Below are 52,428 nucleotides of genomic sequence, written 5' to 3'. Positions count from 1 at the left end.
CAAAAGTATTAGTCATTATTTTATCACCTTCTATGATTTTTGCTGTATCTGATTACTAGCTACACAATCATTTACTAAATAATTTACTTTAAATTTATTCAAATGGAAAACGTACCCATATCCTAAACTTTGTCCTAGACGGGGTAAGCAAACTATGGCCCATAGGCCATATCCAACTTGTTACTCACCTGTCCTGATTAGGACAAACATTTTAAGCCTTTGCAGTATCACTGCAAAATGTTTTTCTCCCTCTTTTCAGTGACTCGATTTGGGAAGCACTGACTTTTCTTGTGCTCAGGCTTCCAGTTGTTTGAGCCAATGGGAGGCTCTGGACAGAGAACAGAGGACAGAAGGAGAGGGAAGTCAGGGTATTTAGACCAATTCTGTCCAGTTGTGGATGACTGACTGTGTTCTATCAAAGCCTGCAGTTCTTCTCAGGTAGCTCTTCCTACATAGTCACCCTCCCCAAGTTCCAATAAACATTCCCTCTCCTAAGCTCTGGGATTCTGTTTTGGAGTATTTCTTGTTACATTTCCTAAATCCTGATTGAAGTCTGTAAATGATCTCTTTTACTCTCTCTTTCTTGCACTAGCTTGCCCTTGTTTTTTCTTGCAGTAGGGAGGGGTGTTGAACTACTTTCCTATACACCATAATGCCATGTTCTTAATAAAAATAAACTACATGGTAAAAGTAGAAAAAGAAAATCCAAGTGCTTTGGAGAATGTAATTTACCACACAATAGCTCACACCGTGGCTATGAAGACAATCCAAATATAAAACTGTATTCTCAATTATGTAAAGTGTCTACAAAGAATTCTAAAATGGAGGCATTTTAGTAACAATGTTTAAAAAAGGAACACATGTAGATACCGAAACACAGTCAATTCAAAACGTGCAGTTTTATGTAAATATTTTATTAATATAAAAAAGTTTTAAGCACTTAGCAAGAGCATAGACTCATTTGTAAGTGGCATTATTTAATTACTGCTTTTGGCAATATCTGTAATACACATTATGAATTTCTTTGCTATATAAATCTCATTTTTAATCTTTCCTTCTGAACTTTTTCCCCTTGGAAAATAAAACCAATGAGATTCTCAGTATAATTCATTTTATTATTCTAGTGCAAGAAAACATTTCCAGGTTCATTTCCAATTTCAGTTTCAAAACAAAGTGACCTGAAATTTTTAGCCTTTAATATCTGTGTTAATGACCAATAAAATGTGTAAGAATATAAAAAATAAATTAATTCATTGTTGATAGTATTCCAACTTCAATGCATAAGAATTTCTACCTAAAACATTTTTCAAAAACTGCAAACTGAAAATCTGTTCATTTAAAACACTTATGTGGTAAAAGAATTTCAGTTTATTAAAGATATCATAAATAGAATGTAAAAGGTATTACATTTCTTCAAATACTATTTGTTTCACTCTATTCAATTTTGTGTTTCCTAACATCCATTCCACAGGCCAATTGAAATACAAATGCATGCAAATAAAACAAGCTATTGAAATGAAATAAAATTCAAGAACAAAAGAATTAACTTATGAGGTAAGTTCTGCTTTAATGTCTTCAAACATCACAGTTGTAAGAAATGCCTCTCTTTTACAAAGTGTCACTAAAATGTGTATTTTCACAAAGCCATTGTTTCAAGAGCCCAAAATCAAGTTAAATTCCATGCTTCCTAGAATATTAAATACCATGCAGTATATATTATTTAAGAAAAAGATAGGGTTAAGTAACTTCAAAAGCAGAACTCACTTATATTTTGCTTTCTATCCAATTAAAAGTAAGTTCATTAAAACCACTTGAAATTATGCATTTAACTTGAAACAAGTTACTGAAATGCCAACATAAACATAAATATCTGTAACTATAATAGCTTAAAACCATCTAACTCCAAAACAATGCAGGGGGGCAAAATGAGTATATGTAAATGAGCATGGAGAAGCTAGGGTTCCCAGAGCTAATGCAGAGCAGTCAAGTGACTGAACTTGGCACGCTGCTTTTCTAGGGATGAAAAGATGCTTGGTAGACTTTTCTACACAACTGATTGCTCCTAAACCGAGTCAAAGTGGACCATCATACTGAAATATTCCGTATTTCCCAGTGGTCAGCCAGCTGGGCTCAGAGGCTGTGAGCTGTTCTCCTTGCCCAGGCTGCAGACCGACCTGAATCTCAGCTTTTAATGTTCTTATGCTGCAGAGAGGTGCAGGATGGAAGCCATTCAGCGCCTCATGAAATGGAACAGAAAACTCCCATTTTCTGTCACCTGTCAACTTCCTATAATTCAAATCGCCTTTGAATAAAATTAAATGTGCCTTCTGTAGTTCGGCATATAAGTCAGGGGCAACCTGAGACATTGCACAGTATTCATGAGGCAGAGTCCAAAATATATGATCATGGTAAACCCATCTACCCATTTTAATATAGTTCTCCCAGTCAGCCCCACACTTGGATGTCCACTCATGACTACTATGTTTTACCTGTTCAATTAACCAATTAAAATCATGTATAGTAGTATCAGAAACAAACCACGGAATAGTTTTTCCATAAAAATGGATCTCAGTAGCCAGTTTAGAGGACAACAAGAAGTCGGCTAACATTAAGTCTGTAACAAGTTCAAACCCAGAGTTATCCAGAACAACATCCACTCTAGTAGATGTTTTTTCTCTTTTCTTGCAATTGCTAAGCAATGACCAAAGATGCTCCATGTCATTCACTAAAATGAAAGGTTTCAGGTCTTCCAAAGAATTTATTACATTGGTCTTCTGAGAACGAGATCCCCCGCCTGATAGAGACAGATCACACTTATTTCCCCACAGTGAAATCTGAAAAAGAAAAAGTATAGAACATTCACCCTTCTTCTGAATAACCAACAAAAACTCTACTACAATATGTGTGTGTGTAGGTGGGGTGGTACTAAAAAGTCATAAATTTCTATAAACTCTTAATATAAAATCTACAATAATGCAAAAACTGTTTATATGATGCTATAATTAATAAGGTAAAACAGTGGAATTTTTAATATCGGTACATAATAAACTTAAAAGAACTGGTTTCAGTGATTTTAGTATCCTTATTGCTTTTTCAGAGCAAAAGTTTTTGCATCTTACAGATATTAGGACATCATGAGATGCTGCAAAGAGAGGCTCAGAGTTTACTTTATTGTCCAGATTCAAGAGAAAAATGAAACAGTTCCTTTTTTCCTCCGAAGCCCCTGAAATTGCCCAGTTTCTTTCACCAATTATATAGCTTTAGGACATGACAACCTCCTTGGGATTAGTTCTCTCATTTGTAAATTTAAAAAGCTAGACAAGGTCATGTCTAAAGACCCAACTCTAGGCTAGGCGTAGTGGCTCACGCCTGTAATCTCAACACTTTGGGAGGCTGAGGCAGGAGGACTGTTTGAGGTCAGAGTTTGAAATCAGCCAGGGAAACATAGACACCCATCTCTACAAAAATTTTTTTAAAAACTAGCCAAGTGTAGTGATCTGTGCCTGCAGTTCTAGCTACTACTCAGGAATATCTCCAAAAACAAACAAAAAGACCCAACTCTTTAGACAAGGCAATGTTAACTAAAGACCCACCACAATCAATTATCTATTATTTGGCTTTAAATTGAAATAACAATTTTATTTTGTAGAAAATGGTATGTAGTGCTATTATTTTTTAAGCTATAAAAATTACATGTTTCGGACTACAAGCTCTGAAATCAGACAGTCCTGGGTTCAAATCCCAGCATCTTCAATTAATGACCACTGGCAAATTACTTAAGATCTCTAAGGCTCAGGTTCTCTGACTGGAAAACAAGATAGTAATACTTACCTCACACAGCTATTGTGAGAATTATTAAATAATTGACAGAATGCATGTAAACAGCGTACCAAATACCTGGCATACAGACGTTCTCAATAAATATTAGCCAAAATAGACTCTACTCTCATTTGTGATTTAAAATAAGAAAATGCATGTTCCAACAAAGAGTATTATTTTAAAAAGAGAGATGAATGGATTGAAAAATAAGGCTTAAATAATAACTGAAGTGTCTAAGGTCACACTTTTCCATAGTTTGCTAAAGAAACGTATACAGTGGTGTACGTGATGGCCGTCACCACCTGAGATCAGGTTCTGTGTTGGCCTCCTGCACATTCTCTCGCTCCATCTTCCAGTTTACAATTACATAGTTATTTGTACAATTTTTTGTCTACATTCCCTCAAGATTACAAGTTCTATGACAGTGAGGACTGGACTTTTTATTTCCCACCACCACACGCTCAGTACCTGGAACAGTGTTTAACAAAGTATGTCCAGAAATGTTTGCTTGGACAGTCAGAAAGTGCTAGGAGTTTTGAAAATGGGTCGACATTCTCTGCAAACTAGCTTCTCTTGACTTAGGACGTTAACCTGTTGCTCATGTGGTTCTCTTTACTTGGGAGCAGAGTGGCAGTGGGAAATCGTTGGCCAAAACAGATGACAGTAATAGATGGGTGCTCATTCTTCTTCACAACTGATTATACTTATGGGACAAAGAACACATTCAAAGACTTTTCCCTGAAAGAATGGGCTAGCTAGGAGCCCAGGCTGGCACACTAGCTTTTTTCCTTTTTCTTTTTAATTCCAAGCTAAGCATAAAGGACAATTGAGGGGGGGGGGGGACAACCAAAAAAACAAAAAACTAGGTTTATTAGTTAACAATGTCCTAACAATTGTTCTTCCAAATTCAAAATATGCCTTTACTTATGATCTTTCAGCTGACTCTGCTTGCCCTTGATGTCTCATCAGGGCTTTGCCACGCCCTGCAAACCTGTCAGCAAATTTCTGGAAAATGTATTATTATTAGGTCAACTGACCACCCAAGTATTATCACCTGCTGATAATAGCAGGCTCTGTGTTCAGCGCTTCACCAGCATAAATATAGTTTAATTTCTCACATCGAATTATGAGATATACTATATCTCATCATCCTCATTTAACAGACGAGACAACTGAAGCCCAGAGAAATTAAATAACATGTCAGGTCCGACCACAAAGAAGCGACAGAGCCAATGCTGAAGAAAAGTCAGGCTGGACCAACATCACTATCAAGTATTCTCAAAAGCATGACAGAAACTATGAAGTCAGAAAACTCCTGTGCCACTAAAAGCATTTCCAGTTGGAGTAGCAAAGATTTCAAAACCCACTTTTAGAAATTAAGTGGATTATCAACTCTTAATACTATTATGTTAGATAAAAAAATTATCAATTATAACTTAACCATATATACATGCTTTGTTGTTAAATGTGTACCAGTTTATTTTCTGTTTAAATTAACAAATATATTTGGGAGATTATCATACTTACCTGCAGAAGTTTAAAAAATTCATTTTTCAGCTGACTTTCATCTAGATCTTCAATAGTTCTCACCAACTGTTGCAGGTAAGTACATAAAGCAATGATAGATTCCTGTGACTCGAAGAAACTTTGGTCTTTTGATTCTTTAAATACATCAAAGTCATCAATTGGTGGACTAAAGTAGGAGAACAACATAAATGAAACATTTACGTAAGTCTGTACTTTTTTTTTTTTTTAACATTTGGGTAATTGCAGATCTTTAAAGGAAAGAGAACAGTACCATACAGTCTCAATAATTAGTGGTAACAGACACTAGATATAACATAGATAATCAAGTTATACAAAAATAAATCCTCGAAAGGCATTGGTAATTAAGTGTCAAAAGCTCCCAAATCAACTATTTTTCTTGAAGTATTAAATAATTATAGGAACTATGCCCATAATTATTTACCCAGCAAGGATTCAAGGGCAAAAGAAGGAGAAAGAGAAACAAAATTTCAAGATAATTGCTTTAGTTCAACAAACATTTTTTGAGCATCCAATGTGGCAGGGTTTCAGTAATAAATATATGGATATAAACTGAATATCTGAATACAATGAAGTAATCACTAATAGAGTCAAACAAAGTGTTATGGAAACACAGTGAGTACTCAAGATAAATCAGACTTAATACTATTATTAGAATGATAAATTTTGATCATTTATATATAGGCATTCTGGGGGCAACTTTTACTCCTAGGTTGATTTTTACCAAAACTGATGTATGTGCCACTGCTATATCTTCATGCTGTCCAATGAGAGATTCAGTCATATTAATATTGGCCTAAGAAAAACATAATAAGATAAATACTAATATAATCGCCTTTATAGAATTGAACATAAAAGACATTCAGATTATTGGATCTTCTCAATTAGCTACTTTTTCCAGGGACCATCCATATGAGGGTAAAAACAGTAAGAATGATATAACAGTATTTAAAGAAAAAAAAAACCTACAAGCATTTATACATCCAAATGATGGCTGCCTCTTTCTGGTCAGTCAGTCACCTTAGGAAACTACACCCTTATTCCAAGGATGCTGCCATTACTCAAAGCACTTTTGCAATTCCTCTTTTGGAATTTTCTTCAGAACCTGTGGCACATTATTAAATGTCCTGTCAATGATCACATATCTTCATCCTTTGAAGTCAATTTACTTTTGGAAATAGCCAAAAGTTACTCAGTGATTTCAGTAGAATGAGGTATGTATCAAATTGAAAAAAACCATTTTGGTCAAAAATGAGGAGTAACTCAAAAACGAGAAGATTAGTTTTCTTTTTGAGGCATGTAAACTGGCTCTGAAAGAAGTTCCAAAGAATTCAGAGACGTTTTTAGCAATGGCAGCACTGCTGAAATCAATCAGTCTCTCAGGGTGACTTAAAGGATAAAAATCATTTGGATGCATAGGTTCAAGTGTAGGGGTCAGCAAACAGTAGCTCACAGACCCAATCTGGCCCACAACCTGGTTTGTGTGACCTACATGCTAAGAATGGTTTTTACATTTCTGAATGGCTGAAAACAAAGCAAAAGAGCAATATTTTGTGACACGTGAAATTCAAATTTTGGTATCCACAAGTAAAGTTTTATTAGAACACAGCCATGTTCATTTACATATATTATCTCTGGCTGCTTTCACATTACAAAGGCAGAGCTGAGCAGCTGCAACAGAGACCACATGGCCTCCAAAACCTACTACTTAGTCCTTTACAAAAATAGTTTGCCAACCCATGTCAAATGTTTTATTAACAAATCATTCATTAGTTTAAAGTCATATCTCACATTAAAAAGGAGCCTTATTTCTCATATTTATAAGACTAAATTTATATAAATATAGATAATTTCTTATTTTAAAATGTTCGCTATTTTAGGATCTACTAAAGCTATATATATGTACATACACTCTGACCCAGTGATTCACTCCTACGGATATACCCAACAGAAATGCACACACATGTTCAGCAAAAATGTGTTAGAATGTTTATAGCAGCATTCTTCATAACTCCAAACCGGAAACCACTAAAACACCCATCACAATAGAATAAGTAAACAGACTGCAATATGTTCATATAACGCCAATACTACAGAGCAACAAGAACGAATGATCTATAATTATATACAACAATATGGATGCATCGCACCAATGTAAGAATGAGTGAAAGAAACCAGACACAAACCACACACCCTATGATTTCATGTCAGTAAAGTTTAAAAACAGGCAAAACATCGGTCAGGATTACTGGGCATGCTTGACAGCAGTGACTGGAAGGGGACTCACAGGGGACCTCTGGGGTAGTAGGAAGGTTCTGCCTCTTGATCTGGGCACTGGGTACACAAGTATGCTCTTGAACACTTAAGGCATGTGCATTTTTCTCTATGAATTACACTTTAATAAAAAGTCTTAAAATGTCTCCTAATTTCTCTGTACTTTCATCTTTTAATATCTGAAGTATATCTACCTAATATGTTTAAATTTCACATATGGCTAAAACTTTGAATCTTAACTTAGCCTGGCAGATTACTGAAGCATGTTTCAGTACAAAAAGGTAGATCAACATGAACATGTCGTAAAGCTAACGTGTGCCTTAGGATCCTACAAAAGTTGGAAGACCCTCCTTTGGTCACTTTGGAGTTGCCACTGACTAAGGACAAGAATTCCCCCTAAAAGAACCTGACCAAATGGACATTTAAAAACTACTTCAGTGCTAGTTCTGCTTTAAGCCAGTTCTTTATTATACCAACCTAAAAGCTGAGTTCTAGCACAATGTAACACCAATCCCCAGACCATCAAATACCTGCCAGAGAAATCACTTTGGGAAGAGTTCTACATCTATGGCTGACTAAACATTCTAGTTTCTTGAACTTAAAGGTACATTTTCCCTCTACCCTGTTTAACAAGCTGTTCCCTGGACGAGTGGATATCATTCCCTGAGGTGCCTAAAGAAAAACTGATACCCAGGCACCACCCTGGATAAATTAAAGGATCAGTATTTATTCTAACATAATGATTTAAAAATCTACATCTTTGACACCACCTTCCCTGTCCCCAACTGGGTTGTAAATGTGTATCCAGGTTTGTGAACTCTCCCCTAGGTTTTTTTATTCTCTAAACCTGATCCACCTCTAAAGTCAAACTCAGAAACAGTATTCCTTTTGCCCTTCTAACTTACAAACTCTACTAACCCTACTCAAGGTGCCACCCAATCTTTCAACACCTTTGCAGCTTTGGCTCATACCACAGATATTTTCCAATAATTCCCAGGGTTATGAAACCATCACTGTAATTTCCGACTACTCTTGGTCCTTGACAAGCATCTAAATCTACAACTTGGGAAGAATAGTCTGATAAGAACTCTAATCTGATTTACACAGAAGAGGCTCAAATCCTGGCTCTACCACTTACTAGCCATTTAAGCTTGGGCAAGTTATGAGCCTCTTTGAGCCTCAGTCATCTCAACTGTAAAATGGAAACCATAACAATGCCTACACTTCACTGGGTTGCACAGTAACTGTAACACAGCTAGTATTCAATAGATGACAGCTCCTTACATCTCCTGCTGCAGTGACTTGTGTGTGCCAGGTAGTATACCAGATTTTTAATAGTGTTCATTGCTTTTAGAGCAGAAATTCTAAAACCTATCTATTCAGCAAAAACAAATTGTGATTTAAAAAAAAATTATAAAGAGTAAGACAATAAAAGCTAATGAACAGACTCAAAGTTACATATATTTCCCAAAATAATTTTATTTTACAATTAGAACTGGCTTATCAATCATTTTAAATTATCTTAACACTATGTTGGAACAGATACCAAAGGATTCCTCGTACTAAGCAAACCTGTATTTTGGAAACTGTGGGCTAAAAGGACAGGTCACATTACCTTTTCTTTTGCACTATAAATCAATTCTATTTTAGAAGTTTCCTAGTAAAAACTAAATAATATAAACAAACCTATAAAAGGTTATTTTAAAACATGTGTAACTTTCAGAGTCTTTTTCTAACCTACCCATTTAAAAAAAAACAAGACTAGGCCAGGAGAGGTGGCTCACACCTGTAATCCTAGCACTCTGGGAGACCGAGGTGGGTGATCGCTCAAGGTCAGGAGTTCGAGACCAGCCTGAGCAAGAGCGAGACCCCGTCTCTACTAAAAATAGAAAGAAATTATCTGGCCAACTAAATATATATATAGAAAAAAAATAGCTGGGCATGGTGGCGCGTGCCTGTAGTCCCAGCTACTCGGGAGGCTGAGGCAGTAGGATCGCTTAAGCCCAGGAGTTTGAGGTTGCTGTGAGCTAGGCTGATGCCACAGCACTCACTCTAGCCCGGGCAACAAAGTGAGACTCTCTCTCAAAAAAAAAAAAAAAAAACACTAAAGATTAACACAGTGTATAAAACAGAAGAGTGATTCACTGTTCTGACTGATGACTTCTTATACCAAATAAATGTGGCATGTTATCTATTTTTATAAATAAAACATATGCTTGTTTGATCCATCTTGATTTTATATTTATGTAATTATTTCAAATTATTTTTTGCTCAGTAAGTACAATTTTTTTTACTCTAGAAGTCTTTGTAAGAATCTTTAATTAGTTCATGCTTTAGATATTTAATCTTATATCTATTCTAGGCAAGTGGATTATAACTGCCAAGAATCTATTAACTTGGTAACATATGCAGAAGTGTCTAACAATGCCATTAATACTTGCTGAACTCAACTAAATCAGGTTTCTACTGGTGCTACTTTTTAAACTTATCCTTTTATAATTTCAAAAAAAAGTACAAAGTATCTAAACATTTACTAGTTGATGGTTATATACTTACCTCTGGATAATTGCTTCATGAATTCTACGATACATGTAGCATTCTACAAACAACCATGGTGAGTAGAACCACCTTGGTTTTTCATCACTTTCATTTAAAAGACTCTGATGATATTCTAGGTACTGATTCCATATGTCAGTATCAACAAATTTCTCAACCAAAGGGATAATTGGTTTATCTGTTTGCAATTCATTCCGTAACTTAGAAAGAAGAGAGATAGCTTTCTTTTCAGCTTCCGTGCCTTCCTGTGGAAATACAAGAAAAATAAATAGTGTGTTTGTGGGTGTGCGTACATGTGTAATTCTTCTAGGGTAATATATTTTTGTGGACCTAAATTTAAGAAGGACAGAAAAATACCCTATTTCAAAATCATATTTTATGTCTTTCACAAACTATTGTAAACATTAAATTTAGAATTCTTAAGTTGAAAATCAAAGAACATACACAGATCTCATATCAACATACTCATAACTTATCTATCTTGCTTTGTTTTGTTTTGAAGTTCTGGCCCTTCTGTATCTTTGGGTGGAATGACCATTACCATGCACAGGAAGAGGACACACCACGAGATTTTCCATGTCTTTCATGCTTCCAAATGTGTTATTCTGGTCTTCCTGAGGTTTCTTTTGGCAGCTCAAAGGGTTTTTTAAATTATTTGTTTTCCTCCAAGTTCCAGATAGATACCCTGACATACAAGGTGCTACAGTATTATCTCACGTAATAGGCCAATTGGAGAGGAGACAAATGTTACGGGATCAGAAGTGAAAATGAAAACCTTTGGTTTTATACCAGCAAGATTCTTGCTCATTAAAAAAAAAGATGTAAACCTAATAAACATATAGAATAAAATGTAGGAAATAAACATCAAACCCAATTGAGTATTTTTATAAGATCATTATCACCATGTTGATATTAAGGGAATTTAGTCCCTACTTTCAGACCTATAAGTGTCTAAATACAGACATCTCTCCAATCTTTTTTTTTTTCCCAAGTAGAATTTCTTTTGCTGCTAGAATGAAAGGCTGAAGCTCTAGAAATTCTACAAGTTCAAAAATAGAAGAAAAGTTGTTAAAAATATAAATTTTAGGAGCTGAGCCCCAGATTCCCCACATTCTTGAGAGGATCTCTCCTTCCAAATCTCTACTTTAATTAAATTCTTTAACTTCAACTAATTATTTAAGCATAAATTCCAACAATTGAGATTTTCACAGGGTTGTGAGCACCCTCTTTTACACAGGCAAATACCTAGAAGAGATAATAGACTAATATTTGTGTCAACGCCAGTTTGTTAACTTGCTTCAATTCATTTCAAATGTTTACACATACTCTGTATGTGTCAGATACTAAATTCAGGGCCAAAGAAAGATGAATAAAGCCTGGTCCCCTGTCTCTCAGGGACGCATGTCTGCCAAACCAGGTAGTCTAAGGGGATAGGCATTTGGCTACTAAGACAGAAGGGCAGAAAACTGTGTGGCATGGCTCCTTTGGGGACAAGCCTGGTACTGGTATAATTGGAGGCTTATGGAGCTAGAACATGTGGGGCCTAAGGAGACTGGCTATAGGTACGAGAGATGCATGCAAAAGGTGACAGAAAGGCTACCAAAAACAGACTGATGTCAACATTTTATTTAGGTCTTGTCCCATCCCCAGGACAGTGTGAAATGGATTAGAGCTGGAGGGACAATAGACCCTGCTTTCTCACTCTCAGCTGGTATGGTCACCTGAAGATTATGGGCATACAGGCCAAGCAGTAATATGCTACAGCTTGATTAATTACTACATTTTAGATCACACCAGTTGAAAAAATTAAAATTACAAGTTCAGCTATTATGGGGACTTGCTTAAGTATATGACAAAATACTCAAGTGAGCAACCCAAACTTGCCTAAATTATACTTGTATGCTAAATGTGTGCATATATCAAAACAAAACTATGTTTTTGTGATAAACATTAAAACTATTCATCAACAGAAATGTCAGTGCCTTAGAAGAGTGGCATGTTGGGCTTCAGAGGGGGAACCTCTGTACTGTCAGCAACCAAAGAGAGAATTAAACATGAGTGATACGGAGAAAGGCAAGATTTTTGTTCCGAAGTGTGCCCAAGGTCACACCCTGGAAAAGGGAGGCAAGCACAAGACTGGCCTAAATCTCCATGGCTTCTTGGGTAGAAGACAGGTCAGGCTACTGGATTCTCTTAACCAGACATCAGTAAGAACAAAGGCATCACCTGAGGAGAGGATACACTGATGGAGTATTTAGAGACTCCCAAGAAGTACATACCTGGAATGAAAATGATCTTCAATGGCATTAAGAAGTAGGCAGAAAGGGCAGACTTGATGGCTTATCTCAAAAAAGCTACTAATGAGTAACAATTGGCCACTGCCTTATTTATTATAAAACAGAAATGTCTCATGACTTTTCTTATGTGTACCACAATTTAATTGGTCTCATACACCAGAATTCAGATCATGAATGAGTATCAGAATATTTTTGTTGGACAGTCCTGATTTAACTAAGGCTGGCTTGTGGTTAAATGAATATGATTGGTTTTTTGAATTTTGATAATAATTCCAATTCAATAAATGCTATCACTGTTTTCTCCTCCTAAAGATATGATTGGACTTAATTAATAACATTCAACTTTTCACAAAGAGTAAACTGCCATCTCAAAACCTACTGAAGACTGGTTTTATATTTACATTTACATAACTGTTTATGGGAATACATTTACATACTAGGGAAACTCCTTCACTGTATTAGAACCAAGCAAGGCTTATTAGTGTTTTAATTTGTATTCATTAACCTGTTAAAGGTGAAGGCTGGAGATAAGATATCAATGTTTACTTTATATTTTTGACCTTTACTATGCCAATAATTCCCTATGTCTACTAAAATGCTGCCTTTTATTTACTGAAAGGCATTTTAGTGTGGTTTACGTGTAATATCAAATAAAGAATATTTAACACTTAAAAAAAAAGTCAGTGTCCAAGCTAAGCTATAATCTCAGCAAAAGAACAGATGATCCCCATATTGTGCCAGGATTAGTTTCAAAGAAGACAATATAAAAAAGGTTGAAAGAAATACAACATTATGCTCAAATTGTCTATGTGCTGCCTTGCTTCATCTTAATTTGGCCAGGAAGAAAAGACCACCAACCATTTCTGTATCTTTGTTGTTAACTCTTTAAAAAAAGATGTACTGGTATGTGCATGGTCTTTTACACTCTACTGAGTAACAGAAAGATTACTGAATTTGCAAGTTTAAAGACCTATACCTACAAAATATAGTTATATATAGTTATTTGGATTTTTCCTCATCTAGTAACTGAATGGACAAGCTGATTTCTAAAGTCCCATCCTGTGGGAGGCTGAGGCAGGAGGATCATTTGAACCCAGGAATTCACAGCTGCAGTGAGTGTCGCTACACTCCAGCCTGGGTGACAAAGCAAGACCCCTTCTCTAAATAAAATAAAATAAAGTTCACCCTGCTCTGAATGTTAATGAGTCTTTCTCATCTTTAATCAGCATAATGCGTCAACCAGTCATATCACTCTTCATCTTGAGTTTGGCATAGCACCTTGAGCTTCCAGGACTCAAGATTTCAAATTATTAACATAAATACTGGAATTCAGCTAAACTTAAATTTAAAAAGCTTTCCTGAGCAAGTCAACAACCTAGTCACCACTTATAACATTGGATATATTAGAAAATATGTTCTGAAGTCTAAATAACTGACAGAATTAATTGTTGGAACACAATTTTTTTCTAAATGGGATTGGCTGTTCTATCCTTGACTACCGCATGATTATACTTCATTTCAACCTATTACATCACACCCAGATAAATATTTGGCCCATGTATTCACTTTTACACTTTACAGGAAAACTGATAACTTCAATAACTACTTACTGTGTTTCTGTTAAAGAATTAACAAAAAATTAAAGTTAAAACACAATTCTTACCTCTCCATGTTTCTCAAAAAATTCACTTTTATGTCGATGCAATGTATCAATAGCCTTAGTTAAGATCTCTGGTATTCTGTCTTTAATTGTAAGATATGCAAATGATCTAGAAAAAAGAGTCACATACAATATATTACTTACGAGCATCAATACTGTAATGCAGTGGTCCCCAACCAGTACTGGTCTGTGGCCTGTTAGGAACCAGGCCAAGTCACCGCCTGAACTCAGCCAACCCCTCACCCCACCCCTTCCCTTTCCTCCCTACCCTCCTCCCTCCTCCCCTCCCCTTCCATAGAAAAATTGTCTTCCATGAAGCCGGTCCCTGGTGCCAAAAAGGTTGGGGACCACTGCTATAAAGGCTATCTTAGTTTCTGGAATACCCCATTTAAATTAAAATGCCTTCTTATGTAGCTATTAAAAAAGTAAAACAGTACTGTGTGACTACTATATCAAAACATAAGAAACTCTAAAAATTTCTCTGGTATGTCATGGAAGCTAAGTAGCTTTGGTGCCTCTAATCCCAGATTCTCCTCTAGAGTCTAATTAGTCTTATCTTTCTTATTCTATTCTTTTTATTTTCCTGAATCAGTAAGTAGACTAACAATGTGATAGGAGAGAAAAAGATTAGCCTAAAAATCAAACAGGTTCTTGTCTCAGTAATAGTACTTATTAAGTGACTTCACCTGCTTAGAAAGATGAACGAGGCAATGAATGCATGTACAACAGCCTTAAAGATGCTAATGTGCTTGAAGAACAAAGAAGTAAAGCTATTTAGGAACCTGTTTCTCTTCTTTGTCTCAATCTATATTCTAAGTCATTTTCACATCTTTTCAAAGGTTTTCCAGGCTGCCTTCTCTATCTGCACTCTATTACACTCTCCTTCCATCTTGTTCTACCCCTAAACAAATTAAGGCATGCTACTCTCACTCTCCCAGCCAAAAAATTAGAGATTTTATAGAAGTGTCAAAGAACGAAGAAAGCTGGAGATGAGGAAAAACTTATACTTGCGTTAAAAAATTAAAAATATTCTTGATTTTATACAATAACCAGAAGTTAGATTATCATCTTATATAATTATTTATATTTTCTTAGAAAACACATATAATTCAGTTAGAAAAAACAGGCTACTAGATGGTGAAATTCTGCGCAGTTTTAAACATAGAGCATGGAGCTTAGCTGTTCAGTGTTTATATCTTCAGGTCACAAAAGACAATTTTTAAATTATTGGGTTGTACCTTGAGTATTTATGTCTTTAAACCATTTCCTCAAATGATAGTTATAGAATTTTAAAGAAAAATTGCAAATATATTCTGGCTCCGTGGTGCTTTGAGTATCCTAAAACAGTGATTAGGTTTAATATGCACAATAACTACTCTGATTAGAATTAATTTTTTAAAATCACGAATGGCTTGGAGGGACAGAAGGAACATTAAATCAATGGACATTTGAATTTTCCAAAGCAGCAGATAAAATAAGTGACAGTTCTTTGCGATTTTACTTTAATTATAGAGTATTACTATTTCTCTAATCACTACGTTTTCTACGACAGACAGATGCCTGCACCTCCGGGGTAAGGTCCCTGACCAGGCTGAGGCCAAAGGCGCCTATGGCGCAAGTTTTAAGGAGGCACTCACTTCCTATATTTGCATGACGGTGCCTGCTTAAATTGTGGGCCATTGGCTTCTCTCTGGCATACATCTCCTTCCTGCCCAGGTAGGGCTATTTTATTCAAAGTGTTCCCATCTTTTGCAGCATTTTGAAGGATCTATTTCGAATATAAACATTCAATTTATGCAAATGGATGTTATTTTTATGGTCAACCACAACTTTGCCCACAATCTGTAAGGTGACGACTAAAAAGCAAAAAGTTACAGGCAAGTTTTATTGCAAGACGATGATCTGATAGGCAACAGGAAGAAACACATTTTCAATAAGTCTGAGATTCCCAACTTTTAGGGAGAATTTTAACTCCCCCGAAAGCGCATCGGTTAAAGTGAATAAATAAAAAGTGACCGCGAGGAAGACTGCAAAGCTGATCCAAGTCCTGACCCTTGCGAGCAGCCGCAGCGCCGCAGCGGGCGGACTCCCTCTCCTGGGGCCGCCTCGCTTTCGCCTCCAAACCAGCCTTCGAAACCCGAAAAGGCAACCCTGGGAAGCGGAGCCCGACCGCGAGACTCGAACAGCCGCGGGGGAGCAGGCGCTCTCCGCTTGTCACCCACACGTTCCCGGCGAGGCCCGGCTTTCCGCAGAAGTGGGGAGGAGAAAGGCGAGACAAACCCTACGTCCTGTCCCGAAAGAGACGCCGGAGGCTTCGCCATTACGTTCCGCGCCGCCGGCTCCAACGCTCGGGTCGCACCGGCCGCAGGAACAGGGACGGTTCCGCTGCGGAGGAGGAGCTGAGAAAGGGAGCGACGTGGTTTAAAAAAAAAAAAAAACTTTTGAATGAGGAAACTTTATTTGGCGCCCGTACAAGTGGCAAGCAACGGCTGGCACTAGCACGCGATCATCCGGGGACGAAGGCGGGGACAGTAGAGAGCGACGAGAGGAGACGGATTACGAAGCCAGCGGAAGGCGGAAGCAGGCAGGGACCGGGAGGTCGCAGTGACTAGGGAGCGGAAGAGGTCGCAGCGGTGCGGGTCACGTGGTCGCGCAGTCACGTGGTCTGCGCGCCTCGCGCTCCGCCCAGGCCTGGGGTTCCGTGCGCCTGCGCAGTGTCAGGCGCTGGGAAGGAGCGCCCTTCTAGGAGAGGGGTTGGCTGCGGGAGCCGGGGGTTGGTGCTGCGCTTGTCTCTGCTTGCAGTCCTGCCGAGGAAGCCGGTGCTTCCTTCTTTTCTTCCGGCGAAGAGGTTAGTGCACTGGCTTTCCCTAGACGCTTGCATGGTCTGGCATTGAGGTCTCCGCCTTGGCACCCGGCCTCGCGAACCCTCTCGCTAACACCAGTACCGCTATGACCTCCTGCCTCTTACAGTGATCTTTGGCCGGCTTAGCTGGGAGTAAAAAGCACTCAGTCAATAAACGCTTGATGGACCTTTTATTGAGCCAGTGCAGAGTGATAACTGCAAAGTTCCGTAAACTAATTTTGAGATTAAAGAATTGGAACGCATACTCCCAAAGATTAGGGCCACTTGTCCATTGAATCTTAGCCTAGCTGTAACTGTTTTCTTAATTGATATTATTGTTTGTAAATGTTGAAATGTGCCGAGGAACTGAATAACTGTCGTATATTTCCCTTTTAAAAATTTAATTGAATGCCTACCATGTGCTAGGTACTATTGTTACATGAGATTGAGCATAAACAAAACTCAAAAATATCCTCAAAGAGCTTACAAGACTCCATCCTTTTCTATCTTTTTTTCCTTTAGCACTGTCACTAACATACATTTTACTGATTTACCATGTTTATTGTTTGTCACAGCCAATGTAAAGTAAGTTTCAAAAGATAAGGATTTTTGTCTATTTTATTGTCTGCTGTATTGGCAACCAGGACAATCAATGCCTGGCACATGGTAAGAACTCAGTTCATGTTGTGTGAATTAGTAAAATATGCAAGTGATTTTAAATATTAAATACAAAGGCAAAATATAAAGTGGAGGAAGATAGAGGCTGGGTGCTGGTTGTGCCTTTTTTTCTTTCCTTTTTTTAAAATTTTTTTCCTAGGGACAAGATCTCACTCTGTCACCTAGGCTGGAGTACAGTGGCATGATGGTAGCTTGCTGTAACCTCCAACTCCTGAGCTCAAGTGATCCTCCTGCTTCAGCCTCCCAAGTAGCTGAGACTACAGTCGTACACGACCATGCCCAGCTAACTTTTTAAAATTTTTTTGTAGAAACAGTGTATCGGTATGTTGACCAGGCCATTCTTGAGAATGAGAAAGGAGGAGGAGGCTTGATGTTTTGAGGAGAAAGCAGAGTAGGATATAGTGGGGAAATGTAGTGAGATTGTTGAGCAGCATGAAAGGCCTGCCTGAAGTGAATAGTCATGATTTTAGAGTGAAATCAGACAGCTTGGTTGATTGTCTCTAGCCAAGTTCAGCTGCAGGAATGCTGGCACAACTTAGGTGAATTATATTTAATTAGAGTTGAGGTTATGCCACCTGGGTTTGTGGAAGAGTGAGGGATGCACGAGATTTGAGGATTTGAGTATGGGAGAGATTATAATGGTAGACCATGGACTATAAACTGGATATGGAGGAAGTGAAGTCATGGGGAGTGAGACCCAATGAAAAGGTGGTTGGGGCATTGAATTGTAGGTCCTATTGTGGTTGAAGAATTGTTGGATTGGATAATAGAAGGAGTGAGCTGGAAAGATAGGTGGTGTTTGGTGAATAGAATACATGCAATTGAGAATGTGGGGTTGCACTTATTGATAATGACAAGGTGGGCGCTATCTAATAGAAATACAATGCAAGCCACAAATGTAATCTTAGGCTTTCTAGAAGCTACATTGATAAATGTAAAAATAAACAAGTGAAATTAGTGTTATTGATTGTATTTAGCTCAATATATCCAAAAATATTTCAACAGGTAACCAATATAAAAATTATTGAGATATTTTATGTTTTTTAAAAAATGAAGTTTCAAGTTATACTAGCCATGCTTTTAGTGTTCAATAGCAACATGTGTCACCTGGTGGCTATTATATAGATCAGAGCATAAGACCATAGGAGTGAGTAGCTGAGGGACAGTGAATAACAAAATCACTCAGGAAAGATGGTCGAGAAACTCAGAGGCCAGAGAATTGGAAGAATCATCCCCACCACTGATCTACTTGGATATAAAAACCATCAAAAGTTAAGCTGGGTATGGTGGCTCACGCCTATAATCCTAGCATTTTCAGAGGGCAAGGCAGGAGGATCACTTGAGCCCAGGAGTTGGAGGCTGCAGTGGGCTATGATCATGCCACTGCACTCCAGCTTGGGCAACAGAGTGAGACCTCATCTTAAAAAAAAAAATACATTTGACCATATGACATTCATATTTTAAAGCTCTGGCTTCCCCTTAACTGTAAAGACTCTTTAGGATGACTTAATGGATCTTTTCATGATCTGGTTGCTGGCTCCTTTTCAGTCCTTATCTCCTGCCACTCCCTCCTGCCTCTGCTGAGGTTGCACTCTTCAGATAAGTAAGACTGTGTTCCTTGGGGTGTTTGATTTGCTGACCCCTTTGCCCTTTCAAGTCTCAGTTCAAAGTTACCTCTGTGACTCACCTGGCACCCTACATCCACCCTTCCCTGGACCTCATAGCAATTTGTATGTCATATGATTCTATCTCCTCTGTTGGACTGTGAATTCTGAGATCATACTTGTATCTCCAGCACCTAATATGTTATTTTTTTAAAGAATTATTATTGATTACCTACTGTGGGCTTACTTTTAAAGAACATTTTATACTGTAAATAAGGGGGGAAGTTATTTACACATACAGTCTGTTTTCTTTGTCTCGAGTGTGTGTGTAGCTGACATGCCTATGCCCGCTCCCAGCCCCAACCTGAAAAGCACCTTCTCCTTCAAGAAGAAGCTTGTATCTTCTGAGAGCCTTTCCTGCCTCTTCCTGTGAGCTCTTTGTGTTTCCTCAGCATCTCATGCTATAGCTCAATGGTAAGGTCTGTTCCACTGGTGTATAATGAGCAGTTGAAAATGCCTGTCTCCTCCAGGAAACCTAAGCACCATGACAGCAGGTGCCCTGTGCTCTCATGGATGCATCCCTGGCCTCAGTTCATGTCTTGTTTCATTGTAAAGGCTGAATAAATATTGAATAAAGGAATTTGTAAGCACAGATTGTTTAAATTGATATGCTAATGAAATAAGAGGTCCTATCACTCTGTTTTCTTTTTTAAGGTTCTTGTCATGTCACTAGCTTTATGATCTTGTAGTGTTCCAGAAAGAAGGCCAAACATTGACTAAAGGAAAAGAGGCAAAACACTGTATTTATTTTTTTAACCTTGTTCTTTTACTAGAATTAGGTTAAGATATATCTGTTTTGGAAATTTTTTTAAAGCAATACGCGTATTGCCTAGGGAAACATTATATATATTTTAAACATTTAAAAAAAAAGCTTTGAACTTTGAATTCTTTTTCTTTTAGTTTGGGATGTGGTAATGCAAGCCAGACTTCTCAGAGCCCTGGCCGGATCTCACCGTATATTGTCAAAAGCCCATCAGTGCCAAAGACTTGTTCATCTAACGTTAGAACCACTTAAGGAATTTGAAAATGCAACATGCAGCACACTGACAATGCATCAAAACTGGGATTTGTTCTTTCCTGATATTGCAGCTGGTGGTTTGAATAAGTCTCAGATCCTGGAAACGAACCAGAAAATATCAAATACAAGCACAGTCTCTCCATTAAATGCTACGCATTGCCAGTATGAAAAAGCGCACTCTCCAACCATGAACTCATTTGGTACTCACAGGAAAGTGACCCACAAACCAAATCTATTGGGTCCTAAATGGTTTATAAAAATATTAAAGAGGCATCATTCATCTATATCAACTGAAACATTTGTTCCTAAACAAGACTTTCCGCAGATCAAGAGACCACTGAAAGCATCCAGGACCAGGCAGCCATCCAGGACCAACCTTCCAGTTCTGTCTGTGAACGAGGTAAAATCAGTGTGGTTGTTGCACTTGCGTTTAGCAGTCATCACTCACTTTCTAAACTAGCGTGCATTGCACCACAGCCTGACTGCTCACCTGAGACAACTGGCAGCCCACCCAGACTTTTTTCATCGAGATCTTGGAAACCTGGTCCGTCTGAGTGCAGTGGTGTTTACAACTAATTGATCACAACCAGTTACAGATTCCTTTGTTCCTTCTCCACTCCCACTGCTTCACTTGACCAGAAAAAAAAAAGGGAAAAAAAAAAGATCTTTGAAGCCTAATATGTCCAAAGGGAATCAAAATCTTAGGAATTAGTGATACATATAAAAACAAAAATAGGCAATAAAATATAAAAATATAGTTTATGAAAGGATTAGTTATTTGTCTAATGAAACTTTGAAAAACAGGACTAGTATTAAGTCCAGTCTAAGGTGGAACTGTAAAAAAAAAAAGGCCCATTTAAAAAAAAAATCCAACTAGAAATTCTCCACCAAATTAAGAAAAATGGTAACTGTGCAGAGAGGTGAGCATTCGGCAGCCTGTGGTAACTGAACGGGCGGTGAAATGATGTGGCAAGGTAGATTCAAAAGCAGCAAGAGGGATTTTGCTTTTTTATCCTCTGAAGGTTTAAGGGGCTGTTTTTTATTCACTGTTAAAGAGTTTTCTGGGAATTTTTCAGCTGCAATGTGCATTCCGCCTCTGAGTAATAAACAATTAAAAGGTCAGGACGAAGCCCTTTCTTTGTTCACCTTTGTGTCTTGCATAATACCTGGAACTGTGCCTTGTACTTAATGTTTACTAAATTGGAAAGGATTGAAAAGAGGCAAAGGGATCTTTAATGTCAATAGTCATCAGCATTAAAAATAGGAGTATAGATATTTTAAACTGATTAGGCCTCCTGAATCTATCAGAAAACAGATTAGAATGTCTTCAAATCTTGATTCTGAGAAGTAGACCCTGAGCATGTTTGATTTGGGCTGTGTTTTTTGTTTTGTTTTTTTACTGTGTGGCTGACATCCCTTGAAAAGATACACTTGCCTTCGTCTCAGTAATCCTCAGATTCTGAAGCTAAGAGTTAACAAACAGTTTTTATGTTGAACTCTAGTTTGGTTTCAAGTCTTGTGTGGTTTTCCTGCACCCAGGATGTAAAGCATGGAAGCTTTCTGCAGGTACTTGGTCCCCTTTCCTTCTGCCTGGAGCTTTAGGGTAGTCTGGGAAATTCAGTATTTAAGTGACTGACAAGATGTTAAGTGTAAAAACCTGCATTCAGGGAAGATCCAAAAAAAGGAAAGAGCAACTCATTTTTTTCTTTTGTTATTTCCAGCAGCACAATGCATCGGGTTTCTTATGAAGAAGCTGATACGGTCAGAGAAGTCCCTTTTTTGTAGCAATTGGCTGTGAACTATCGTAGAGGCTTTATTTCTTTGGGCTGTCCCCAGACTTAGAAGCAATTTTCTTGAATTCCATTTTTTATTTTTCTGTAGGATTTTTTTCTCTGCTTCTTTCTAGGAAAGGATTTGAAGTAGACTTTCAAAAGTAAACATCATTTCAAATGAGGTAATAAATGCTTTTACATTTCACATAAGTCAGAGCAAACAGTTGATGTAAACAGAAATAAATTACATGGTATGAATGATCTGGTTGAGCATTTAGTTCTGAGAATCCCAATAATTAAAGAGGAAGTCCTCCTGGAATTTATTGTTTGTTGTTTCTTGTTGAGGGGGAGACAGAGAAAACAAAAATATCTTAAGAAAGACAACCTTTTCCAACACTGAAGTTAAGGAATCATTTATTTCCTGGGTCCTTTTATAGGAGACATTATGTAACATAATAGACAATGACTTTAGTTGGAGTTTGACAGAAACAGAAGCAGTATATTGTCTTTCTAAAAGCAAGGAAAATAATAGAAAATCATATATTTCGAAAGTGATCTGAGGTAATATAATTTTGGAACATTATTTTCTGGAGGAGTTTACTTTTCATAGAGAAAGCAGTCTTGAAGTATAACGAGGTAATATGTGCTTTGGCCTGAAGACTGACTTTCATCAGCCCCAAATTGAGGCCACTTCATTTTTATCTAGGTATGATGAGGCTGGTCAATCCTTTGTTACAGGGTAGCCCTTTATACCACTCTTCACTGAGACAGGGAAAAGACCCTGCTGTGCATCAGAAAGCATGTGTATGTACTTGGTCTCGTTCCCACAGTGGCTCCCGAGCTCATCCATTTACCACTGCCAAGCACCAATTCGGAATTGGCCAAATGAGGGTTCAGTCACCCTCTATATTGGAACTAAATCTTTACCTGGTTCCATTTGCAGTGATCATAACCTACTGAGACACTCAGTTGGTTTACAGTTTGTAAGAACAGTGGTGCTTCTTGTTGTTCCTGTCCCATCTTTCAGGGGAAGAATGACAGAGGATGAGAACCGCTGATCTGAGCAGCATGGAACCTGGCACAAGGAGACTAACAGCATAGTGTGTTGTAAAATTACTAGCGGGTTGTTAATCATTTTTTAGAAATAGAATAGAAAATACTGGAATGCGTTGCTCATGATGAAGATGAATAGTCATTTGTGAAGCTTTTGTGACAGTTACTGGTGTGTGTACACGTGTATATTGTGTATATAAAATGATTTCTCATTATAGCTTATAATCAAAAAACTTACAAGTTAACGCATTAACTAGTAGTGTAAGTTGTGTCTGTGCTTTATAACTTTCATCTCCAGTTAGTACATTGCAGGAAAAGATGCATTTTTCCCTTAGTAAATATGATCTATTTCTACTCAGTACTTCTGACACCAAACACGTGTGGTTTGTTCCATACCGATCAATTCTCCAACTCTCTGGACACTGGCAGGGTGTCCAGAGTTCAATTCAGTTCAGTCCCAACACTAGCCAGAGTTAGTGCAGACCCCACAGTTCAGCTCAGTCTCATGAGACTGCCCTTGACTACAGACATCAGTCCCAAGTCCCAGGTTGACACCTGGGACCTGTGACCAACCAGCTATAAATCAGGCCTTCCCATGACCCCCTCCTAGAGTTTGATAATTTGCTTACGTTTAGCAGTTTATCATAAAGGGAATTCTAAAGGATGCAGATGAGCAGCCAGATGAAGAGGTACATAGGGCAAAGTCTGGAAGGGCCCCGAACACAGGAGCTTCTGTTCCTGTGGAATTGGTGTGTGCTACTCTCCTGGCACATGGACGCATTGATCAACTCAGAAGTTCTCCAGACCCCATTGTGTAGGTGTTTCTGTGGAGATTTCATCATGTAGGCATGATCAATTGTTAACTCAATCTCCAGCCCTCTCCCTTCCCCAGAGGCTGGGGCGGGGGGTGGGGGGGGGTGGCGCGCGGTGTGTGTGGGGGGAGTTCCAGGCCTCTAATCCAGGTTTGCTCTTCCTGGCAGCTAGCCCCGATCTTGAAGCTATCCAGGAGCCCACCAACAGTCACCTCATTAAAACAAAAGATGTTCCTATTACTCAAGAAATTCCAAAGGATTTGGAAACTCTGTTTGGAACTGAAGGCAGAGACCAAATATCACAATAAAAAATGCTCCTATCTATCATCGCCCTTATTAGGACATTACAAGGGTTTTAGGAGCTTTGTGCCAGAAACCAAGGACAAAGACCAAATAGAAATTTATTATGTCACAACATCACAGTAATATAGAAGCAACATTGCCATAATACATTAATTTTTTTCAGTAATAGAGCGTAAATAAAAATAAGCTTTTTGGTTAAGTGTTCTGTCAGAGCATGTGATGCTACTAAAACAAGAATCATATATAGATTTATAGCCCCATCTGCTGGAACATGTCTTTTGTTGCCAGAAAAACAAAACACATACTGAAATACTGTGGTTTGGGGTTTTTTTGTTTCGGTTTTTTGGTTTTTTTAACACTTTAAATAGAAAAGCCCTAAATTAACTATTTTAGGTTGGTTTGCCAGATCTGTTTAAGGGCAAGTTGCTAATCCCCATCCTAAAACTTGAAATTTGCTTTACATATATACATGTAATTAATATTTAATAAATAAAGATTCAGTATAAAAATCCAGAAAGACATGTATGAAAATGAAAGCTTTTGAAAGTAATGGCACCTTGAATTAATAGGAAAAAAGACAAGTCACTCTGTAGTTCTTTTTCCCTTTACCAAATAGACTTTAAAAAAAAAAACAACTTGAAATTTAAAAGCAAAGGAAACAAAACCAAAACAAGATGTCTTTTTAGATTTTTAAAACTTGTGAATCATCTATTAATAGAAGCAATCCACAACTGAAACAGAGATTCAGATCCAAGAAGTTTAAGGAGGATACAGAAAGGAGTGTGGCAGGCCACGTAAGCTGCATGACACTGGACAGAACCTTTAGCCAAACTAAATAGGAGATGCTGAGAAAGAAAGGTGACAATCCAAAACACTTACAACAAAGGTCCTGTGAATGGCTAAGGAAAAACATTGTGTTTAAACATTTATTCATAATCTATTTGGAACTCAGAATATACTTTCTCATAAAAACAGTCATTGAATGACTTGCCTTGTCCTGTCCTTGAGAGTTCCAGATGGTATGCATTTTGGCACAGATGGGCCAGACCAGTGACATAAATGATGGCGAAGCAGGTCTGAGACCACAGGGAGAGATAGGGACTGCGTGGGTGGGAAAACCTAACCCCTACACTCTATCCTAGGCCATTAGTGCCAGATCTTCCACTTGGTCAAGAGATGGTGGGAATCTGGATTTTGTGTGAAATCTCTCATGCTGTTGACGATCAGCTCAGTTTTAGGAGTGCTATGCAGGTCAGCTCTTGAGTTGGATGGTTCTCTGAGCTGACACCGTGCAACTCTGATTCTAGAAAGAGGCAGCTTCTACCATTTTCAGTACAGTTATGGGGAGATCCTTCACTGGACTAGCTTTTGACCTCCTTACCTCCTTTTTGTGCCTCTTGCTCTTTCCACTCCAGCCCAAACTAAGCATGTCAGCTGTAGCAGTCCCAGAAGTAATTCTGACATCCAACCGTGATTTTACTTGGCAGACTTGAGTAGATTTGTCAGGTCTTACAGTAGAGCCTGCCTGCTGTGGTCCTACCTGATGCCTCTTACCAGGACTCCTTTCTTTCAGCCAGGTTAATCTCTATACTGATATCCTGACAGCTCTTTTTAACCCCGTGGAGTCTGAAAAAGAACAGCTAGTACTCAAAGGTCTAAACCTTAAGCACATACCTGATCCGTATACTCCAGTAACTGTCTAGGCTCTGGCTCTCTTGATCCACATGTGTTTATATATCAGTGTGTTCTTACCTTCATATGGGACTATGAGAATTAGCTTATCCATTATCAGCTAATAATAAGTGTGCTGCATCCATTTATCCTCACATTCCCCAGTAATTTCAACTTGTCTGACTTTTAATATTTCTAATTGAATTAAGCTTATTTTGCTTATGAGTGGATGTTTTATTGATTTTAGATTTTACAGTTTATGTAGATGCTCAGTCCTCTGTTCATTCCTCTGCTACTTTTTAAACCACACATTGGAACTGTGTACCAGATTGAGGGAAAGGCGAAGCAGGGTCAAGATGTTTCTTAGGAGGGTTAAGGAACAGAGGTGGGAGGAAGGAAGGAATTAATATACTACTTTTCTAGAATTTCATAGTAGGAATGTAATAGAACGGGAAGGAATTTGGGAGCTGAGAAGAGTAAGTCCTAAGAATAAATGTTGATTTAGTGACTCATAAACTACTTTTGACCAACTATAATGAACAAATGTTCAACATTTGTGTCACAGTCTTGAGCAGTTTACATTCATCATCTTGTTTAAACTTTACAGCAACCCTATAAAACAGGTAGTATTATTATACTCATTTTAAAAAAAATTTTAATCAAATTCTGTGCCTGAAATCTTAACTCTTATTGCCAATAGCTTTCAAACTTTATTGACCTCATCCCATAGTAAGAAATATATTTAAATACATAAGTGAGGTTGGGCACGGTGGCTCACGCCTATAATCCTAGCACTCTGGAAGGCCGAGGTGGGAGGATTGCTTGAGCTTAGGAGTTCGAGACCAGCCTGAGCAAGAGCAAGACCCCACTTCTACTATAAATAGAAAGAAATTAGCCAAACAACTAAAAAAAAATATATAGAAAAAATTAGCCGGGCATGGTGGCTCGTGCCTGTAGTCCCAGCTACCTGGGAGGCTGAGGCAGGAGGATCACTTGAGCCCAGGAGTTTGAGGTTGCTGTGAGCTCATGGCACTCTAGCCCAGGCAAGAGAGTGAGACTCTGTCTTAAATAAATAAATAAATACATACATACATACATAAGTGAAAGAAAACTTCATATGCATTTACTATGAGTAATATACTATAATATTTCCTATTTTATTCTATTTGATTTTTTTGAAAAGCTAGTTTGGGCCAACTAAATTGATATCAGAACTCACTAACAGGTTGTGACCTGTAGTTTGAAAAAAACAGTTCATTGTGCCATATACCGTATGTTTATTGTAGAGACACATACTACATGAATATCCACATGTATACATGGACAAGACTTAGCAGTGCATGAACCAAAGTACTAACCAAACCAGGAAACAGTCTCAGATTTACAGGACTTTTTGTTTAGTATTATTAACCAGAGTAGAAATACTATAATTCCTTTGGGGATTTAAAGGACTCTGCCTGCACAAGGCTAGTGACAAGTTAGAAAATGACTTCAAACACTAAAGTTGCTTTGAAAAAGAGTCATGGAAACTCAGGGTTGGAGAGACTCTAAATATTGTTTCATCCATTCACCCATATGATGCCATAATCCTCTCTATATCTTTTGTGCTTGAAACACTACCAATCAGTAAGTGGCTTCCCTTTCAGGATAATCCGTTCCCTCCCTTTATCTAGAAAGAGCAAGTTCTTTTGTAGATTGAGCTGAGATTTGTCTCCCTGTGACTTTGTTCTCTTCATCTTCATTGCATCCCTTATATGAACCTTTGAGATGTTGGAAGAAAACACAGTGCTAGCTTTGCAGAATGGAGTTCCATAAGGCAGCACAGAAGCCATCACAGGCACTTTAGCCTCCTGGTGACCCGTGTTGTGCTCGTCTCCCTGAAACAGGACCTGATGCACTGCACAGCATTTGCAACGGCAGATGAATATCACCTGGGAAATCTGTCTCAAGATCTGACCTCCCACGGACTTGTTGAAATAACAAGCTTGCCTAGAGGTACTTCTTCTTGAACCTGGGGCCAAGTATGTTAAAATGTATTAGATAATTTTTTTTTTATGATACTGTTTTAAGTGTATGTTTGTTTGCATTTCCTTTTCTTTAGAAAGGATTGTATCATAAAAGTGGTGTTGAATTTCTTTATACAAATGACATATAAAGAAAATAAAATGTATTTATGGAGAACATATTTCTCAGATTAAAATCAATATTTTTTATTATGCTTTGTTTATAGGATCACTATTACTTGGGGTGGTCAAAGGTCATGCTGCTTCATTTCTGTTACATTAAAAAGTTATTTTTGTATTACAGAAGAACGATGAAATTGATAGAAATGAGAAGAACTCTTGGAAAAAATTTACCAGTTCAGTCTAATACTTTCTCATAAATTAGTTAAAAGATAAAACACAATGAGTATAAAAAAGTAGAAAATTAAATGTAACTGAGGATTTTAGGACAGTATCAGGAAGAATTCTTGAGGAAATAGCCTGCTTTACATTAAAAAAAATAACTTAGAAAATTTGATGAAAGTGTTACAGTGAAATTCAAGATAGCCCAATACTCAGAAAATTTATGAATTTACCTCAGAGTAGCAAAAATAGACTGAAAACCTCCCAGCTACAAAGAAAGTTCCTAAGAATCATTAATCTCAGAAGAAACAGTTGAAATGTCATTGTGCTTTTTCAGCCTTGATGATCTGAACAGATTATTTGTGCTGATTTATGATAAAAACAAGCATAGTTGACTTAGAAATAACAACTATGTCCAGAGCCCCTAAGATGAAAAATTGCTCGGGGGTATTGTTGGCTGACACCAAAGGCTGCCAGCAGTGTGGCTTTGTGCATCGTAGAGTTGAGGGCTTCTTTGCCCTGGGTCTTTTCCATCTAATTTCTGTTGCTTTTGGCTGGATAAGCAAACTTTGTCATGTGTAAGATATAGTACTTAGGGAAGATAGAGTTCACCAAAAAAAAGTAGTTTAGGATTTGGTCTCTGTCTGAATCCCCGACCGCTACCAGGAATTCTGAAGCTTTGAGGAGCCTAGTTTTGTGTCAGGAAATATATAGTTTTTAAAAATTAATAATAGTATGTATATTGACATTAGTATATAGTCTATAATTTACATTATAGGATATATACTTATAAATATTACTATGTAAATATTAATATGTAAAGCAACTACTTACTGATAAATGATAAATATTGGTATATTTGTATATGTTTAATAATATTTAATATTGAAAAGGTTAAAATTTTTAAATAGTTACAGGTGGCTACAGTGATAGTTCTCATGATTAACCTTGTTTTGAAATGGTCAGTATCTTTATTTGTGTATATTTTCTGTTCCCCATACTTTATATATTTTAAAATTCAGCAGAATGAATAATTTGGAAATACTGAAATTATATTACTAATAAAATGGTATTTAAAGGAAGAGACTATATTAATACTTCAAATTTTATTTTAAATTAATTTTGTAGAAAGAAGTTTAATTCTTGAAGCTTAGTTGTATTGAAGCTAAGACTTTAATAACTGTGAATTGGGGGTAGGCACAGTGGCTCACACCTGTAATCCTAGCATTTTGTGAGGCCAAGGTGGGAGGATCACTTGAGGCCAGGAGTTTGAGAGCAGCCTGGGCAATAGTGAGACCCTGTCTCCACAAAAATTTTTTTTGAAAATTAGCCAGGCATGGTGGTGCATCTGCAGTCCCAGCCACTTGGGAGGCTGAGGCAGGAAGGTTGCTTGAGCCAGGAGTTTGAGGTTGCTGTGAGCTATGATTGACACCACTGCACTCTAGCCTGGGTGACAGAGCGAGACCTTGTCTCAAAAAAAAAAAAAAATATATATATATATATGTATATATATGTTAACTGGATTGATGATTATTGAATCAGAATCGGTGTGAATGAGCAGTTTTAAATAGCACTAATAAAAATATCACAGGTTGCTGAATGTTATATGCAAGTAATTTCTTATGGTCATATTTTTATATGTTAAATCCTTTCAGAAAACTTAGTAGAAAGATGGACATTGTGTTATAGCGTACTTCTTGGTATGAAAGAAATGATAAGTACTTTATTAAAATAAAGTATTTATTTTATTTATTTATAATTATTTATAAAATAAATGTTTATAGGTGACTCTTACACTTCGTGTTACCTTGTGACATAACTTTTTGTTCATTTATTTTAAATCACAGATGCAGCAAATATTTTGGTGATGGGTGTGGAAAATTCTGCAAAAGAAGGTGATCCTGGAACAATATTCTTCTTTAGGTAAGACAGGAAAGAAACCCCACTGGGAGATGGGTTCATGGCAGGTAATTTTGGTCTTTAAAGGTGCATGTGTACCTCTCTTAACCGTAAAGGTGCTCAAAATATACTTGGTATTTAAATTTATCATTTAATTCTTATTTGATCTTAGAGAGTTTGTCAGTTTTAGGAATTTTCTGGTAAATCCTCTTATGAAATAAACAATTTTTAAAACAAGTAAATAATCTTCCCCTGGTTTGTCTTGCTTTGTACATGTGGATTTTCATTGACTAAGTTTATGCAAAACTTCGTATTTCTCATTCATCTTCAGTGCCCCTAATCAGGCTACCTCCCCTGCTGTCTTTTCTTCCTCACCAATTTCTTCCTTTTCTTTCTTCCCCTTTTGTAGCTCTTTAGCTAATATTTTAGCACCCCCTTTCTTCTCCAGAGACTTTAGACTGGGATCCTAACTCATATACACTTATTCCTTTTATTTAAAGTTTCTCTTCATACCAAATACTCCAGAGTAGCTGACTGGGAGTGATAATGATAACAGAAACCAAGTAAAATGATCTTGTATTATTCCCACTACACTTGAGGAAGGTCTATTATTCCCGTTTTGCAGCTGAGGAAACTGAGGGTCAGAAGGATTAAGTGAATTACCCATGGTCATGGGATTAATAAGTGGCAGAACAGAAACACATGGGACGTCCATAAGAATCCAAACTTGAATAACGTTTTTGTCGTCTTAATCCTTATAGTTGGTGATAACAGGAAGCGCCATCTTTATTCCTTTCGATACCTACCTTCCTTTTGACCCTATCTTTAGAGATAATCAAAATTTAAAATTTAGTCCAAATAGAGTAACAGCATCCCTCAAGTGAGGAGTTTAGATTTCTGAGGACCTCTAGATCAGCACTGTCCAGTAGAAATATCATGCAAGTACATTTTTAGTAGCCACATATGAAAAAATTTTTCTTAAAATGAAATTAACTTTGAATGACACAAATAATAGTATCATATGCTTCCTGAAATTAATTTTAATAATGTATTTCATTCAGTCCAACATATCTAAAATATTATAATTTCAACATGTAAATAGTAAATCACTAGTGAGATTTTTCCACTCTTCTCTTCATGCTAAATCTTTGAAATCTGCTGTATATGTCACACAGCACATCCCAGTTTACACCAGGCACATTTCAAGTGCTCTATAGCCACATGTGGCTTCTGAGCACCGTGTAACATGCACGGCTCTAGATGAAGGAGTGTGCAATTCACTGGCCCACTCTTCTGCCTAGAAGTAATTCTCTGAACTGATACTGTGGCTATTGCTTGAAATACCCTCTCTTAAATCCATATCCTGAGACCCTCTCCTGTCCTCTTGCAGCAGCTTGCTAACTAGTCTCCCTCCCTGCCTGCTTACCCCACCACCAGTCTGTGTGTCGATCGTAGGGAGGGTCATTCTTCAATAGGCATTTCTGATCACTCCTGCTTAAAATTCTGTGGAATCTGACCAAACTCTATCATTCCATGAAGTTCCTTCAGGGGGTGCCTCCTGCCTGGCTCTATAACCTGGCTGCCCGCTACTTGACTATGTCCACAGCCATGCAGCCACTAGCTATTTATTCTGATGCTCCCACCTCCTCCCTGAGCCTGTGCGTTTCCTCTGCCTTGCTGGCTCCTGTCATTTTCTCATTTGGTAGCTCTGCTAGTTCTTAGGAGAGGTGTCCCTCTGATGTACAGCCTGTAGGATACTCTGCAGAACTCTGATGCACTGATCACACACTGTTGTAACTGGTGGTCCAAGTGTCAGTCTTTTCTAGGTGGAGGATGGGAAATAGATCATGCTCATCATTTTATCCCAAATGCTAAGCACAGACTCACTCATGTACTAAGCACTTTACTTAAGACATGTTTAAAGGGTGATATGGGGTCATCATATTTTTACTTTTCTTTTATTTCTACCTTTTCTTCCCCCAGTGCAGCGACCCAGAGCCAAAACTCATTTTATTTACCACCTAAAACAACTCAACACATCAAACTTCAGAAATCAAACAAGTGCATTTACAGTTTTAGGCCTTAAATTCTGTTAAAGCCAGAATTGGATGCAGAAGGCATCCTATGGCTTCATTATAGTTCTGTTCTAAGCACTGTAAGGATGGGTGGCATTACTCCATAGTGCCTTTTAGTCAACTGGGCCTTTAATTGATCTCAGTCACTTTATTACACAACTAGTAAAAGCATGATCAGTTATTCTTTGCCCACGGCAGAGTCTACCTAATGAGAGCTAAGATGGGATCTCAGAAAATTTCCTTATTCTGATTTCTGTGAACCAGAATTGAACTGGTTATGAAAGAGTCTAGATACATGAAGTTATATAGTATTACAGTAATAGCTATTTATTCTCCAAACCATGAAAGCAGTCATGAATTTCTTAGAGGCCAGGTTTTTTTCAAGAATTTAAATAGTAGCTGTTATTTTAGCAAGTTCATCTAGGGACCATAATGTCAAATTAGTAAATAAATCATATTTTTAAAAATTGCATCCTAGACACATTCTAGAAGTTACCTAAGCATAGCTTTATATATGACCCTAAAGAATGTATTGTACCTTTACTTTTTTTAAATTTTGATATTGATTCTTTTTTTAAATCAGGGAAGGTGCTGCTGTGTTTTGGAATGTGAAAGACAAAACTGTAAGTGTAAATAAAATGTAAAAGTAAAAAAATTACAGTTTTATGAGAATGAGTTAATTGTCACTCAATAATGTGAGCTATTAGAAGAGAAATTAACAACTAATGCACAACTTATTTGATCTGCATTATGTGATATTTATTTTATCAGTTTCATCTTCCAAAATGTATTGTATTTTGGCTTAAAGTTTCAAGCATTTTCCTTCTCTAAACACACACTAATTTGTGGAGAATCAGAATTATCCTAGCTACACTGCAGACAGACAGAAAGAAATACAGTGTACTTTGCATGTGATAAATACAAAATGAATAATATATATACAATTAGTTGGAAGCTGGTTGCATTGAGTCTTAGATCAAGTTTTCTAGCACTTATCACTTATGGGAAATAATTTGCTCAACATCCAAATGAGAATTTGTTTAAATACAACTTTTTTAGAGGTGATCTGTTAATCTACATCAAAGTTTTATATTTAACTCAGCAATTTTACACCTAGAAATTTATCCAAAAGAATAATTATGCATGATGAATTATGTACAGAAACGTTCATCAAAGCATTATTTATAATCGAAAAAATAAGAAATAACAAAAACACACAATAATAGAAAGCTTGTTAAATATATCCATAGGATAAAAATATACTAAACCTCTTAAAAAATCACGTGGAAAAATATCTATTCCTGGGAAATTGCCTGTGTATATGATACAGTTAAATTAAAAGAGCAGATTATAACATATAATATCAGAGCTGGTTAAAAAATAATACTTCATATAATCCTAGTTTTACTAAAATGAAATACATACATGCAAATAGACACATTCGGGTGGGGGAGGGGGATCCTGGAGAAAAGGAAATATAAATGACCAGTAAACATAGGAAAATACAAATTGGCTATTTGAAGTTGTAAAGATGTAAAAGGCTGATTATACCCAGTGTTCTTTAAGAGTGCTCTGATAATGTTTAGATTCTAAAATTGGAGAAACTATTTTGGAGAACAGGTTAGCAATATTTATCAAAATAATATGCATCCATGTCTTTTGAGCTAGCAGTTTCTAAAGAAGTAGTCCCAAAAGGCCTTGAAGATACATGCGTAAGTGTGGCACATTGCAACACTAATAATCCAGAGTAGAAATAATCCCCCACAGATGCACATTTAGGACGGTTAAATTAATTGTAGTTTCTCCATTAGGGAGCATTGAGCACTGAAAATGTTCATATGCATAGTATGATCCCATTTCACATAAAAAGCAAAATAAACATATACACATATACACGTAGAAAGTCTGGAAAGATACGCACCAAATTTAATCATGGTTACCCCTGGGAATTAGGATTTCAGGAGAGCAGAGAGAGGTGGTCCCTTCCTACACTTCTGTGTTGCTTAAATTTTTATAAGTATGTTGGGCTTTACCTTTTTTTAAAAAGATTTAAAGGATACAAACCGTAATGTTACTAGTGATTTTCTTAGGAATAATCTTGGTTTTCTTCTTTATGCTCATCTGTGTTTTCCAAATGTAAAACAAATGAACAGGTCATCCTGATTAATATCACAATGAATTTGCCTTTTCCTTAGAAACACGCAACAGAAAACATGCCTTTAAGTATAATGAAGAATGTTGTAAGCATTAGCACCGTAACATACTTGTCCTGAGGGAGCCACTTATAATTTCAGGTTAATCTTCCTTTTCTTCTAGATGACGCGTGTCATGCAAGTTCTAGAAAAACATGAGATTCAGCCCTATGAAATTGCACTGGTACACTGGGAAAATGAAGAACTTAACTACATAAAAACAGAGTAAGCAACTTTTTGTCGAATTTATGGAAAGGGCACCTGGAGTAAACTAGGTAAAGCAGTAGAGGAGGTACATTATTATGAATATGGAGACTTCATTTTAAGAAAAAATTTACTGGTACAAGTACAAAGCCTAAACCATGTAAAAAATATTAAAGGATAAACATAATTTTCTTTTTTTTTTTCAGAGATGGGGTCTTGATATATTGCCCAGGCTGGTCTCAAACTTGTAGCCTCAAGTAATCTTTCTGCCTCAGCTTCCCAAAGTGCTGGGATTAGAGGTGTGAGCCACTGTGCCTAGACAATAATTTTTTTTTAACTTCTCTTTATCCACGAATTAAAACAAGTAAATAGTATAACCCCAAAATGGAAAGTTTAAGATTTTTAAGCAGACTAAATCAGTAAGATAGTATGCTTTTATCAAATGAACCTATCATATTATTCCAGTAAAGTTTTCTCTTAAGTAAATCCATTTTCTTCCTATTGATTTTGGGTATAAAAGGGAAGTATAGTGAGGGGGGTGTCTAAGAGAACCACTTGTGGAAATGTGGATGCCTGCAAGAAGTGGGAGCCTGACTTACCACTCTCAAGTAAGATATGTGGGTAGGCAATAGACTAGCTGATTTTCCTGTCTCAGCATGAGGGAAAAAATGAAGAGAGTTGTTAGGCTGGAGAGTTGTTAGAGTGAGAAGTCTTTTTCCTCACAGAGTTACCAGTCTGGTGGAATATGGGGGGGAAGTCACTGTAGGTTCTTAAGAAGGGAGGTGTTGAAAGCAGAGCTTTGGGAAGCCTGGGAGAGACACTAGCTATTGAAAGACTAGTGTCTAGTCTGGTGTCTGGCTCCTATACTAGCTATAGGAGCTAAGTAATTACAGCCAGACAATGAGTAAGTACTCACCATGTGCAGTCACTGTTTCCTAAGTGCTTTCTATTCATTATTTCGTTTCATCCTGACAAAAACCCTGTAACTACAGTTACCTGGCTCTTATATGGGGTTCAGAGAAGTTCTGTCTTGCCAAAGGGCACCTGACTAGTGAGTTGGGGCCTGGGCCCACGGTGGCTGCAGTCAGAAGTGAGGATGTGAACCTAAGAGACATGGCAAATGAGGAGCTAATAGAATTTCATTAACTTTATTAATTATTAAACCCTCAGCCTTTTATTCATGGTTCCCATGAATCCCCCTTCTGTGTTCTACTTCTAGATCAAACTGTTGCTTACTGGCCCCTCGCATGTGTGTGTGTGCACATACATACACACACACACACACACACACGCCCCTTGCATGTGTGTGTGTGCACATACATACACACACACACACACACACACACACACACAACCACAACCTTATAGTCTGTGAGGAGTAAAGTCCTCACCTCTTTGGATCCCAGAGTCAGCTATTTGTTTCTTCAAAAGACCATGCTAGCTGCCACCCCCGTGGTTGTTATGTGAGTTCCACCTATGATTCCCGGTATCTGCTGCCTGACTTGGTTCTGTGGCATGGCTGACCTCGTTCATAAATCATCTTGTAAACTCTGCTCTCTCTTTTGTCTTTCTTTTTTTCCTCCACCTGATGTTGTCAGAGCAGATTGTGCCTCTCGGCCCTCCCATTAGGTGCCTTGTCCACCTGTTTTTGCCCATCTCTTCTGTCTCACATCTTTTCTGAAGGTTTACCTTTTCTCCATTTACATTCACAGGTTCCCTTCCTTACCCCCACCTCCCACTGCCCCTTCCAAAGTTCTCCAAGGTACACACTCATTTTTCACAACTTTCCTCTCCCTCTGTGTTCCAACCACGTCAGTGTGATTTTGGATTACACTCTCTATATAGTTTTATATTCAGTGTTTTTTCACTTAGAAATTTATTGTCAACATTCTCCCTTTTATTAAATATCCTTCCAAAACACACTTTTTAATTTTTGTTGTGTGGAGTTCATTTATTTCCTTTTTTTTTTGTTTTGAGACAGAGTCTCATTCTGTTGCCCAGGCTGGAGTGCAGTGGCATCATCATAGCTCACTTCAGCCTCAAACTCCTGATCTCAATTGATCCCCACTTCTTCAGCCTCCTAAGTAGCTGGGACTACAGTCATGCACCACCACACCCACCTAAGTTTTCTATTTTTTTTGTAGAGATAGGGTCTTGCTATGTTGCTCAGGCTGATCTTGAACTCCTGACCTCAACTGATCCTCCGGCCTTAGCCTCCTAAAGTGCTGGGATTACAGGTGTGAGCCACTGCTCTCAGCCTGGAATGACTATTATTGAACCATCCCTCACTCTACATTTAATTTCTTTCCTAATTTTCTGTTATTGAACATTGACCATACAAAGTTTTTTATACACAAATTTTTCTTTGCACCTTAGCTTATTTCCTTAGGATAAACTCCTAGAAATGGAATTTCCTGGATCAAGGAGTATGAGAACATTTTTAAGATGCTTGATGCACATTGTCAAAATGACCTCTAGAAAGACTATAAGGTAATTTTTTCAAAGGAAAAACTTCGTGCTCTTTAAGATTTAGAAGATAATCACTTTTTTGCTTTTCACAGGGGGCAGTCAAAACTTCACAGAGGGGAAATCAAGTTAAATTCGGAGTTGGATTTAGATGATGCCATTCTAGAGAAATTTGCTTTCTCCAATGCTCTCTGCCTTTCAGGTAAGTTACTGCTACTTATGGGAGAAGGTACTATTAATTTTCATTTCATCAAGGGAAGTTTAAGTATTTAGTAAAGATTTTGGCATGTTATTAAAATACTCAACAAAGCCTTAGGATTCCTTTTATTCCCTCCAACAGAAAAAAATATATAATATATAGTATAAAAGATAGCACTGTGCTAAAGTTACTCAGTCCTTATTAATTGTATTGATAAAGCTAAATGTCTCCAAAAATATTTTTATACTATTATTATTGCCTTTGTTTTCTATCCTGTTCTATGTGATTGTCATTCTTAGGTAGTCTCTAATCTAAGCAGAGAAAGCCCAGCCTTGTGGATTGGGCTCAGGTCCCTGTGTAGAAAAACATACTCTAGTGTTTGTTAGGAATGGGACATGGAGTCACAGTGGCTCTAAATTTTTTCTAACAGATCTGTGCCCCTCAATAAAACTGTAGAAGTTCTCTGAGAATTTCTTTTGCTGCCAGTCTAGGTTGTACCTGCTGCAGCCTGTCTATACCACTCTGAGAGGCTTTGGAGGTTTCTGAGCTTTACTGACACTCTTGAGGAGTAGAAGCAAAGGCCAGGAAAATCTCACTCCTGCCCCATCTGTACATTGCACTTTCTGTTTCCAAGATGTAATGTTACAAAATCAAGGGTTCTACCAAATGTAACTTTGGTCTGCCAATAGGGCTTGAAAATCTATTGTTTCCTTTTTTTCCACTTTAATTCTGTCCTTTTTAATAGTAATTAACTATTCTTAAAGTATAGCTTCAAATTTTTAGCCCATTTTTCTCTTAAACTATTGTTGAAATGGTAGTAAAGGTACTGTGCAGTTAAGCATTTTGTATAAATGTGAATATAATGATATAGAAATGTTCCATTGTTAACTTTTTTTTCCCCCCAGTGAAACTGGCTATTTGGGAAGCATCACTGGATAAATTTATTGAATCTATTCAGTCAATTCCAGAGGTAATTATGTCAATCTTATGCTTATTTTCAAAGATTGATTTTTATATGGGAAAATAATATTAACTTACGAATTTGACAATACACAGTCAACCCTCAGTATCCACGGGGATTGGTTCCAGGACTCCAGTGGATACCAAAATCTACAGATGCTCAAGTCCCTGATATCAAATGGCATGGTATTTGCATATAACCTACACACATCCTCCTGAATACTTTAAATCATCTTTAGATTACTTGTAATACCTAATGCAATGTATATGCTATGTAAGTAGTTGTTAGACTATATCATTTAGAAAATAATGACAAGGAAAAAAGTTTGTACATGTTGAGTACAGATGCAACCATCGTTTCCCCCCCGCCCCCAGAGAGTTTTAATCCGGAGTTGGTTGAATCCACAAATGTGGAACCCATGAATACAGAAGGCCAACAGTATTTAGGAGTACAATAAAGTAATAACAAACACTAAGAAAGCTCACTGAATTTAAGCAAAATGGATCTCCCAATTACATATAAAATAATGAAATAAGAAACCTCATATTGATTTTTTTTTTACTTTTTAAAACTTCAAATCACTTTCCTTTGATGGTGCAATATTTTTAATGTAAGTGAATTAAAGAAGAAAAATGAAATGTTTCCTCTCTAAGGAAGGAAATTATGACCACCTTTCTGGATTTTAAAAAAGTGTTTTGCTAAATTAGGAGAAAATAATGGCATAAAAATACATATAAAGTTATATTATAATTTCAAAATACATTAAAAATCATTTTGACTGTAATTAACTTTGTCTTTATTGTGAAAGAATAATCTAATTACACCTAGGAAAAGAGGCCCTGCTTTTCCACTAAGAGATCAGGAATACATATCATAGGAAATGCTGATGAGAAGGGAAATGAAGAGAGAAGATAAAATTTGTACCTAGTAAAATTGTGAAATTTCAGGGTGAGTTAGGACATTAATCTGGGAGACAGTCATCCTAGAGATATTTACATAAGATCACAGTTACGTCACTGCAGAATTTGACTTACGGACCTAATGCTTATTAGAGAAAGAGAGAGATTTTGTTTTGTTTCCTTTCAAATAGGCTTTAAAAGCTGGGAAGAAAGTGAAACTATCTCATGAAGAAGTCATGCAGAAATTGGGTGAACTCTTTGCCCTAAGGTAAAAATTTTCTCTGTAAACAAAATAGTTCATATATTTGCCAATCTCCAGAAAACATTTGTATAGTTCTATAGTAAAGAGCACACATTTATACATTTGTGGGAATTGCAGCTGTTTTCATTCCATTGATTACAGGCAGAGAGAACTCTTACCCGTTAGAAGCAGCTGGGCTATGTTAGGACTACACTTAAAGAAATGCTGCATGTGCAAAAGAGACCATAACTCATCTCCATTAACCCACATAGGGCGTTCAGTAGATGTTCTTTGAAGGTAGAAAGACATATTCTTGTATTTGGTTAATGGGAATTCTCAGTAAAAATACATCAGTGCATCATAATGCTAAATACACCTAATTGCTACAGAAAAGTCATGTACCATATTTCATTGAATCCAAGACACCAAGATGCCACAGGAGAAAAAAGATGCTGCCAATTAAACTATGACAGTGCTTTTTTTATCACAGAATTACATTTTACACTTGCCAAAATAGCTTTTTCAGTCTTACTTGGATATAGATTCTGTCACATTCCCTTTTGGGCATGGGTGAAAAGGAAGGCATAAGGGAAATAACTTATTTAAGGTAATGACAACTAAGTGTGAACTGCCCTCTGTAAAACACCATTAATTTTAAGATGCCTCACATTTTCAGAGATATTAAAAGAGAGCTGTGTCTTAAAACTGATGTTCTACAGTAATGCATTGTTTTAAGTAAATGTCTAGAAAGGTTTTCCGTTTATTTTATTCTTGTAATTGCCCTAGGATTTATGGAGTGAAACATCCCAGATGTTGGTGTTTTCCTCACAGGGCAGCATTGTCCAGTTTTCTTCTAGCATATGGAGTGAGTCGCCAGAGCTCATCATAGATATTTTCCTAAGACTTGTGTTTCTACATTATCCTTAGATACTCTGCCTGGAGAGGAGTGGTCCAGGGTTTCATCCTCTGTACATTTCTCAGAGCTCAGGGACCCTCATTCAGGGTACCAGTAAAAACAAAAAACCCATTCTTCAGGAGCATTGCACAGCCGATCTAAAATCTTGTCCTCAGAGAAGTACAGCAGAAAGATTCTTCTCTCTCCTGCTGTCTTAGTAGTGCGAGCAGAATTTGATATAGTGAATTATAATATCAAAACTCCAAAAGTTTGGACTAATTAGGTTTACGAACAGTTTCTATACAGGCTTACTTTTCTTACCGTAAGTTTGCAACAAAAGTGCTTACGTATTATTAAAAGGACTGCGATAATTCTGTGGAGAGAAACATGGCAAGTTATATTAGGTAAAACAATTAAGTCACAAATTATATATGATATCCCATTTGTGTAAGCAAACAAAAATAAATGTTCTAATTATCTCTGTCTGCATATATGTGTGTGCTTGCACACACATGCATGTATGCATAAAGATCTAGAAGGACACATCAACGTGTTCACAGGCGTATCCTTAGGGAGAAGAAAGGATTTGAGTTGTGTGGTAGGGTAAGATGGCCTATAGCTGATTTTCTGAATTCTTCTGTAGGATATTTTCTTTTTTTATAGTGAACAGCTACTTTTTTTTTTTTTTTTTAAGGCAGAGTGTTGCTGTGTTGCCCAGGCTAGGGTGCAGTGGCGTCATCATAGCTCACTGCAACCTCAAACTCTTGGGCTCAAGCGATCCTCCTGCTTCGACTTCCCGAGTAGCCGGGACTACAAGCACACCCCACTACGCCGGTTAATTTTTCTATTTTTTTGTAGAGACGGGGTCTCGCTCTTGCTCAGGCTGGTCTCGAACTCCTGGGCTCCAGTGATCCTCCCGCCGTGGTCTCCCAGAGTGCTAGGATTATAGGTGTAAGCCACCTCACCTGGCTGTGAACAGCTATTTATATGTACTTTTATAACTTAGATTTTCATTTAATTAAAAATTTTAAAAGTAAGCTTATACTTTTCTGGGGAGCAGATTAAAAAAAAGTAAGCTTAGACCTCTTATATAAAAAGGTAGAAATTAGAAAGAGAAACTGTGTGTGTGTGTCTTTACAAGAGGAAAATGGAGATAAGAATAAGGTTTATCAATTTTTATCTTTTTATATCTTTTTTATTTTTTATTTATTTGTTTTTAGAGACAGGGTCCTGCTCTGTTTCCCTGGCTGGAGTGCAGTGGTGTGATCATAGCTCACTGCAGCCTCAGAGTCCTGATTTCAAGCGATCCTCCCACCTCTGCCTTCCCAAAGTGCTAGGATTACAGGTGTGAAGCACTGCACCCAGCCTACCTTTTTTATTTTTAAGCCATGTGATTACCTATCTACAAAAAACATATCTGTGTGTATATTGTAAATTTTTTAATGAAAAATGAAACAAGCTTAGAAATTAGAAACAAAATGAGAGGGTTTTTTTCTTTTTACTTCATAAATAATGTTGATGGTAAAGATTGAATTAATGTGGTTAAGAATTTTGAAATTTTTTTGTAAACTTTCTATGTTTCTGAGACGTATTTTGCAAAGGTCAGCATTAAAAAAATGTTTTCATAAACACACCTTAAAAATGTGAAGTATGAGAGAAACAGTGATTTTTAATTCAAGATAAATAAAAAGTTATAATTTTCTGTTTTTTTAAGGCACCGTATAAACTTGAGTTCCGACTTCTTGATTACTCCTGATTTCTACTGGGACAGAGAAAACCTGGAAGAACTTTATGATAAAACTTGCCAGTTCCTTAGCATTACCCGAAGAGTTAAGGTATGTATTTTGTACTGAGAGAGAAAGACATGTTGTTACCTAGAATTTGCATGACTTATGTGAAGATAAATTTTAAGTTAAGTGACTGTGTTTACTTGCTTTCAGAGAAATCTCTGGTTTGACTTCTATTCAGATCTCTTTATATTTCCCCTTCCTTTTGTCCTCTATACAGTCAGCTTTTCAACTTTTTGTGTCAAAGGATCTTCTGATATTAGCTCTATAGGCTAGATAAGATTGGTGAGAGTCTGGAGGCTTAGTGGTCTATTAGGAGGTTCTTGTGAAGTTTCAAGCAAGAGTTTATGGGGCCCTGACCTAAATGGTGACAGAATAGAAATTAAGAAAGAATCCTGTAAGACAAATCAAGTGACTGGTAATGGGACGCCAGGGAGAGGGAAGAATAAATGATGGCTGATGTTTGTCTGGGAGTGACAGGTAGAACAGACAGAGGTCAGAGTGGGGAGGTGAGAAGCTAAATCTAAGATATGCTGAGATTAGAGCAGCAGCAGGACATTCAATTAGCACTGCCAACTCAGGCATATAGAAATGCGGGCACAAAGTTGAGAAGAGAGACAAGTTGATGATGGAGGTGGACTACATGGGGAAAGAGCATAGAAAACAGAAAATTAACATTAGTACAATGTGTGCACATAGTTCTGTGACATGGATTCATGTAACCACACGGATTCATGTAACCACACGGTCAAGGGCACAGAACTATTTGTCACCACAAAGACCTCTTTCATGCCACCACTTTATAGTCACACACCTCTCCTCCTCCCCCCAGCATTCCTAACCCCGGGCAATGAGTAATCTATTCTCCACCTCTATAATCTTGTCATTTTGAGAATGTTATATATAAATAGAATCATATAGTATGTGACCTTTTTTTTTTTTACTGTATTCATACTGAATAGTATGTGACTTTTTAAATTGGCTTTTTTCACTAAGTATAATGCCCATGAGATGCATCCAAGTTGTGTATATCAAATTCCTGCCTTTTTGCCAATTATGTAAACATTTTTTCAATTTCATTTTGATGTATCTATATTGTTTTTGAGTCTGTATCTTTGCACAGATATTCATTGGTTGCTCTGAGTATTGCATTATACATTATACGTAACTTGTTACAGTCTACTCTTTTCAACACTATACAGATTAAATGAAGTATAGAATACTTATTTCCTCTCACATCTCTTTACCCTCCCCCCAATTTATAATATAATTGTGTTAACTGTCTTCTTCTGCAGCCATAGAGAACTTCATCAGATAGTGTTATAATTTTTGCTTGAACTGTCAAACATAATTTAGAAAACTCAAGAGGAGAGGGGAAAGTCTCTTGTATCTACCCATATTTTTATTCTTTCTAGTGTTCTTTTTTCCTTCTGATGTTCTCAGGTTTCTTCTTTTATTATTTCCTTTCTGTTTCAAGAATTTTCTTTACCCATTCTTTTAAGGTAACTCTGGTGAGATAAATTCTCTAGTTTTCCTTCATCTGAGAATGTCTTCATTTCCCCCTTCATTCCTGAAGGATTTTACTTACTACATATAGGATTCTGGGTTGATGGGTTTTTTTTTTCTTTTAGTACCTGATAAATGCTGTGCCACTTCCTTCTGGCCTCCGTCATTTCTCATAGGAAATCTGCTGTCATTCTGTGATGTGAATGTGAGATCTTTTACTATAATTTCACAAATTTTTGAAGCTCTGTTCACCTTTTTCTAGCATATTTTCTCTCTGTTATTCAGATTTGGTAATTTCTATGTTCTGTCTTCAAAGTTCACTGATTCTTTCCTCTGTCTCCTTCATTCTGCTGCCCATCAACAAGTTTTTTTTATTTCACTTACTTTATTTTTCAGTCCTAAAATGTCTATGTTTTCTTCTTTATATCTTCTATTACTTTGCTAGACTTCCTATTTTTTCATGTTTCAAGTGTGTTCATAATTGCTTGTTGAAGCATTTTTATGATGGTTGCCTTAACATCCTTGTCGGATAATTCTAACATCAGATTCCTCTTGATGTTGGTGTCTATTGATTGTCTTTTCTTTCCCTCCAACTAATTTTTATACCACCAGTTCCCCTCATTGTCTGAAGTGTTATATTCAAGTGTTTTTGCTTGATATACAAGGTCCTTACTAATCTATCCCTTTTTCAATCTTTATCCTACCACTTCCCACATTTGCCTTGTGTTCCCATAAAAAATAAATAACTTATAATTTCAGAAACCCACCATGGCTCATTGAATGCTGTGGCAGCTCTGGTATCTACATATCTTGTCCTCCAAGCCAGACAATGCCCCTTGCAAAACCACATTGAAATTATCTGCAGTTGTCACTGATCTTGGTATCACCTATTCCTGTGTGGATGTCTTCCTGCACAGGAAAGTAGAGATCATTGCTAGTGATCAGAGAAAGGTAACCATCCCAAGCTATGTTGCTTTTAGCTGACAATGAAAGATTCATTAGTGAATGATGCTTTAAGACCAAATTCAGTGGATTCCTTCAACACAGTTTTAGATATAAGATGTCTAATTAGACACACATTTGACAATCTAGTTGTCTGGTCAGACATACTGGGTTGTCAAAAGTGTTGGACTTCCATGGTTGTAGACTGTGCACACCCATTAAAATTGCTAAAATCTAGAAGACTAACAGTACTAAGTGTTGGTGAGGATGTGGAATAATGAAACTTTCATCTATTATTTGTGGAATACAAATGGGTACAGCCACTCTGCAAAACAACTTGGCAGTTTCTCATAAACTTAATCATTATCTTATCGTATGACCCAGCAATTCCACTCCTCAGTATTTACCCATGAGAAGTGAAAACCTGTCCTCATGCAAATTTGTACATGAATGTTCATAGTAGCTTTATTTATAATAGTCAAGAACTTGAAATAACCAAATGCCCATCAATAGGTGAATAGAAAAACAAATTGTAGTATCTCTGTACAGTTGAATACCACTTAGCAATAAAAGCAATTACTTTCTAATGCATGCAACAAGATGGATAAGTCTCAAAAATTGTTAGGTTGAGGTGAAGACGCTAGATACCAAAGCATTATGTTGTTGTTGTACTACATATAAGATATTCTGGAAAGACACATCTAATCTATAGTTACAGAAAGTAGATCAAGGATTCCCTAAAGCATGGGAGTGGGGTGGGTGGGTAGAACAGTAGATTGTAAAGGGATACAAGGGAACTTTTTGTGGTGATCGAAATGTGACAGCAGTTACATGGGTATACATTTGTCAAAAATCTTCAAATTGTATACTTAAAATAGGCACATTTTATTGTATGTAAATTATGTCTCAAAGTTAATTTGAAAATAAAGCCTCTTGTGAGAATTCTTTAGAGGTAATATTTACTGGGGACAAATCTGAAAGTATTCAGAATTTACTGCTCTTAGATGTCTCTCCTTTTTCTTTGGTATGGAGACCTCTGGTGGAATCGTGATTGTGATGAGAGATGGTATCATTGCCATCAAGCAGATGCAGACTTCTCTCCTTCTGATAACCAAGCCCGCTCTGCTTAATTAAGTTAATAAAAGTGACTGAGCAGTAACTAAGATAACCAGCTTCTTGGAAAGCTTGAGCTCAGGCATCCCTGCTGCACTCTGTGGCCTCCCTCAAATCTCTTTGATGGTGGTAGCCGGGGTATCCTTCACATGTCTCTCGTTGGGGAGAGTACAGGAAAAGAGAACAAGATTACAGCCACCTTTAATGAGGCTTGAGCAAGGAAGATAGTGTATGGTCCAAAGAAGAAGTATAAAGATAAGGATGACTTTCAAGAACTTACTCAAATCCCTACATTCAACATTGATAGCAACAGTGGAAAATGAGAAATGTCAAAGAAGGATCAATAGTGAATACAAAAGTGCAATGAATAATCAACTAGCTGGACAAGAATTAATCTACTAAGAAGGAAGGGGAAAACCTGGAGAAAGTGCCAGTGCACTGTGCATCTGCTAAACCAGAGGGAAGGGTACCTTGGAGCTTGTCTGGGGACAGAGCTCCTCCGAGTGGAAGGACTGCTTCTGTACCCACCATTGAAAAGTTGACTAAATAGGCCGGGCGCGGTGGCTCATGCCTGTAATCCTAGCCCTCTGGGAGGCTGAGGCGGGTGGATCGCTCAAGGTCAGGAGTTCGAGACCAGCCTGAGAGAGACCCCGTCTCTACTAAAAATACAAATAAACTATCTGGACAACTAAAAGTATATATAGAAAAAATTAGCCGGGCATGGTGGCGCATGCCTGTAGTCCCAGCTACTTGGGAGGCTGAGGCAGTAGAATTGCTTAAGCCCAGGAGTTTGAAGTTGCTGTGAGCTAGGCTGACACTGCGGCACTCACTCTAGCCCAGGCAACAAAGCAAGACTCTGTCTCAAAAAAAAAAAAAAGAAAGAAAAGTTGACTAAACAGCCCAGAGAGCTGGTGGAGCAGGTTCCACTCTGTCCCAAAATTTGAAAATTCCTGTAACAACTCAGTTCTGTGGCAGTTATTTTTAAAAATCTTATATGAACTACATTCATGTACCACATGACATTTTGGTGGATAGACCATATGCAGGATGGTGGTCCCATAAGATTATAATACTGTATTTTTACTGTACCTTTTCTATGTTTAGATGCACAAATATTTACCATTGCGTTTCAAATGCTTACAGTATTTAGTACAGTAACATGATGTACAGGTTTGTAGCCTGGGAGCAATAGGCCATACCACATAGCCTAAGCATACCATCTAGGCTGTAGGTTTATGTAAGTACATTCTGTGATGTTCACACAATGACCAAATCACCTAATGACACGTTTCTCAGAATGTATCAGATATATAAATATAGTAACTGGCTTCTGAATCCTTAAGTGAGTACACAGGGAGAATGCATGCTATTCCACTGAACAATATTGTAAACATTTGAAATATTTGTCATGTATACCTCAACCAAGCTTGGGTGGGGGCAGGGTGGTAAAAAAATTCAGGTAATCTCCTGAAGAATCAAAATAAAAATCTATTTAATCTGGCACCATTACAAATATATATCTCATGCTCTTTCTAGTTGTGATCTGATTCATTCTGTATCCTTGGCCAGGACCATCCTTGCCTGCATTCTGCCCCATGAGCCCAAATGTCACCTCCTAGGAGAGGTTTCCCAGTCCTTACCTTGTACTCCTGGAGGACTTTGTATGTATCCCTCAGGTGCAGCACTTCCCAGCCTGCATCGCGGCAGTCTGATTACATCAGTCTCTAGGACTACATGTTTCCTAAGGGAAACTCCACATCTTTGGAGTCTCCAGGGTATCAGTGCATAACAGCCTTTCTGAATGAGTGACAGCTTGTATGGAAAGATTTAGCCAGAGTAGGAAGATACAGAAAGACCTCTTTTCTTATGCTTTCTCAAAAGTGCCTGACATCCTCCACAGCAGAGACTGCAGATGGGCCAGATAATTGAAAGGCGGCCTTAAAATGCCTTTTGTTTGTTTGTTTGTTTGTTTGTTTACAATTCCCACTACTCACAAGCTAATCATTCTTCATTTCATTCCCCAATCTCACTCTTTGGTGTTCAGTCTTCTACATGAGTTATAAAACATACCTAAAAGTTCTCAAACTACATTCCTCAAAGTATTTTTTAGCATCCCAAAGGCAGTTCAGACTGGTTGGATTATGTGAAGGTATTTTAGCAGGGTAAGGGGTTAAGAGTTTACCTTCCCTTCTGAGCAACACAGTGCTTACACTATATAATACAAAAGGAAAATAAGAATTGGCCTGACCTTCAACAAGCTTTGCAGTCTTCTAAGAAGACAAAACAAGGAAAGAGTGGTGGTAATGCTAGAAGAAAGTTGGTGCTTGTTTTGTTTTCTCTCTCAAAAGGTAAAGAGTCTTGAGCAAAACAGGGGTGATTAGGCATAAGACATGCTGAAAAGCAGTCAAAACAGTTGAGGACAGAGAGGTTGTTGAGTCATCTTCTTTGGTAATTAAGAGATCACTGAAACAGATTCAGAGAGCAATTACAGCGGTGTTGTGGGATGGAACCCAGTTGGCAGTGGGTCCCTCGCTCTGTGTCCTCCTGTCAGTGTCCCCCAAGGTCCTGTCATTGAGTCTTCTCTCCCTGTGCTGTCTACTCCATGAGCAGGCGTGTTTGTTTTCATGCCTTCTATTCCCACCTTTTCCTGCTAATTTTCAGACATATATCTCTTAACCCCAATCTCTTGTTTGCCTTCTAGATATTTCCAGTTGCCTCCTAAATCTCACAGATCCTCCACATTTACGTGTCTCATAGCATCCTTTTTTAAATTATTTGCATCATTCCCCACTAGAATGTAATAAGCTCCATGAGATCAAAGACCATGATTATTTTCTTCCCAGTTCTTGGCAAAGGCCTCATGTATAGTTGTACTCAATAAATATTTGTAGAATTAACCAGTGATTAGATTTCAAAATGAAACTCATGGTATTCTCCCAGAAAATGCAGAACCTTCTCTGTTCTCTATTTCAGCTGGCCTCACTTATCTAGTCATTCAACCAGAAACTTAAAAGTCATGTGTGACCTCTTTCTGCTGCACTCAACACATCTACTCAGTCAATCTTTTCATTTCCCCCTAAGTATCATTCATTCATGGGCAGACATTTATTGAAAGCCTATGTGATTGATCCTGGGCTGGTGAAATGGAGAAATGCGCTGTCTTCAGGCCCCCCTGAATGTGCATCCCACAGCCCCTGTCTTCTCACCTGGACTGTTCTAATACCTTATTCGCCGTCTCAGCCTCTAGACTGGACCCTTTTCCAGTCTTTCTGCACCCTTTGGCCAGAAGAAAGAGATGCATCTGTCTTATTCACCAGTGTGTCTCCTCTGCCCAGCACAGGGTAGTGAATGTGAAATAAATATCTCAAGATGGAACAAAGGACTCCCCTTTACCTGCAGAATAAAGTTCAAATATTCTAGCAAGGTGTATTAGTTTCCTATTGCTGCTGTAACAAATTACTACAAACCTAGCAGCTGATCACAATTTATCATCTTACAATTCTGTAGGTCAGAAGTCTGACATGGGTGTCACTGGGCTAAAATCAAGGTGTTGGCAGGGCTGTGTGCCTTTCTGGAGGCTGCAGGTAGGATCCATTTCCAGTGCCTCGTAGCCACCCACATTCCTTGCTCATAGCACCTGCCTCCATCTAGCAAAAGCGAGTTAAGTCCTCACATCATTCTAAACTCTTCTGCCTGCCTTTCCCACTTTTAAGGACCCTTGTGATTACATTGGGCCCTCCTAGGTAATCTAGGATTATCTCCCTATCTTAAGGTCAGCTGATCAGCAACCTTAATTTCATATTCAATCATAATTCACTTTTGCTATGTTATATTCACAGGTTCCAGGAATAGGACGTGAATGTCTTTGACGCCAGGGGGCGGGGCATATTGTGTCTTCATGTACCTCTCACAGTTTTGTACTAATCTACCTTCTTAACCTCACTTCCAAGCACTTCCAAGTTGTCCCCTATTTAGCTATGCTTATCTCTATGCCATTTCCTCTGCCTGAAATGCTTCCTCCCTGCTACCCCACCTTTTCAACTAGGCAGCTGCCTGCTTAAAGTCTAATTCACATTTTGTGAAGCCTCCCCCATTTTTTCCTGCTCCCTCATCTGCGTGCACATAACATGCATGCCTCCACAGCTAAATGAAATAGGAAGCATGCAGTAGTAGGGTCTCTTGCTTGTACATTTCAACATGTTGTCAAATGCTTGGGTTAGTTGAGGTTTGGAACTAAGAAGAGTTGTTAGATTTAACAATTAGGAGACTTTTGGAAGTTTCTGGGGACTTGTAATATATACAAATTCTAAAGAGCTAAGGAATAAGTTGGGTGATGAGGAGTGGAGGAAGAAAGCTGTCTACTCATTGGTCAGAGCTGAAAGAAAATGAGAGAGGGCTGAGTCAGTAGTTTGAAGAGAGAAGCAAGCTTAAGGATGAACATGTTATAGAACAGGATCAAGCAGCCAATAAAAATAGAAAATGGAAGAAAGGCAAGAGGAAAGGAAAAGAGGTACACTGTAAACAGTTTATACAGATTAGAAACTACAGGGTGACCATAAAATCTGGAAATAGGTTCAGATGTTACCAATGCAGTTCAGTGTCATCCCTCATTAGTAAGGCAGTTTAATGCTCTGTGCAAAATCATAGTATGGTGCACTAACATACTCCTGTCAATCCCTGAACACACATCTGTGATGATTCTTTGTCTCTCAGCGCGTTCACTTACCAAACCTATACCTTCAGCATACCCTATGAGAGAATCAAACTATTTTAAAAATTTGCTTCCAGACTTTCCAATTTCTAAAGGCAAGCAACATGCAAAGATACTGAGTAGGTATATAACTTGCCAGTAGTCACATCCAAATTTTAAGTTCAAAGATTCTATCTTCTTTGAGCTCCCCACAGCCAACGTGTTTTGAGACACCATAGGGCAGAACCTTTGCAGTTCAGAGTGGAAAGCAGTGCCATCTAGTGGTGAGTGTGCTGCACGTCAAACGTTAAGTTTGAGGTTTTTGTAGAAGGTAATCATTGTTTTGTTATCTTTAGGCCATGCAAAAAAAAACCCAGGAATGTTTCAAGTTTGCCTTTTTTAACTGCTAAAAACACAAGGGCAGCTACCAAAAACTAGGACTCAAAAACTTTTAGATCTTCCATCAAAATCTTTCAAATAGAAGAGCTTCAGTATGCAAAGTATTTCTTGCAGTCAAATCTGTGCATTACGAAGTCTCTGGATGGGTTCACAAGAAACTGGTAGGTAACACTAGCTACCTTCAGGCAGAGGACTGGGAAGCAAGAGTTGAAGGGACAATTTTTTACTGTATATCTATGGAATTTTGATGGATGTGACCGTATTATTTACTTAAAAGCAAGTTTAAATACATGATACTAAGATTTTTGTTATACAGGTCATGAATGAAAAACTTCAGCACTGTATGGAACTAACAGATCTGATGCGGAATCATCTGAATGAGAAGAGGGCGCTCCGCTTGGAGTGGATGATCGTCATCCTCATCACTATAGAGGTAAATGGAAATGCTGTGAACTGTGATCACTTACATCTTATATAGGGGCTAAGAATAAAGATAATTTGACACAGAAAATTATAGCAGGAAAGAGAATGACTTTGTTGTAATTACTAAGTCTATTTGGAAGTAAGTTTCAAATGACTGTTTTGCAAATACATTTATATGTAGTATTTGAAAAGGGTCCACCTTTTTAAAGATAGCATTTTGAAAAAGTTCTAGCTGCAAGTTTGTAATGCACAGCCCAACATCAAGTACCTGTGCCTCAAGATTTGCAGCTTGCCTTGTGAGAAAGCCAAGTGTTTACTCTAACTTCAGGAGCATTTTTCATTAATCATAATCTTGGAAAAGTCATTTTCATTTGTACCAATAATTTTTTTGCTATGAAATTACTAATTCTCACTTTTTATCATCCCAAGGTAATGTTTGAGCTGGGACGAGTATTTTTCTGACCAAGTGATAACCAAAGTGTCACTGCAAGAGATGTTCAAGTTCTGCAGTCAAAAATAAATTTTCACTATTGGGTGACCTTTTATTTAATAGCTTTTTTTTTTTTTAAATCAAGAAATTGTTATGATCTTTTTCAGCTCCAAATATATTATTGCTTGAATAAAAATTATAAACAATCTGGTGTTAGGTTATCACTGACAGTTCAAAAGGAAAATATTTCAGTTTAAGGAATAGATAACCTCAGTGTCTAGGAAATCCAGGCAAAGATCTTTCTTAAAGACAAAAGACTTAGATTTTTGGACACTGTAACTTAACCTATCCCAGAGGAATCCCAATCAGGGCCCTGGCTAAGAGAACCGTACAGGAACTTGGAAGTGATGAAACCAGTATATTCCAATAACAAAACAGGCTTTGAACAGCAGAAAGGAATTTTAGATACCCACTTTAGATAGCATAATTTGAATGTGACTTCACTGGCACTTTGCCTTTTATTAATCAATACTTTCTTTCCTTTCACCTAGTCAAAATATTCTTCCCATGGAGACTTTTGTTTTGCACATTATTTGGGGAAATTGAAAAGTACCAAGCCCAAAGAACTTAACATCTATATACTTACCATCTTAAATTGACAATTAACATTTTAAAGATCAAATCTTTATCTTCACTGCTGCATTTTTATGTATAACGCCTCTTGCCCCACTACAGTCCCCACCATAGTGAATTTAAATGTTCTTTTTCTTCATGAATATATTATCTAAATGGGAACAA

General features: G+C 37.5%; 2 protein-coding genes and 1 pseudogene across 10 annotated transcripts; 2 read left to right on the top strand and 1 right to left on the bottom strand.

The window, feature by feature from the left end:
- Positions 1-1,097: 1,097 nt before the first annotated feature.
- Positions 1,098-16,737, bottom strand: ARMT1 (acidic residue methyltransferase 1). 5 transcript variants are annotated; one of them, XM_045544581.1, is made up of 6 exons: positions 16,432-16,733; positions 15,789-15,919; positions 14,155-14,260; positions 10,195-10,439; positions 5,347-5,512; positions 1,098-2,834 (listed from the first exon to the last, which is right to left on the bottom strand). In XM_045544581.1, the coding sequence occupies exons 4-6, from the start codon at positions 10,227-10,229 to the stop codon at positions 2,073-2,075; spliced, it is 963 nt and encodes a 320-aa protein (XP_045400537.1). In that variant the 5' UTR covers positions 10,230-10,439; positions 14,155-14,260; positions 15,789-15,919; positions 16,432-16,733; the 3' UTR covers positions 1,098-2,072. The 5 variants fall into 5 exon arrangements, with proteins under 5 accessions (XP_045400537.1, XP_045400536.1, XP_045400539.1 ...); XM_045544580.1 differs by lacking the exon at positions 15,789-15,919 and having other exon boundaries at positions 16,432-16,737; XM_045544583.1 differs by lacking the exon at positions 15,789-15,919 and having other exon boundaries at positions 16,437-16,733.
- On the top strand, positions 12,249-12,562 carry LOC123633378 (annotated as a pseudogene).
- Positions 16,738-16,857: 120 nt separating the features above from the next.
- RMND1 (required for meiotic nuclear division 1 homolog) lies at positions 16,858-51,745 on the top strand. 5 transcript variants are annotated; one of them, XM_045544576.1, is made up of 13 exons: positions 16,858-16,999; positions 19,597-19,749; positions 20,236-20,753; positions 27,851-27,959; positions 30,157-30,232; positions 32,867-32,906; positions 34,600-34,700; positions 37,241-37,347; positions 38,250-38,314; positions 39,396-39,472; positions 42,055-42,175; positions 51,094-51,210; positions 51,630-51,745. In XM_045544576.1, the coding sequence occupies exons 3-13, from the start codon at positions 20,250-20,252 to the stop codon at positions 51,660-51,662; spliced, it is 1,350 nt and encodes a 449-aa protein (XP_045400532.1). In that variant the 5' UTR covers positions 16,858-16,999; positions 19,597-19,749; positions 20,236-20,249; the 3' UTR covers positions 51,663-51,745. The 5 variants fall into 5 exon arrangements, with proteins under 5 accessions (XP_045400532.1, XP_045400531.1, XP_045400535.1 ...); XM_045544575.1 differs by lacking the exon at positions 19,597-19,749; XM_045544577.1 differs by lacking the exons at positions 16,858-16,999; positions 19,597-19,749 and adding an exon at positions 17,648-17,659.
- Positions 51,746-52,428: the final 683 nt, after the last annotated feature.

Source organism: Lemur catta, chromosome 2 (genome assembly GCF_020740605.2).
Source record: "Lemur catta isolate mLemCat1 chromosome 2, mLemCat1.pri, whole genome shotgun sequence".
Taxonomy (NCBI): Eukaryota; Metazoa; Chordata; class Mammalia; order Primates; family Lemuridae; genus Lemur; species Lemur catta.
Note: the sequence above shows the minus strand (reverse complement) of the source record. Positions and strands in the feature narration are given on the sequence as shown.

Coding starts and splice junctions, on each gene's coding strand:
- ARMT1 (XM_045544580.1), bottom strand. CDS start 16,472: ATGGCGAAGCCTCCGGCGTCTCTTTCGGGACAGGACGTAGG. Junction 10,440..14,154: donor TTTTTGAGAAACATGGAGAG/GTAAGAATTGTG, acceptor GTATTTCCACAG/GAAGGCACGGAAGCTGAAAA. Junction 2,835..5,346: donor AATTTTTTAAACTTCTGCAG/GTAAGTATGATA, acceptor TTTCTTTTTCAG/ATTTCACTGTGGGGAAATAA.
- RMND1 (XM_045544575.1), top strand. CDS start 20,250: ATGCAAGCCAGACTTCTCAGAGCCCTGGCCGGATCTCACCGTATATTG. Junction 27,960..30,156: donor AATAACAAGCTTGCCTAGAG/GTACTTCTTCTT, acceptor TTTAAATCACAG/ATGCAGCAAATATTTTGGTG. Junction 37,348..38,249: donor CAATGCTCTCTGCCTTTCAG/GTAAGTTACTGC, acceptor TTTTCCCCCCAG/TGAAACTGGCTATTTGGGAA.